The following is a 72,089-nucleotide window of genomic DNA, read 5'->3' on the forward strand; positions in this document are numbered from 1 at the left end:
AACAATTAAGCTTTGCAATCTAATTGTGTTTACTTTCTCTGCTACATTAAGGAGAACTGATTATTGACTGGTACAAACAATAACTAATTACTAATATAGTTATATATTGCCTCATTATTTTCCTTTAATAGATTGTCCAATGGGCAAGAAACTGAACACTTAGACTTGTGAACACCTTGCAATAGTCATGGAAGTTAAATAACATAAGTTGGTGGGGGCAGAGAATGAGGGAGAGAACTTTGTCTTGTAATTAATGTCTCGTCACCATATACTTCATGCAAAAGGTAAGAATATGCTTACAAGAAATTATATTTATCCAATTTCTTTCGCTTTTTTAAGATCATCCGTGATCACACAATCATGGGACCATTGTAGCAAATTCCGCAGAATTAACCCTTCTTTAGAACCTCAGGTTTCTCACTAAACTCACCAGTCACCACAAACAAACTCAAACAAAATTTACATTCTTATTGCTCACACAGTTATGAGTTACAGCCACTTACAAGTTACTATTAAAAAAAATACACAAACATCTCCCAAGTGAACTAATTAGATATACTTTCCATTTACTTTTTTTTTTAAAATGCCAATGTTAACCTAATAGGTGACCTTTGCTTTGGCATACTATACGTGCAATAAACGTAAACAAGCCAAGAGCATCACACCCTACTTCACATACAAGCTCTTATTTATATACCTTGCCTCAGAAGGAATCAAATTCCAAGTACCTACAACTCACACAATGGTGTCTACAACAAAGAGTTGGACTACACAAAAACTCACAATAGTGCTGCTTCTTTTCTGCATTACAATTTCATCACCGGTTGAGGCCAACACATTTTCTAGCAAATTAGACCAATCACTGGTTTCACAGCCAACACACACTGAAATCAAATGTGGATCATGTCCTTGTGGAAACCCCTGTGATGAGCAACTTCTATCGCCTCCTCCTCCGCCTCCAGCTTCCCCGCCACCACTATTCCTTCCAGAGATTTCCTCTCCAACCCCACCAGAGAGTTGTGATGATTCATCGCCACTACCGCCACCACCACCTCCATCACGGCCACCACCACCACCACCATCACGGCCACCTCCAACACCACCGCCACCAAGGTTCATATATGTAACCGGTGTGCCGGGGGATGGATATGCATACTATTACTCTGCTGCTCAAAACAGAGTTGTGGGGTTGCTGGTTTTTGCTGGTTTGGGAGCACTGTCAGTCACGATGTTATTTGGGTGATGACTTCATGAATTAAGTGTTTAGCCTGCCCTCCACCAAAAAGCAGTTTCATTGTTTGATTTCTCTTGTTCAAACTTTGTCTATTTATTCATCTTCAATTATTTTATTTTTAGGTACATCATCTTCATTTTATTTTAATTTCCATTGCTTTTTGTCTTTCCTGGTAAACTTGTTGGTGAACTGATTCCAATGTGCAATGCTGAACAATTCAATATTAACATTTGATGTAAAAAAATTTAGTTCTTATTATGTGATGCTCATTGCTTTTCAGTCTTATAATAGTTTAGTTCAGATAAGGCCATCACATGATGGTAAAGTAGTCGCTGTATAAGTTTAGTTTTTAATCACATTTTGAGAAGCATAAACCCTTTTTCACGAGGTTGATAAATTTGGCTATCATTATAATAAATTGAACCTTTGCATATGTAAGGATAAATTTGCGAACAATGACCTTCATTTATATCTTCATATAGCGAGGAGTTTTTTGGCACTGGGTACATTATTAGACAGCATGTGGTTTATTCACTGCTCTTCAAGAAAGCCAGCCATGTGGTTTATTCTGATGGTGGCTTGTATGGGGATCTAAGAAAATTATAGGCAAGTGCTCCAGCTATGGATCCAACAATTGGACCAACTACGTATATCCATAACCCTTGGTAAACATGTTTGATAAGTGCCGGACCAATACTTCTTGCAGGGTTCATGGAAGCCCCTGATACAGGCCTGCATGCAATTGCAAAACCAATTTCAATTTTAATAAGAATATCAGACTCTCCAACTATTCTTAGAAGGACAAACCTTATGTGCAGTTACTTAAACTTAAGTATTTTTAGCATTGTTGTTCCATCATAATTAAAGTTTCACCTCAATAATTTATAATGCAATATTGGCAAAGGCTACGGTGGACAAGCTTCGTAAGTGACTCATAGTGAACGAATTTTATTAACCGTAGGATTCATCTGACTTTTACAGTTGCACTCTACACCCTCCACACTGGATCTTTCTTCCCATTCCTTTCTCTCTCAATCCTCCACCGGCACCGTTTACTCTCTCCTTCTCCCACTCGCTATTCTCATTAGCACCACCTCAAACGGCCTTGTTTTCGCAACCACCATTTACGGCAAGGATGTCTCCACCATCAACTTCCTCGGCGAGATCGAAACCCTCTCCAGCGGCTATTGGATCTCGTCAGTGTATTTTGTGAAAGAGATGGCGATCAACAGCGAGGGATTGTTGGGGAAAGGAAGAAACAATGGTGGTAAGGAAAGAAAAAAAATGCCAGCCGTGAGAAATTGCCTCCGACGAGGGCAAACGGTGGCCGGAAGGTTGCTGGGAGGGAGGACAAGTACATCTAGGGTGAGTAGTGTAAATTGCAACCATATAAATCGGATGAATCTAACCGTTGATAAAATTGGTTCATCATGAACCACTTAAAAAGTTTGTCCACCACCATAGTCTTGACCTGCAATATTTTACTATGTTAATCCTTTGAATTTAATAGTTATGTAAAATTTTGTGAACTAATGAAAGAACATTATTGATATCACTCTTAGAATAATTATTGTAAAAGATAATAAAATTTTTATACACAATAATTTGTGATATTAGATGACACTAACAAATTATTTTAAATGTTGTATAGCTTTTTTTATAAAAAAATAATTATAAGCACCTTTATATTATGGAAATAAAACTCCAATTCTTATTAGAGACAACAAGAAGAACAAGACACTTAAAAACTAAGTTTTATCTTTATTAGTCATGCCTAAAATCAATATTAAAAACCTGTCAACCAATAACTAATTACCCGGCAATGAAGACATTCAACATTATAGTCATCCCAACTGCAACTCCTGCAAAGTCACCCACCTGTGAATTTATCAAGCCAAGCATAGAATGCTTAATATTAGAATCTTGGACTCACAAGAAATCATTACAGAAAGTGAAAACCATTTGTTAAAGACTTATATATATCATAGATACAAGTGCAAACCGCTTTGTCATCTGTAGAAACAGCAGATATAACAAACATCAAAAGAAAAGTGATGATGACTTCAGCAACTAAAGACTGGCCATTGGATCCAACTGGTACCGTTCCAAAATAAGCTTTAGGCGTTACATCCAACATTAGGGCTAATGTGCCACTAGCAAGGATCGACCCCAGCAACTGAGCAAAAATGTAGAGTGGCACCTACATGCACAAAACTCATCATAGCAACACACTAAGACCCAATCTCAAAGCCAAAGGACCATCAAATTTAATCATTATAACTTATTGCTTGCATATGATTCTAAAAATTAAAGCATATCAAGATTAATCCTTTTTTTTTCTTTGAAATTTACAGCTCCATCAGAAATTTAAACCGGCCGTGCAGACTCACATCTATAAACACCCCGGTTTAATTTCCTTTCCTGGTTTTCATCTATGACTCTTGGTTTTTTTATAAGCAGTTGAGTTTTTACTTGTTCTTTCTTAGTAATTTGTAACAAAATAGGTGAAGACTAATAGGAACAGGGAAGTAGTACAAGATGTTCGATGGAGTATTTAAGTGGTTTAATTCTTTGTTCCCCAAGTTTTTAAGCGTTTATCAATTGGTATTAGAGTTACTTGTCAATATCTCCGTAAGTGCTACATAAGGAGAGACTGACCAGAAAAGATGAGTGTAGTCTTAAATGTTGTAGAGTGTAGTCACCAGGACATGAGTAATATGAGATGCTCCTTAATAGTGCGCACTCAAGGGAGCATTCGTGGTTTATTTATTTGGTTTCCTACACGTATCTTTTTTTTTTTAGGCAATTCTATTTAAAACATACATGTTTATGTTATTGGCATCAAAAGAATTTATCGATTTTGTGGACAATTAATTTCTGCAGAAGAACCTACCTATATAATTGTGTATGTTATTTAATGAGATATCCTCTCCAGATATTTTTTATCTTATCCATAAAACTTATACTCTTAAAGAATTCAGATGCAGTTCTATTCGAACCAACATCTTGTTAATAATTTAGGTACAATTATTTAAGTAATTTTTATGTCCACTATTCAGGACAAGAAAAATGCTAGAGTTAACACACCCCATTAAACACTCTCTCAATGTTTGAAATTTGTTGGATACTGTTGGACACTATTCAGGATTACTCGATGTAGGGTTTAAATGTTGACCTTTACTATAAAGTATAAAGAGGGAGAACTCTTATTTTAGTTAAAAGAACATGACTAAAAAGCACACAAAGAATTGTGTCTAAGTATGGTCTTTCCCAAAATCCAAAACGATTAACAAAAGAAAGTTACCTGTTTATATGAGAAGCGGCGAAAGATGGCCAAAGTAATGGTGACTGCAGGATTGAAGTGAGCTCCAGAGATATGACGAAGAGAGTAAATCATGACCATTACAATCAGCCCCCATGTGACACAAACCCCTGGAAATGTGACTGAGCCATAGATCTTATTCACTGCCACAGAGCCACAACCGGCAAATACCACAAAATATGTACCAATAACTTCTGCGAAAACCTAGTCACAATCCAAAGAGAGAAAGAAAATATTGCACCCTCATTTTATTTCACTCCTATAAAAGTATTGTTTACTTGTGTATGTGCAATTGTTAATTAATTAGTGTATCCATCGAAGTTAGAAATATTGTGGATGTATTTTAACGTAAATATAATAATAAAAGTAAAATGAAGACACAAATAAAAAAAATTCTAATCCTTTGACAAAATTACCTCAAAAATATTTTTTTACCTGAAAACCAAACATGCAAGTGATCAAAACATGCAAGTGATCATGGTCACTGACCTTCTGTGCGAGGGCTACAACATGGTTTGAACAACAGTTATGTGATACGTTACAGGTTCTGGAAGGGCTAGGGGAAGAAACACCCTCTTCCATACTTGGCATTTCTTCTTGGATGCCTTCAGATTTGGCGGCCATTGCTGTTAATGTGTCAGACTGGCGTGCAGTTTATGAGATAAACACTATCTCACTTGGAGATTTTGAACTGCTGTTTGTTACCAAAAGAATGATTGAGCCAAGTTATATATACAAAGGTCATTCTGTGATTTTTGACAAATTATATATTATCAACTTTATTTTTTTTTATTGTTTTAAGTTTTAAATAACCAACAAAATTCTGGCAAATTCGTAATACTATAACTGAAAATAGATTTATAGATACATTCTACTTTAAAGATAATAACCACTAGGGAATTTGTTTCGGATACACAATGAAAACGATACATCTAAATTGATATAGCCAAAACTTTAGTTCTTGTTTGTTATAGGATTAGAAAACCATTTTTTCAGTTTTTAATGCAAGTAAATATTTCAATAAAAATTAATATTACAATTAAATTTATTTATGTTGAAAACAAACCTTCCTTGACATAAAAAAAAAAGTCCTACTTGAGATAAACTAGGATAAATATCAATTTTGGAATTTAAAACGCAGTGCTGCTAACACGAAATTTTACAATTAATAAATTTTCAAATTGAACTAAGTTGATCACTTTCCAAACCTTCGCTATCATATCACTCAGCTTATCAAGGCAAACTCGGTGTGAATTTTAAGTGGATCTTCTATATTTTTTTCCTTAGATGTCTAAGAGTATCCTCACGAAGATTATGTGATTTCTCCCAATTTTTTACGCAAATTTAAGAGCGAACGTAGATCAAAGACGTGTAAACAAACACGCACTAATGATCATGAACTAGTAAATGATTTTGCGTTGTCTTTGATGTAATTTTACACTAAATTTGGATCTCAATTGAAAAACCAAACATTCATGCACTAAATTGTCCCTAGCTATTGTTGGAGTGCACGAGTGTCAAATAATGGTTACGCTTATTATTCTTCGTTTCTCTTCAAAATGCCACCCCTCATTCATGATGAGAATTCAGTTATTGCCTTATTGGATAGTTCTAGATTGAACTAAATATTAAATATTTGTAAATTGTCCCACTATAGGCGGTGCAGAAACTCTATAAATATGTAAAGAGTACCACATTGTCTTATGCTAGTGAAAGCAATACAATTGTATTACTATTGTTCAAAAACTCCTCTGCTACTCCTCTGTATCTATATTCCACTAACAATTTGCTACACGGTCATTATACTGTTTCTCTTCATAAATCATTTACTACCTTTTCTAACTAAACCCACGTCTAACATCTTTCTATTCCCTTAAAATACTAACGGATTCTATGAAAGAAAAACTCAATTTCTATAGTAAGCACTATAACGAAATATGTAGCGTTCAGTCTACGTGGTTTCTCTTCGATAATTAGTGCATCACCAATGCTAAGGCTCTTGAATGGATTCTTCGCTTATTTTTGCGGATCCTATAATATCATATTAAATTAAAGAATTCTAACAAAATTTCACTTCAATAAAGTTTTTAATAGAATTCATAATTTACTTTTGTGTGAGGGAAAAACATTTTTCTATTATGATATTATAGGAATCCCTACCCTCACCTCCATCGGTTAGGAATCCCACCCTTGGCGAAGACATATTTGGTGCTCATCAACCTAAATATGTCTTTTTTTCTTAAAAAAAAAATTTATTTTTATTGGTTGTGTTCATTTCCTCCCCTCTTTCTTTTGATTTTTTTTTCTTTCATGATACAGTTAAAACTCTATAAATTAATAATGTCAGGATCGAAGAAATTTATTAATTTAGAGAGTTATTAATTTATTGATAAATTAATAATTATTAATTTAAATACATATTAAACAAAAAAGCAAATTAGTCTATACCTCTTAGAATTACGTTCCAGCGAACCTTGGGACTCAAGGTAAATTAGTAACTATTGTGTTCATATGCATTGAAAATCAATAATGACTTTTGAAGTACAGTAAATGTAAATAAGAGAAATGTATTCAATGTATTCTTAAGCAAGTTTGGCACATAAATGTGTTAGAGTATTCAAACCATATCTTACAAGACTTCAACTTTAAAGGAAAACAGACAACTAATCATATTTTAACAGAGTGTAATATATTTTTTTAGTTTCTATGAATTATTAATTTATGATTTTCTTGGGATCGAAAATTATAAAGGGATCACACGAAAAATTATTATCTTATTATTTTATCGAGTTTTTCAATTTTTTATATTGACCCAAGTCAGGACCAAACAAATTTATTATTTAAAAAATTTATTAATTTACTGAGTATTAATTTAAAGAGTTTCTATTGGAATTGCTATCCAGGTGTCTATGCAAGGTAGAGAGATATTTTTTTTTTTGAAAAACAATACAAAATACGGATCTTGATAATTTTTATGAAAGAATCATTTTTTTACGTGAAGATCTCACTATCAACTCTAATAATAAATCTTAAAGAAAATCTTGAAGTTAAAATCTCATTTCAAAAATTACTATTAAAAATTACCTAAGCAATCGCAATAATGTTATATCATTTGTATGTTGATATGTGTAATGATTGAATTGTTATCCATCGTCAAAAAATTTAAGCCTTTCCAAAAATTATTGTAAATGATTCGATTGAATAGTCAAACACCCAAACCTCACTCCATCAACATCAACATTAAATTTGTTTCAAAAAAGGTACCGCATTATTTGTCACGAAAATAGAAAATTCTTGCACAGATAATTAAAAAGTAGCATTGAAGAGTCCTCTGATGTCTACAATACCAAACTTAATAAAGAAAAGAGTCCTATCAGGATCTACCATGTAGAAGTTCTTTCTTACTACGCAATTGCACAGAGGAGGAAGAAGATTTGATAAGATGCTTAACTACTTCTGCAAATTATTTTATACAACAGTTCCTTTACAAATCAACTAGAAAAACCATGCTCTTATCATCACACAACATCATTTTTATTGACAATTACCAGTCACTCGATACCTTCACGATGGCCTGGACTGGCATTTTTTTACTGTTATTTTCTTTTTCAGTTTTCTTTTCTCTTTATATGTTACAGAAAATTTATGTTGCTAGTTCCAACTGGAAAGAAAAAGAGTAGAGAGAAAAAGGGTGAAAAGATACAAATTAAGAAGAGCCCCAACTAATATTTTGAAGAAACTTCAGAAGCACAACTTGCAATAGGCATTTCACTAGGGGTACATACAAGAGCCCTTTGCTGTAAATGTCTCAAACTCTGCTCCATGCTGACTTGGACCATCTCAGCTAGCATCTTCTTTGCTTTACCAGATTGATCATCCCCATCAATCTGTGATATGATGTCACACACTATGTTCTCAAGAGTGTCAGGTTCAGCTTCAGGTCTTGAATATGGAGACTCTCTTAGTAACTGCAAAAGGGTACGTGCCTTTGGCTGAGACTTGGGGGTTCCTTGAACTGTAAGCTCAAGAAGTCCCGGAATAACACCTTCTCTAAGAATTGGTTCCCTATATTTACATCTATCACTTTGGCACATTGTCAGCAGTGCTCCAACAGCATGTTCCCTACTTTGGGGAGTACCATTTTCAAGAACTTCCACAACTGCAAGAACTCCACCTTCTTCAGATGTTAAGGAAGTTCTCCCCTCCTCATAACCTACCAAGGATTCTATCAAAGCAGAACATTTTTCAGCTATTTTTGAGGATTTTCTACAGGTTTTGAGAAGGCTAACAATTAAAGGCATTGCATTTGTTTGGAGAATGATGCTGAGGTTTTCAGGTTGTGTTGTTGATAAATTGGACAGAGCCGTCACAGCATCAACTTTAGCTTGAGGGCTTCCATCTCTTAGAATATTCACAAGAAGAGGAATGGTGCCACAAGCACTAATGATTGGCTTGTTGGTTGGAGAGGCAGATAGAGTGAGCAAAGATGCAGTTGCATACTCCTGCATATTTGGATTTTGTGACTTGAGGAAACTAATTATTGGCTCTAATGCACCAGCTTCCACAATGCTAATTTTATTCCTGCTTGATAACAACAAGAATGAATTACGTTCAAGCCATAGAAATTACATAGCAGAAAGTTAAACATCATTGAATATGAACCATTTGATAAAGGAAGACTAAGTGACTGGTACTTGTTATAAAGAGAACAGGATACAAAATATATCAGGCAGGCCAATATTTAATGCATGCTTAACTGCCAGAAAGACCGAGAAAAACAATCATAATCCTGAATTGATTCTTTTTCATTAGATTACATTTTCTAATAAAAGACACTATCTGGTGATCTTCAATCCTAAGCTGACATACTCAAACAGGCCCCAGATGCAAGATTAATGCCAAGCTACAAAGGGGAAACAATTCCCAGACCAGATATTTAAACCAGATTAACATTAGATCCCCTGATTTACACACTAATGATGATGGCTAGAGTATGTTATAATTTGTGTGTGTGTACAATGAGGATAATGATGTTTAAAGCTAAGACTGAACCATTAGGCCGAATTAGTGGGTTTGTGATAAATTTATTTCTTCCTGAAGTCGAATATAGCAGAAATTTTCTATGATTATAGCTCATTTATGGACCCGACAATCTATCAGTTATTAGATAAAATATAACACTCAAAATATGCTACCCACCCCAGGGACCCAAAAAAGAGAGAGAAGGGAAATTTGAATGTAGAAGACATATTAAAGTGTGGTCTTCTCTTCTCAAAAGCATTTAATATAAAAGGTAATTAGGAATCAAAACACAACCAAAAACTAGAAATTTTTATGCTTTTTCACTACATGGAAAATCGAGAAGTGGAAATTTTAAATTGAAAATCACTTCAAAGTTAATGATAGAACAAAAATGGTAGGGAAGAAAAAAAATAAAGGTGGAGCTTAAATGATTTTTACACCCGCCATAAAATGTTGGCCACTCGTACATCTTGAAAGTGAGACATGAAAATGATTTCACTAGGCAATAATAAGTAAAATCAAAACATTTTATTTTATCTTTTTATATCCATTTTTTCATCTTTATTTTCCATTCCACCTACAACCACAAGCATAGCCTTAATGCGAAGAGTACGAAAGTTGAAAAAAAGCCATTCGGTGATTGAATACCGCATTGAATGAAGGGACATAAACCATCTCCAACAATAAATATTAAAACAAGATGACACAATTTACTTATATATAATCAAGCGTAAAAGGAAAGTTAAATAGGAAAACAATAGCCAGAATTCTTCCATTTATTGGTTTTAAGTGTTTAGGTTGATAGTTAGCTAGTTTTTCAATTTTTAGTTAATATGTTTCTTTCTATAATTATAAAAAATGTTTTTACTTTATCATTTAATAATTTTATAGAAAATTTGTTTTAAAACTAAGAAATAATAAACCACATCTAAATTATGGCTCATTTTTTTGAAGTCTGTTTACTATTTCCCGTTGACAAATTTATACTGATTTAAAACCAGGGCACTTCTTGCAGGCTCCACCTTTTATCTAGCTAATAGTATTTCGCCAACAAATGATATCAGGTTAACTTCATTTAAAGAAGACAAGCCTAAAACGTTAAAACGGTAAAGAGCCACCATATGTACCAAACAAAAACCACCCTCCAATTGGATAAGATTCTACTGTTAAAGCATCCAATTATTTCTTGTTAACCTGTTTATGCACGCATTGTATCTATAAGAAACCATGATATAAATCGATATCCAATCATTACATGTGGCACAGTATAAAAAAGTGAAAAACATTAAAATTGAAAAATATGACAAGCAAATAGTCAATCTTCGCCAGGAATTTTCTCTTTTCTTCTTCGGAATTTTTCATCAATTCAACCAACCAACTTTTGCATTCCACTTCTAAACCATGAAAAATTGTTTTTTTTATTCTTTCTTTCTGACCTACCTAAATGGGAATACCAATCGTGAAAAATTCATTCAACCCCATCTTTCTTCCCTAAATCCTAAAAAATATATGGTATATCTTACTATGACTAAAAAAATTCCGCCTAAATTTTTTTGTTTTCTTATAAATGGGATGTAAATAGAAAAATGAAAGACTAAAAATGTGTTTCAATAAACAACTTAATCAATCAATTATTTAATAACATTTTACTATCAAGGTTTATATCATAAATTTAATTTCAGAACTTATTGAATAATCTAAATCTAGTTTGTTTTAATAAGTTAAACCAAAAAAATTAAGAAAAACTTATGAAATGAACTATTTTTTCAAACTTTCATAATCTCTTCTAAATATCTAGGAATAAAATAGTCCTCATTGGTGTACCATGTATTTGTTTGTTCTCCAAATTGAAAATATTTATGGCATACCTCTTATTCTATTCCCAAGTTGACAATTCCGTGAATCCCATATGTTTCACACCATCCACACAGATTGAGTAATTGCAAGAAAAATAATATAATAAAGAAACCAAAATTATTCGCACAAACTCAGAGGAGGATTCCTCGGAGGAATATCTCAGGACTCTGATACCGTAAATAGTATTCACGGAGTCACAAATTATTATAACAAACACTCTTCACCAAATTAAATAAAATAGTACAGCAACAATTACTATTACGGTATAACCATTTAATATTTATATATTCTGAGACAAAATAAATATTTTTTTCTTTTTGGTTCCAAAATTACAATTTGAGAAAAAGGTGTTGATTCCAGTAATTAAGATTAAGATGGAAGAATAGAAGAGGTACGTACGTTTCGTCTTGTACGGCGAGGTTAAGCAGAGCGAGAAGCGCAGGTTCGTGGAACTCGGGCGAGTCGACTCGGAGCATGGACACGAGTGGCGCCACGGCTTGCCGGAGCTGGCGGCGGCACCGCTGCGAGGTCTTGGTGAGGCGCCGGATGTCCCTCGCCGCTTGGACCCTCAAAACGGGGTCGTTCAGCTGCAGAAGCTCCAACGCCCGCCGTACGGCCACCGCCGTTGCCTCCGCCTCCGGTGGAAAACCGTCCATAAGTTAATTAATCACACAAACAGAGAGAGAGAGAGAAATTGGTTTAAGCAAGCAACAGTAGTTATAACTCACAACACAGTGTTTATATATAGAGATATTTAGAGAGAGAAAGAGAAAGGGTAGTTGTTGGTTGAGACAGTTTCTTTCGTTCGTTTCAATTGCCGAACTTTAAACTAACATTTTCTGATTCAAAATTCCCTGCCAAACCAGTCAAACACTCTTAGTTAGCGTTCAAGTAAGATTTGACAATAAAAGCTTATAGACAGTTTAGTGCGATAATAAGTTACATGTGTTGATTTGGATTTACTTTTTGATTTTATGTACGTTAATATATTCTTTTATTGTTGGTTAGAAATAATAAAATTATGAATTAAAATTTATTGCATAAAAATTGAAACTCACTTATGATATGCAGGTTTCAATATGTTTTTTTAGTCTTTCAAAGTTTGTGCTTTTTAGTCTTTCAAATTAAAAGTTATATTTTTTAGTATCTTAAATTCACTAAATGTTTCCTTTAATCCCTCTTGTGGTAAAAGAAAAACTATTACAAATCATGCATTTAAATCGTAAAAAATCAAGAAAAACTAAAAATATATTTCACGAGTTTGATGGATTAACAAAATGTAAATTTTAAGTTAGAGAACTAGAAAAAAAAAAAAAACCCTCCAATTTTGAGAGATTAAAAACATAATTTAACTAGTGAATAACCAAAAGTAGGTATAATTGTCATTTTGGCCCTTATTGTTGAAATAACTTTCTCTTTTAACACGTCTAGATTAAAACATGTCATTTTAATCTGTGTTGCAATTTTTTAACCTTCTGGTTTTCGTTGTTGATTCTCATACAAAAGTGAAACATGAGGTGCAAAACTATCAAAAATGAAGTTTTTTGAATTTCCTTCTAGACCCTTCTCCTAATAAATGAGGTCGACGTCCACCACGGTTATTGTAGAGTCACGCTCAAGGACTTTCATCAACGAGTCGAGAGCCTTGTTGGCATTGCGACAGACCCTGCGGTGATCGTGCTTGAAACACTTCCCCCACCAAAATAACACCATCATCACCTTCTGTAACGATTGCAATACCTCCCACCATGAACAACACACTAGTTATACAATGAGGAGGTTTTGTTCGTCCAAGAAGGTCGCAATCTTAATTATTTGAAAAACATTATATCATGTATCACTTTAAGGGATATTGTTCTAAATGTTTAAAAGAAAAATAGGAGAGCTTTGTGCTATATCTCTAAAAATCTTATGATGTGGGTTGGTGTAATTTACTAAAAAAAAATGACTGAATAAAGAAAAATTAATTTTTTTCTCTACATAGCTTATACAATAAATTTAATATATAATTAATAAAAATACATAACTGTGTTGAATATAAAAATATTGATTAGATGGATAAAGTATTTTTATATATATTTTAAGGCGTACGAAATTGTTTGTATACAAATTCAAATAAATTTAACAAAAAAAAAAATTGAAAGTGATTATGATCCCATTAAGTCACGCTCTCCTTTTGCTTTATTAGCCGTTGTATTACACATGACAATTATATTCACTTTTCAAAATGATAGTATAAAATACTCTTGTATTTTGAATATATTCTAATTAAATTAAATTCATTCTTCAAATGGATGTATGTATAAAAAACGTTTAAGCAAAAATTGCTTTTGTTCAATAACGTGCAAAACACTTTAAGCTTTTACCAAAAATATATTCTTAAATTTCTGCTTTAACACCTGTCGTTCTTCTTTAGTTTAAAAAAAGGAAGCTTATCGTTTCAGATCGTCTGGTGTATTACCAGTAAGAATTAAATTTAATAGATTTTGTAAGTTATTTTATCTTATTAGTTAATACCATTAATAATTATTAGTCATTGAAATAAAGAACATTCTTTTCTCCTAAACTTGTATTTATTTGAGTCTTAAAAGAAAAGTTAGGCATGTTAGGTCAGGTATTGTATTTCACGTTGATGACTCAACACTAATAGCAACAAATAACGATGATTCGCATAATTAATCGTCGCACATGTTAATGAACGGTGCCACTGTTCAAAGCGAGTTATTACTGGTATATATAGTTATATATATGCATAAGAATGTATAGTCGTTTTCAACGTAATATTGGTGAAAGTAGAATTGAGCTCTAAAATAAAGTTTTTAGGCTTAAATTTTGTAAATAGAAAAAATCTAGTTAAAATGGAAGACTTTAATAAAAGTAACAAGTTAAGTTCGTTTAGTAATACGTTTGATTTGCCGTTAAAATTATTACAAGATTCAATACAGATTCATTGAATAAAAATAAAAGTCAAAATCTTGGTTTGACAAAAGTATTTTTACCTTAAAAGTAATTTTTCACTAGATTTTAAAAAATGCATAATATGAATACGTCCTAATAATAATGTGTTGAAGTCGTTAGTTTCGGTAGAAACTGTAGGAGTTGTTGTTTCTTTATTGTATTTTGTCGTTGCATGTTTGGCACCGTGATGGTAATGCATATAGTCTACATTAGCTAATTTGTTAGACCTTTTGAGTCCAACTTTCAGTTTTTGAAATTTTTTTAATGGCCAATATACCCCCCACATGTGTGAACTTGAATGTCGTATTTTTAGGCCGTTAAGGTCATAAAATGTGGGTGAAATTAAGAAATGTTTCTATTGATGTGAGTGTTGGATTAGAATTGCTAGGTAGACGATTTAATTGCCAGTTAGGTACAATTGACTATAGCTTCAGCTATAATTACATCTAAGTGTTAGTCATTGCAATAATTTTCTCTTTGATTCAGTTAGATGCTGTTAATTTTACTCCACAATTATGTACTATTTGGAATTTGTGGATGATTAGTTGTAGCTGTAAAAATAAATGGCAAAGATTAATTTTTATGGTTCGGTTAATGTAGTTTTCTTTTTACTCATTCCGTTGTTAATTATAAAATATTTTTAACTAATTCATATTTCTTAAAAAATAATTAATTTAGTTAATCATATTAAATATATTAATTATTATATTATCATTCTAAAATTATCTTTTTCTTATCTATTTATTTAATTATTTTTTATTAATATTTAAAGAAAATAATTAAATAAAAATATGTAGAAAAAAATAATTAATATATCTAAAAATTAAAAAATAATTTTATAAAAATGAACAAACAAAATTTTGAAAAAAGTCATATATCTAGAAACGAAAGAAGTATAAAGCTAATTGATATCTGCTAAATTTCAATTATCATGTGATCATTTATCGATAAGTTAATTAACACAAACTGAAATAGACTTGTTGAAATAAGTTACTGTAATTGGTATTCCACTGGGATAAATAAAAAATGCATATCCTTACTCATCACTTTGTTTTTATGGCTTTATTCTCATTAAAAGTGAACGGTAATTTTTAATATGAAAAAAAACTCTAATGAAATAGATAACATTTCCCCCTACCTACTACGTAATATTAGCGTATTACAACTTTATATTATTCCACTTCATGCCCGTGTAAGTGCATTATCTCAAAGTAACTTCCAATAAGCTATGCCAAAAAAAGCTCTTTTGCTTTGAACTTTATTTTTATATCTCCTTTATCTTTCTTTTTTCCTTTGTAAAAAAAGAGTTAAGGTTGCTTTTAGACTCATAGGTATCACAAAATTAATCAAAACATACAATGTTTTGTGACCATTTCTTTTTGCAAGAGCATGAGAAATGAAAATTGTAAGAAATGAGATCTCTGCAGAATCAATCAACAACTTTCGAATGGGGTTGTTGCCAAATCTGACACTGTCAAGACTCTTCCCCATAAGCCCCACTGTCATATATGCATCGTCTTAAATTATTTAACTAATAACTACCTTCTAATTAACTCAATTTTGAATTGAAGCATCTATGAATTAATTAATGGTGTGATGACTATAGCCTTTTGTTGCATAGTTCAATAGGGAAATCACCAATTATCATCTAAAAAAATGTGCTTAAAAGTTACGGATGAGCTACCTGGTTGGAGGAGAATATATAAAATTAAAACTGTTTGTTGGAATTTTGTTTTAGATGTGGAATCGTTTGTTGGCACATTACTGTGTACTTTTGCCACATGACATATATTTGTTCGTAAAGTACAAGTATTTTTTTTAAGCTTTCGTAGAGTACACGTTTTGTATGCATAATTTAAACAAGATAAATAGTTGCAGTATTAATGGTAGCTATTGTACGGGGAAGAAAAAGGCAAATTAAGGGGGTAGTTTATAAAATTAACTCATGTAATAATATATAAATAAATTCCTTCCTTGAGCTTTAAGTGATTTTTCTAAAGAGTCTTTCACTTTTTCTTTCGAGCATATTCTCTTTTTCTAATACGTGTCCTTAGCTCTTGGGTTATGTAAAAAATTATACTGATAATATACAAAAATGAAACTATTAATATTAGGTTTAATTTTTAATTTAAAAAATTCAAAAAATCTATTTTTATATATTAATTGAAATAAAATATTTAAAATTTACTTGAATAAACTTCTTTTATAAGTACTTAAAAAATAACAAAGAAGAAAATAAAAGAAATTATGTTTCTTCTATAAATTAAAATCAACTTATCACCTCTTTTTTTGAAAATGTTAGATGAGATAGTTTTTATAAAAATTAAAATACATAAGTTTGTTTTAACTTATAAAAAAAAGTTCTCTGTATTTTATCATCCTATTTTTTTCTATATTTTTTTGGTGTATCTATAAAAAGGTTTATCCAAACATATATTTCTATATAATTAAAAGAAAATGATCAGGCTAAAGACGAAGAAAATGATCAAGGTTTATCCTAACATATATTTCTGTATTATTATTTTTTTCATTTTTTTCTTTTTGTTGTATCAATACCAATTTTTCATTCCTATAAAAAATGTGAAATAGGCTGGGGGCCCAGTTTGGAGCCTCAAACTTCAAGCCCACATCGCCATTTATACCCGGAATTGACTGACACCTCCGTTCATACAAAGAAGCATTATTATTTTTGTAATGCCAAACGTTTTCCAAATCAAACAAATTTCAACACATAAATCCAAAATAAGAAAACCCAGGACGGACCCTTGCTTGGGATTGCAAGCTCCACGTAATTTGTGGTTTTTATATTTAAATTGAATTTGGTTTAGTTACTTTTCCCCCCTATAATTATAACATTTTCAACACATATCTACGGCTAAATGCAAGGAAAATATAGGTTATAGGACATTTCATAATAAAAATAAGTCCCAAGAAAAAAATTGACCCTTCCGAGTCCTAATTAATCTCCTACCTCCTCAAGTGAAGAACAGAAATTCCTAATCTTTATAATTATAAGCCTTTTAACCTGGTGCAGATTTAATTAAACAGGTTCATTGGAATTCCTTTCTTTTTTTTGGTAAAAAATATATTAAAAAAATTAAACAGGTTCATCATCAGCCTAAGGGGAAGTCACACAGTGTGGTAACATTTTATCTTATGTCTGTGTGTTTATTCTTTTTTTTTTTTTTGGTTACATGTGTGTGTTTATTCATTCTAATAAAATTTATTGAAAACTAGCAAGAATTTCGTATATTTTGCAAATATTATTTAAATAATGGTTTGAAAAATATATAACTGTGTTTATATTGATTAAAAAAGTAGTAATTAAAGTGAGTACACGAGGAAAAAGTGCAAACACAAAAGTTACCTATTTAAAAAAATTATAAAAGAGTAGATATGTGAAAAAATTAATATTTATTCACATAGTTGATAGTTGAGCTAATTTTGAAAAGTAGTCATGATCTACGACATATCCCGTTTGTATGTATGGTTCTAGGATTATTCAAGAGTACTATATTTTCTAAATAAAACGCCAAAAGATGTGGAATTTTTGTTCAAGCAACCTTACACAAGGCAATTAATTACTCTTTGCCAAGTGGCAGCGTTCTACTTTGCACGTTGATAAGTGCTCTACGTTACTCGTGAGGAATGATATCAACATCTATATATGTATATTGCAAACACTAATTTGATTGATTCTTTGTACTTTTCTTTATTTCTCTTGTATTTTTATTTTTATTTCTTTCTCTCTGGAGATATTAAATTACACGGAGGGTCCATATTCATAAGCCAAAAAATATCAGCCCCCATTGGCGATTGTGTGATTGCTTATATCGACAAATAAATATTGGATCAATACCCTTCCATTGTTTCACGTTCGTGTGACCACATTTTTTTTAAAGCGGTCCCCTTAATCATGCATAGAACAAAATAGGAATAGGGTCATTTTTCCTTAAGTTTGAAGTTTGAACCCATATCCTAGCCTAAGGAGTCAATTTTATAAGAGATGTAAACATATGCATCACTATATATAGCCATCAAAACCCAGCTAAATTGGCTTGTGCAATGATCATTTTAAGTATGAATTTATGGATTGACAAGTCATAGTTCATGTGGTTCTTTTCTTTTCTTTTTTGGCAACACATAATTCATGTGGTTCAGCTCATCCCGAAAGTTGCAGTGATACGTGAGACATATTTATTTTTACATGTAGACTTGTTTGGATACAAGTTCTTTTAATATTTTATCTTTTTCATTTCTGTATTATAAATTAGAGTCTTTATTTTTTAATAAAAATATTTTTAGGAATTATTTTTTTATTAATTATATTGTATGTCTTGCCTTATATTTTGTACATAGTTATATTTTATTTCTTTTAAATATTATTATTTAAATTTAATTTCAATTTAATTTAAGTTCCAAATGTGAATGCTTAAGGTTAAGTGTTTTTTTTAAGATCCTAAGGTTAAGTTGATTTAGATATTTCGTAACTTTTTTGGTGAATATTAACGGCAAGTTCTTTATTCCAGTAGTTTTTTTTTTTTATTATTCTAGAGAAAAATAGGTATTTCCTGCCTAATTATTCTTTCATGTTTTTTTTAAATATAAAATATAATAGAAGTTAATGAATAATTTGTGAAAATAATTATAGGAATAAAATAATAACTTATAAATATAATTATAAGGAAAAAATAAATATAAAAATGTGTAAACTAAAATATCCAATTTCCTTTACAATATAGTTATAGATTAGGATGGACCATACAACGAAATATAGAATTTGTAATCTTTTGTCATGCAACGAAAATCTCCACCTGGTGCAACTGCTACAGAACATGCAATTAAGATTAAAAAAAGAACAATCAGATTTTTTTTAAAATTTCTTGTTCAGGTGTTTTAAGTGTTAATTCCACGGATTTTTTATCAGTCTATTTCCATGGTGCAGAGTGCAGACCCAGGCTTTGGTACTTTGCTCGACTAGTTTATTGTTCAACTATGGGTATTGGTGTCCGGGTTAGGACACTTTTTTTAACCTAATTTGAAATTTTGATTGGACATTTAGTTAAATTTGAATCGATTAAATTAAAATTCAATAACGTGAGATAAGATTGAGTTAAGTTGGATAATTGAATTGTTTTATTCTGAGGATAATTAATTTGTTGATGTAATATATCAATCTAAACATCTGCCGAAGGAAATCAATCCGTTCTCGTGAGATTAATTATTAACTTTGGATCGAAAGATACCTGATTCACACAAAAAAATATCAATCTAAACATTATATATAAAATCATAAAGTTAAAGAAGTATAAACTATCATTGAAGTATATTTTATGATATTTATTTCAAGATAAATAATATCAATATTATCATGTTATATAAATATTATCCATTAAATATAAGAGCTTTATTAATAAATAATTATTTTAAAAATTATACTTTTAAAAGATATAATTAAGACAACAGACTTAATTGAGACAAACCGAAATATATATATATATATATATATAAGTATTAATTGGGTCATTCTAAAACTAAAAGTTATTATATATCAAGATTAACTCTGGGCAAAGTCAAGTTAATGGAATGCGACGAGTAATAAACACTCCTGGGGGCGGGGGAAATGAGGCAAATTGCACTATTCTTGATTTGTTTTGTAAAAAAAATAAAAAATATAAGGCTTGATTTGTTTTTAAACAAAGGGGTCTAGGCCCAACAGAAAGAAAGTAGTTTACTTAAGCTTTATTGGAATTGAAGGCTTAGTTTAATCTCTTCTAAAATCTTTTTATTTATATTATATTATACATTATAGATGTAAATTATTTACCGAGTTCGTAAATTATTTTTTACAAAAAAAAAAATTAATCATCCATCTTTAATGAAATTTCTTCTCTTTAAGTCTCAACTATTTTTTTTTTGTTCAATTCATCCAGAATATTTGAATCTAAAACCTTCCTTAAAATATATTTAAAGTCAATTTCATTTGAGCTAACACAACATTGGTTTTGAAATATATTTAATTTTTTAAAAATCATTTCATAATAAAGTCTATTAAATCAAATTATAAATATATCTAAATAGACTAATAGCGTGCATTTATAAGTCAATAAGTTTAAGTTTTTAAATAAATTAACAAGCAGTAAAAAAAATTAACAAGTTCTGTAAAAAAAATTAACAAGTAAATAATTTCAAAATATTATCATAAAAGTTCAACCCATTAATTACTATTATATTTGTATTTATTTAAACAAACTGACTTCTTAAACTTAAAATATTTTTTTTTCATTAAACAGTATGTATAACTCCTGTAACTAAATTAAACGGTTCAAACCCTAACTCTTTTAACTAAATATATAGATTATTTTTTTAAATTTCAAAAAGTCTTAACTCTTAACATGATTTATTTAACAAACAATTTGATCTAATTTAAACATGCAGATATACAGGTTTGGCCATAGACCGATCACCTGAAGTTATTTCCATATCTAATTTGCCGCTATGATAACACGTTGCCTACATGTCCTAATTCCTATAATATGGGTTTTGTTAATCTTTTTTTAACAAATTATTAAATCTCGACTGAAATATTATTTCCATTGAAGGAACGCAATTATATGCGGGTAGCATATTATGAATTCAAAGATCCAGAATTAGTAAAGAAAAGAGATAGCTACTGGTTGGACAATTAATGTCGCATATAACTTCGTTATTTCTGACTTTTTTTTTTTATGAATCTTCGTTATTTCTGACTAACTAAAAACAAAGCATCAATCTTCTCTTTTTTCCCTAACTTCTCTAATGAATACATAAAATTTTTAATTGTGACAAAATTAATATCATTGTATTGTACCCCAAAAATAATTTAAATGAAGCCAATCATTGAAAATGCAAATTGCTCTATATATAAGAATGTCCTAGTGGATATGGGAAATGATTATGTCCAAGTAAGGGAAGAAATTATATATGATGGTAGGAATAATAAATTAACCAATTAATTATTCGTTCATTCTAAATTTCACAACGACTTTTTTAACTCCTAGAGCATTATTCATTGGAATGTATAGTATAGTGGCACCGATTTTTGTGGGCTTGGGCATGTGATTACCCTTGCCCATGTGATCCTTATTAAAAGTTACACGTGCTTAATGCATGGTCCCCCACTTCATTCCAAACAAAATATATAACAGAAGCTATAGTAGGAAAAATAAAATTATTGAAATGCAACTTAGACTGAGTGAATCTCTACATGTACAAGATATATAATATTATTTGTTTTGACAAAGTAAAGCATAAAACAACTGTACGGATACTGATGTGCATGCATAGCTCATCAAGATAACACATTCGTTACCAATTAGGTTCTCAAAGGCACGAGAGGGGTTGAAGAAATCATGGAATCAAAAAGTATATCAAACGTGTTTAAGGCTACAACCAATGGAACTAGATGCATGTAATTAACTACATGCAACATCCAAATCTGGTGTGCATCTTATAAGTATGGATCTACTATACTGTCATATATCATATTTCATAATCAACTCAAATTTATGAAGATCCAAATTCATTCGCTTTGGACTAGATATGGAAGGATTTCAAATCTGAGTTTATTAGGATATTACGGTTATCTTCTCAAAAACAAAAAGATATTAGGGTTATACTATTACTAATTATGTGCTTTAATTATAGGGAATGTTAGCAAAAGGATTATTCACTGTACGCTGTTGATGCTAAACTAAAGTTCTTGACTTATACAGTTATTAGAAAACATTAATCAGGCTTTAAGAATTAAGATGAAACTTGCTAATAAGCAGTGTACGGTTCTATTTTGTAGTCAAAATTATGAAGATGCATCTCATGATCAACGTTAATTTTTTTTATTTTTATGCATGATTGAATATAATCATCTTATTTTCTTATGAATGTGATAGTCATAAGGAGAAAAACAAACTGCTATTCATTTTAATATTTGATCCTTTAAAAAAAAGAGATTAAAATTAAATAAAAAACTTAAAATTGAATTTATCTAAAAATATACTTTTATAAAAAAATGAAAAATATAAAATCCCACATGAGCATGTCCTTTTATATAAATTTACATCCATTAGTTGAATACCTAAGGTTCCATTTGGGTTGATTGTGAGTTTCTGATTTTTAATTTTTAAATGCAATTTTTAAAATAAAACATGTTCAATAAAAAAAATGGAGTTTAATTAGCTTTTAATTCAATTTCAAAATAATTTTACATTCATTATCAAAATCAAGAAAAAATATTTTATAAATTTGATTTTTAATTTAAAAAAATATATTCTAACCATCATCACTACTACCACCTCTGTCATATCACCTGGTTGTCATTACACTATAGTTGTCACCTTCACCACCATCATTTCACCATAACTATTACCTTATAATTATTACTATCATTTCATCACCCTCAATATCATTGTCACCACAATTACATATACAACAACTCATTCATATGCATTCTAATTGACATTGTCATCCTACAAGGAAGCAATTATATATGATGAGAGGAATAAAAAATTAACCAATTAATTACTCATTCATTTTAAATTTCACAAAGACTTATTTAACTCCTAGAGCATTATTCATTGGAAAATGTATTCATTGGAATAGATATACTCCCTCCGGTTTCAACTATAAGTAACAAAAGTCTCTTAATTTTTTTATCTCAAATATAAACAAATCTCAATTAGTTATGTTTTATTTAATGAGATTCTTTATAAAAAATACTCTTCATTAGGCAAAAAAAAATTATATCTGATATTAAATTCCAATAAAAAATAATATAAGAAAAACAAATATTAATTAGTGTCCTTGGAACATTGATTAAAAAATTAAAAAAAATATTTTTATAAATAAAATTACACTCTTCATGACGTTCTTACGTTATTCTATAATTTCCACGATAAATAATTTCTTTTTTTAATTTATTAATTAATATCCTAAATGTTTATTTTTTAATTAAAGATGACATAATTTAATAAAATTAGTTAATTCTTTTTATAAATGTGAAGTATGTTTGTTTTTATTAAATTAGCCAATTTAATAAAATTAGTTAACAATAAACTGAATATAAATCCATATACATGTAATTGTTGGCTGAGTAGTCAGATATTTATTAGAAACACTTCCATCGCCACTAGTAGTACAGAGAAAATTAAAGTACAACGTAGACACGTAGATATTTTGTGAATGAAATCCTGGGACACGGTTTAATTTCCAGCCCCAGCATATACACAAACAACTAACACAAGATGCTCAAATTTTCTGCTAGATCTTGATTTAGTATTAACAAATTAGAAAAGGTCAAGCATTCTGAAATACTAAAACGCCCTTCAGAACGACCAACTTCCAGAACAAAGTTTTTCTCGTTCAGCAAAGTTGTGTTTGAATTGTGAAGTATGATTTCTTGTATTCATGATCTTTTTGGGATTCATCTTTGAGATGAAAGAATGGCATCAATGGCTTGTCTCACTTGAGAAATGTCAGGAGCTTTTCCACCTTGGACTGGCCAAAATTCATCAGCTGCCAACACCTTCACAATGAACAAGTAGAGAACAAAGATGTCACATGTGAGATTCCAATTCAGATTAAGCCATGAGCTTAGTTTGAAGAAACTGAAGATTTGAACGTGCATAAAGAATTGTAAATAGGACCAAAAAATTGCTTATCAAAAGAAGAAGAAAAGTAGTGCACTCTGTGCAAGTTCCACCTTCACTTGCAACTGAAGAAACTTCACATAACTAATTGCTTTCTCCAACATTGTGACCAAATCAACCTGCAAAATTCACCAATCAAATAATAATTCTGGCAAGTAAAATTTCATAGAGTTTGGTTGAGTTGAAGCTTCAACTCTGCAACATATATGAAAGTGCAAAAGAAAGAAACTTCTCAGTACTCGTTTGAAAAATCTACCTTGGAACCGTTGGGGACCAGTTCTTGTAGTATCTTAAGCCGCTCACTTATTCTCTCTCTTCTATTCTGAGATACACTCATACAAACATTCTATCAGCATTGAATCTCATATTTTTAAGTTTTCTTAATTTTCAATCAAAACAAGGTACATATCAAACACAATTTAACTTAGGTTTAAAGCAAACCTTGGCAGCAACACTTTGAGGATCCTGGGATGGGTTTGACTTTGGTTTTGCTGCTTTACTTGCACTTGTGCATGGCTTCTTGGCATTGGTAACTTGCATGTTCTCTCCCTATAAACACAAATCTGGCCTCAATGTTCCATTCTAATTTCATAGAGTTCTCTATGGACTAGTTCCAAGCATTAAAAAACAAAAAGAAAAAGTTAAGGTATGATTGAGGAGACAATAAAATACCATAAAAGAGCGCTTTTTCAAGACCAATTCTTGTGCTGCTGACTCATGCAAGCTATCACTAGGGACATTTGGTTCAGAGTATAGCCACCCAGATGATGAACTTTCACCATGTTGCTTGTCTTTTGCACCATTGAATATGGAGCTATAGCCAGTGGCTGTTTCAAAGCAACTGAAATTTTGCACTAGGCGCATATCTGTGGGGCTTTTAGGACTAATAACATGGTTCCACTGGTTATAACCTTCATGCAAATTACTCTCTTTGGAGAACATCCAACTCTGCTGAAAGCTAAGAAAAGATTCACTACCTTGCATGAGGTTGTTGTATTGATCATTGGCTTTGAAATTAATCAGGGATTCTGCTTCTTCAAGTTGGTAATGTGTGCTCTTATGAACATACTCATTGCCACATAGAGGAGGAGAATTGGTTATGGCTGAAGCTGAATCATTGCTGAGCCCATTAGTACTTTGTGAGCCATCTTCCTCTTCAACCACACATTTTTGGTACTCATTGACCCCATTAGATGTCAAAGAGAGTGCCATTAAGGAGGTAAAGGAAACACAAAAGCAAAAGCAACTGTGGTTTTTTGTTAAGGTCAATGATGAGCATGAAAACTAGTGAATGGGGCCTCTTTATATATAGCCTTCAAAAACCAACTACCATTTTGTGTTGATTGAGATTGGAGTAATAGTAGTCAACTGAAATCTTAACTATTATGGGGGAACAAGAAATCAAAATATAATACTAAAATACTGATGTATCTGTCTTTACGAATTTAAAAAATGTTAGTTTATTAATTAATTCATCTTCATGTTGGGATTGTTAATTAGCTGGCAAAAAGAGAATGCAATTGAGAATATAAAAGAAGAGCAAATTAAGTATAGCACAAGGATCGCCGGATCCTTCGCCAAACCCACGTCTCTCTTTGATTCCCCATTTTTGGTTAGTCTCACTTTGATGAAGAAGCTGGAGCTACTCTTGGGGTTGCAGCTTCTCACATGCTTCCTTTTTATAACTTAAGCACGTGCATGGACTCATACTCTATTCAATTTATGTACCATATAATATATTATATAATGTATGTTAACATTCTGTGTAGCTGGCTGCACTAGCTATTGAACTGGCTAAGATATAGCACTGATTGGCATGGACTGTATATTATGAACATTAAGCATGGTGGGTTTTGTATATGCAAGATTCCATTTATTTTCTCTCCGAATTACTTTTTTTTCTTTTTAAGATTGAAAAATGTGCAGGGGAAAGTAACGTGGAACATTTTGAACCTTAACATGAAGGTTTCTTGTACACAAACTATAAATAAATAGACTTCATGGCTTACGACCTAAAAGTCTCGTATGAATTCATAATAGTTTACTTAAGGTCACGTTCAACTGGTTTGAGTGCATGCAACCGGAACATTTTAGATGAAAACATCATAAATATGAAGTTAAGTATTCACGTACAAACTAATCCAACATACTTTCTTAAAAACAAATTTAATATCATTTTTCATATCTTAAGCTCAAAGTCTACACTTTTTTATTCCTAAAAATTGAAAAAGAAAAAAAAGAGAGGAAAAGAATCAATGAAATACTACTTTGAAAATCCAAATTAATCTCAAGTCTTTCATAATGTATCATGCGTTATCCGGTACTTCTTAGTGGAAATGTATTATCTCTTTTTTGCACTTCTTTGTTAATCCCCTTTTGGCTGGGAAGAAAATAGGAAAGAATAGAAGGAAAGTTTTCAAAAAATATGAGTGGGTTCTACATCTTCATCACACCACTTTAATTTAAATATTTTTTTTCATCTCATTTCATTCTTTTTCACTCAACCAAAATGACCCTTTGGTTACATTATTAGCCTTTGCTAGCTTCAATTACTACCTACTAATTGAAATCTATTATTTCCTACTTGTTCAATCGTTTATAAGTTTATATAACTTACACAAACAAAGAAATTAACCACCATATTCAGCTAATAAAGGCCATTAAAGATTGATTTGTTTCGTTCTTTCCTTGCTTCCACACCATAGTAACTTCTAGCATGCACCATCGATCGTTCTATGGAACGTCAAAGCACCAAAAGATACGACCATGATCAAAGGAAAAGCCAACTTCGTAAGGAGTACAAAACATAAGTTGATAAAAAATTAACGATAAAAACTAATTATGCCGAAAAATTAAAAAGGGACAAAAACTATATAAAAAAGACAATAAAGACTAACTATATTATATGATTTTGACCTAATCACCAGAAAAATAAAGAGCTTTTTAATTTTACTTTTTTTAATTCAAAATTTTGGAAGAAATGAGGAAAATAAAGAGGTTAATATCGCCTCCCTTTAATGTTTGTCTCTCCCATAGGCTCTGCTCGGTTCTAACGACGGAATAAACATACCAAAGACGAAAAGGGAGTGAGTGAGTTTGGTAGAGATGATTTTGGAGTGAGTAAAGATACTAGTTGGGGGGGTTTGTAGCATAATTTTTTTCTCTTTCCAGTTGTAGTGAAATCGATTTTTTAGGGGGGAAATGATTTTCTTTAGTTATCAGGTTATATTTAGGACAAAAAATGATATTTTTAGGTAAAAAGATTGATTTTTTTGTCTCTATTTAATTCTATATCCTCCTTATCTCATTTATACTAAATAACTTTACAATATTATTTTTACTTTATTTTTCACATATTTCTCTTAAACCAAACAAATATTAAAACATATTACTTCATTTCTACTTTTTTTCCTTTTTTAAATTATCTCTTCTCTATTTTTATTTATTTTATTTCTTTCTTTTAAATCAAGTACAACCCTAGTGTTGAGATATTTTTAAAAAAAGGAAAAATAATTTTACAATATTTTTGAACTATAACTAGACATTAATTTGATTTGAAATTTTATTTTATCTATCCTCTATTATGATTTATAAGAATGTAATACATTTTCCATATTTTTCTTCTCTCCCCCTCTTATAAAAATCAAAACAAAGTATACTTTTCCTTGAAACTAAACAAATATGTTTGGGAGATTAGTTTTAAAGGAGGATAAAAGAGGATAATTTTTTTTATATCTAATAAATATTATCTAATGTATGTCAATTTTAAAATAAATGAAATAAAATGACAGGTTAACATATATTATTTATGTCGATCCTTATCTTTTACTTATTTCTATAAACATTAAAATAAAGGAAATAAAATTATATATTAATGTCCTAATCTTTTATTTATTTCTATAAACATTACTTAACTCTCTTAAACACCATTCACCACTGTCAGGGATCTCTGCCTTTAACACCTAAAAGCTGGCTTTTCTAAGTTTAAAGAATTCACTCACCATTAATTAGCTGTTGCCAAAGAAAAAAGAAAGTCAACATTCTCTCGAACAGATTCCATCATACTGAATTTTTTTATACTAAAAGGAATTCCTGTGGTCAACTCAGTTTAATCATGTACATTTTTTAAGGGTTATCTTTTTCATACAGTGCATGACTATTTCTGGCTGCTCATGAAATACAGTTAAGTATATCTTTTGTAGACACAAAGAAGATCATCCACATGTTTGGTTACTACACAAACAAATTTTGGGGCAAAGGGGGGAAAAACTAGAGCTGGAATTGAAAATATTAAGTTAGCAATTCTTTTTCCTTGTCTCATGGAGAGTGTCTAATTGTGTCCTTCTTGTAATGAACTTGGAAACTCTTAATCAGGGAGAAGATCAGAATTTTCCATATCTTCCAAATCCTCTTAAACATTATGTAAACATCTTTGAAACTAGCCAATTAGTGCTGTCATTAGCTCTTCCATTGTTTATTGAATACACTGGCATATTTAAATTTTAGATAATATACACTTAATTATAGGTTAACACTTAATAATGAAATGCTTCTAGTGCATATCATATCAATGTACATTCATATATATGCACATACTAATTGCTGTGACGACTAAGATGGAATGTGCTAGAATCTCTAGGTCTCAGACCACCTCTCAAATGAGTAGTATGGTGTTTAATTATATGCTTCATATATAGTAGTGAGGGTTTCTGAGCTGTAATCTACATTGGTATTTTGCAGATGGCAATGCCATTTGCTATATTTTTCCACGAAAAAAATGGCCTCCGTGGTATTAGAACTTTCATAGTGTGTCAAAATATTCTCATGTAAAAGTAATTCATTACTCCTGTAATTAAAGTGAACCCTCTTTTCTTTCAAAAAGAGGAGTCGAACTCGATCGGATACTTAAAGGTAATTACAACTCATTCCTTAGTCAATTAAAGTGAATTTGCATTGTAACCAAAGTGAGCAAGGATATAGCTATTATATTAATTTAGTTTGAAATGCATCATGATCTTCTGAAGTTCATAATCATCTAAAACATAATAATGATGCATGCACCATGACTTAATTAGTTTGGATGGGCTTTTTCCAATCCAATAATCTGCAAAAGGTGCATATTTTATGAGTGACCGTATTACCCACACCATTAACGTTACAATTTTATTATCTTGGGTTGATGTTATTTTTAGTCTTCAAAATTTTCTAAATTTCTGTTTTATTTCTCCTGACTTTTATTTATATTGTTTTAAATACTCTCGTTGGTCCCTATATAAGTAGAAAAATGTTAGTTTTTTTAGGGAAAAAATGTTAGTTTTAGAGACTAAAGCTTGGATATTTTTAAAAATATATATTAATTTTTACCCATAACATTATCGTTTGATTAATTAGTAACTTTCTTTCAAATTATTTATTTAGAGAATATTAATAATTAATAATATTTATAAGCTTAAAGTAAGGGATTAGATTCCTTGAGTTGGCCCCATGAGTTGGGCTAGTTAAAAATTCTTGATAAACTCAATTCAACCTTGGTGTGTCTTTATTGAACCTGAGTTTGATCAAATTCATTTAGGTCTAGTTAATTAAAAATTTTGGACAAACTCAATTTAACCCAACTTAATTAAACCTATCAACAAAGAAAATAATATAAACACTAATTAGGTTTAATTTATTTATATTTTTCAAACACAATCCAACTCAAACTATGATCATCCTATCAAAGAAGAAAATTTACAAATAATCATTTTAGCAGAAAATAGCCACCCTCACCACCACAACACTTCAACAATGATTAAAACAGAAGTAGAGCACATAGTAGAATACTACTTCTTGAGTAAATTTGTGCATTCTCAACAGAAACTTGAATAGAAAGCATAAGCTTAACAAGAAAAGGTTTTTTTTAAGGGAAACAAGAAAAGGTTAATAGCCACTGAAAATGGATTTTAATAACACTTCTTTAATTTAAAAAAGGAACTTAGACTTTTTATCCATGAACTAGGATTAGTCTCCAGACTTTACAACATATACAAGAATTTCATCACACTTCTACGTTGTTTTTACTGTGCCACTGAAAAAGGGACTTGGTTCACAGGAAACACAACAATTGATAAGCTGCAAATTCTCACAACAGAACATCCAATTAATCATAAGACACTTTCACAAATCACAATCACTCGTTAAAAAAGACACTAAGCTTTGCCTCCCAAACAAATAATACAAACATGGTGGCTTAAATCACATCCCATATAGCTCTATTAAAACAAGCACTACATTTCATCCCTCACAACATTTTATAAATACAAAATTCTTATACCAGAGACAAGCTTCAGCATGCCAATACTCCAATTACTCTAATGAAACAAGGATGATCCCAAACAGAAGATGGATGACTTCTCTTTAGGGTGAGAAGTATGTAGGAATAAATTAACCACGTATCTACTCATCTACTTAACACTATTGCATGTTGATCTCACAGTGGCAAGGAATCGGCTAAAGACAAAAAGCATTAGGAATAAATTAACTACATATCTATTCTCATGGACAATGTGAATCCAAAAGTTCTGGACAGACAAGGGAAGCATGTAGACTAAATGGTAAATAATTTCTTTTGTATTCAGGACAAAAGTTGAACATACGGGGTTACACCATAAAAAATATATGAAGAAAAATATAGTAAAGGAGGCAAAAGAACCACTGCATAACACATCATAAATGAGATATTCCAGAAACATAATGATTCTAGCTATGACTTCTTATTAGCCTTTTTTCTATTTCTTTCTCTGCCTTTTCAAACTTGAACCACCATCAAGAGGAGGAGGACCAGCAGAACAATATTGCAGACACGCATCCGAAAACTTGGTAGGCGAAAATTCTTGTTTTGAATCTTTTGATATCTGAAATTCTTTACACCTGGAAACCTTCCTAGAAGACTTAAGAAATTCAACTTCAGTTTCATCATTATTATCAGCCACGGAACCTGCAAATTCCTCCTTGTGACCCAATCCAACAGAGAGGTATGTCCTCTCTTTGCTGTCGGTGTCACAGCACTAGGAAGAATACCTTGCAAGCCCTTTCCTTTGATTTCATTTAAAAGTTTAGATTTTGAATTAATCATCTCAGAGAGAATTGATTCTGAGTCAGAATTACCTGCATTAAATACTTAATTAGTAAGCAAGCACATTGTCACCTAAAATCTATTGAAAAATATGTAATAAAGCATACACAGAAGAATAACCAAAATTGAAAGAATAGCAGCAGAGCAGCTAACTGCTGAGCATCCTTTCTGTTTCTAGCTGCATCACTGGTGTAACTTGTACCATTGAAAAACTACAGAAGATATAAAAACAGGAACCAACCCTTCTCGCTGAAGGTCCTTCTAAATTCAGTTTAGTAGCATATTCATTCAAGATAGACTTGTAAAATGTAGAAATCTGGAAGACAAAGACAACAAGTAGTTGATGTTTTAAACTAAGATATATGCAATGATAACACAAGATGAAGCCAAAATAAAACAATAACATCCGAATTAAAGCATCATTAAGCTTAATGCTATTTTACCAGCTTTTTATTTTTTCACAAGTCTGCAAATTATTTCACAAGCAGTTAGCACTTATATGAAAACAATTTTCCAGACCATAGATTTCCATGATTAGTTCAAGCTATACTAGATTAGTTTCAAACCTGTACAGAATATGAAAAGGAAGCGTCAAAACTCAGTTTCCATGGGCAACAAAATTTATTTGTAATAATAATGGTACTGCTTCTTTATCAAACTTGTATGAGTTGAATGCTTGTATTAAAAAGAATGTGTGAAATTTTCTGATACTAATATCTTCCTGGAAATTAAAAGCCTCTTTAATAGGTTGTACGATAATTTTCAAGTAAGACTCTTTAGCATTGCATCATAAGAGAGAGGTGTATGATATATCGAATAACAATATAACTTGCAAAAATGCATCGTAATTTCTTACAGAAAAAGGTTATCTAGGCAAATACATACACAAGCTAGGAGGAATAGGTTAAGAAAAACTTCTCAGATCATCAAACACTACTTTTTTTCCGATAGACAGAAATTTTATTAGGAAGAAACAAGAAAAACTAACATCTAATGCACTATGATTGCACCGGATGCAAAGTAAACATAAAACAAGCTTAATATATAGCAGTCTAGAATTTTGCAACATATTAACAAATATTGGCTCAAAATTACTAAACGGTCTATATTTTGAATCAACTGAAGCTATACACCTACTGAAATCAACACCAACTATTTTGCTACAACACACCTCATAAACAAGAGATGGTGCTTCATGTCTAGCAGCATCCTGTTCAGCAGTTTTTAGGTTGGAAAAATAGGATTGGGAAGTGCAACACACCCCATTAACTCACACTAGGTTTTTTTTATCAGAACAGTTGATGCACAACAATAGTTTACAAGAGTTTGCTCAAAAGTCAAACATCGCACTTCCCGTGTATGAAACTATCAACGAGGGACAACAACATGCTCCGAAATTTAGGTCAACGATGATGTTAGAGTCTTATAGATCACTTTATATGTTCCACATTGATGCATGCCGCCAAAAATCTCCTAATAAAAATTGTGTTGACGATAGTAAACATGAGCAAAGGCAAAGCATAAATATCAATTATCACTTAGAATCAAAACACAACAAGTGTAATGCAAATTGCCAAATATAATGCTACTAAGTAAAATGATAAGAGTATCTAAAAAAAAGTGAAATAATAAGAATAAGTTTAAAAGAATCATGTTTTGGAAACTAACCATTAACTTAAAAGCTCAACCAGCGGTTTCACTTAATGTGAGAAATATGATTTATTATTTGCAAATTCACTTACTCCAAAACAAATAACAAATATTTCAAAAATAAGCTACTCCAAACGCTCAAGATACAAGTTTTCAAGCATTAATCACTCCACTTTAAACTAAGGTTATGTTTTTCTCCGTAAACACTCTAGAAAAAACAGAATAAATAAAAGAAAAATAAAATAAACTTCCCTAAGTTAAAATTAGCTAATACATGAAATCAGCTTTTGAAGAAGCTTCTCTCATTTAGCTTGTCTACAAAAACTGATTTTAACTTATGAATAAGGTAATATTGATTTATGAAATAATTTTTTTTTGTACTTTTTTATAAGTATTTTTGGAAAAGCTTATCCAAACAAGGTTTTTAATCAAAATCAATTTTGTAAAAGTCAGCTCAATCATTCACACTCTTAGAACCCACATCCATGCATCAAATCTATGTTAACAACAACACTGATACACGTTGATCAAGAAAATTATGGTTGTTATGTTAGCAAAAGTTTCAACAAATACGTAGAAAAGGGAGAAAAAAGAGATGATGGAGGAGAAGATGAAGCCATGCATGGGTGAGTGGGTGAGAAGACAATGTAGAAGGAGAAGTTTCTCACAAGAGTTTTGTGGTACTGAGAAACAAGGACAAGAGGGATGGAAAGGAAAAAGATGTGAACATTGTTGTCTGATCACTGCCGTGTGAGTGTCTTCATGTTTTTCTTGCTTCTCTTTTTGGTGAGAATGGGAAGATTTAAAAATAAATAAAAATACTTTTTAAGAAAAATTGTTTTTTTTAAATATTGTTTATCTAGTTTTGTTATAAGAAAATGCTACTAATATACTTATTTTACTATCTAATAAGTGTTAATTTAAACCAAATACATAATATATTAAAATTAAGAGATAAGTCACACGGAACAAGATTACTAATTATCAAAAACTTATTTTAATTTCAAGAATGACACGATGATAACTTCCTTATATTGAATTTAATTTAATAATTTGTCTAATTTTTAGCACTATTATTTTGAATTTAACTATTATACTTTAATTTGTTATAAATCAACTTATAAACTAGCCTAAAAATGGTTCAACAATACAGAAAAACTAGTTTTGCTCTCAAAACAGGTTTAAATTCAGTTCTAAACTAAACTGATTTAGAATTGATTTAAAACCAGTTCATCAAAAACCAAACTCTTTTGTCAAATAAATCAAAAACCAAACCATAAAAATTGTTCAATGTTTAGGTTTACCAAACAATGCACAACTCTATTTGTTAGTATCATTAATTAGAACCAAAATAATAGGCTTAACACATAAAAATCTGATTTTAAAAAAAATGTTTTGAACTGGATAAAAGAAACCAGTTTTTTTTATATAAAAAAAATGAGTTTGAAGCCGGTGGAAAACTAATTTGGCTTTAAAACTTGATTTAAAACTAGTTCAATTTTAAAACCAACTTAGAATCCGTTCGGTTCAAGTATCAGACCACTTTGTCTAATTCAAAACAGTTTGCACTAAAAATTGATGACTAAATTCAATTTGATTTTAAAAACACAAATCATGCACACTCCTAATTGAGATAAATTTATCTTAACTTTTGCCCCATTCAAGATTTTAACAAGTACATTTATTTAAGTTCAAATCCAACCAATAATGTATGACACCATTAGGTAAACATACAATATCAATTGTAACATGATATAACATTTGAAGATCAATTTTAACATGATATAAAGTTTGAAGCCCAAAACATGAAAGACACGGGCTTAATAAACAAAAACGGCCACTAAAGAAGGATTTTAACAACAATTCCTAAATTTTAACAAGGATCTGCGGTTTTCTCTCCATGAACTCTAGTCTGAGAGTTTGCAACATACACAAGAATTTCATCACACTTTACATTTTTACTGTGCCACCTATAAAAGAGGGACTTTGTTCATGGAAGCTGCAGTGCAAGGGGGAACTTGGTTCATCGGAGCTGCAGGGGGAACTTGGTTCATCGGAGCTGCAGTAGCTGAAGTACAAGGAGCGACTTGAATCATGGGAAATGCACTACACGGTGGAACTTGGTTCATGGGAGCTGCAGTACGAGGAGGACCTTGGTCCATGGGAGCTGCAGTACACGGCATAACTTGGTTCATGGGAGCTGTACGAGGAGGGACTTGGTCCATGAGAGAAGTACGAGCATAAAGTTGGCTCATGGGAACTGCAGTACAAGGAGGAACTTGGTTCATGGGAACAGCAGTACAAGGAGGAACTTGGTTCATGAGAAATGTAGAACAAGGAGTAACTTGGTTCATGAGAACTCCAGTACGTGGAGGGACTTGGTTCAAGGGAACCCCAGTAATCGGTGACCTGCAAATTTTCACAACAGAACATTCAATTAATCACAAGACACATCCAAAACAGGAGCAAAAAAAACTAGCTTTGTCTCTAGACAAGCAAATACATGTACATATCTATCAAGCTTAAATCATGTCACATCATAAATCCCACCAAAACAAGTATTATAAATATTGTCCCTTGCTACATAATACAAACACACTTCTTTTAGTCAGGTACAAGCTTAGGCATTTCACCAATGAAACAAGGATGATCTCAACAGATTGTAAGATGAAACACTATTCTTTAATCGTCCTTTCCTTGATCTCCCATTCCCAAAAAATCCAAACGTCCAGTCCCAAAACCAGAGATAAACAAATCCTAGAAATAATTATCCTTGGGCTTTGTTTCTTAGCAATCGAGGATCGAAGCTTTTGGATTCAACTCTATTGCAAAATCAAACTTTCATTGCTGAACAGATAGCTGCGAGGTAGAGCACAATAGCATTGGAGGATTGGAGGGGTAGTGTGTGGGCAAGGGAGAGAGACTATCAAATGCCATTTTTTTTATATGAAATCCAATTTTGGTTCGTTTTATGTTTTATGATCTTCAAATTTTTGTTTGATTCTGGTGCAACAAAGAGTATTAGAATTGTAGAATTAATGAGAATTGCTACCAAGAAGATAGAAGTTCACAGTTTGAAATTTCTCAAAGCAAAGAGAAGCAAATTTTCTTCTTCTCTTTATGACTGGACGAATCATCTGAGGTTTACAAAAATAGAGTATATTTATGTCACTACGATCTATGTTGGAAGGTCTGCTAGGAAGAAAGATGTAAACCTGTGAAGCCACTCAAATATCAGAGGATAGAGTACTAAGTTGTGTAAGAATCTTGAGGAATTCAAAATGTGGGTCAACATCTTTTAACTGGTTCTGTTCTGTGTTAATTTGAAGTAATTATAACAGAATCTCAGAGTGGAGGACAAGTATCAAAATGCCAAAGGGATAAATTTATGTAGAGGAGTTTTGTGCAGTATTCAGAACTATCTTTGAGTCTATTGTGGCAGTTGCAGCTATGCTACTGGTTTTTGTATATGACCATGCGAGGAAAATGTTTGGGGGCCTATATATATTTTCTGTAGCTAGGGGAGTGGCATTGTGTGAGGAGCGAGGAATTGGATTTGTAAAGTGGTAGTTTACTATGTGCTAACTGACAGAAGAAGTTTTATTCCATTCTGTGAAGTAACTAGTTTGTACAACTTCGATTTTACTCTCATACATCTTGTGTGATGGAAACATAGTAATTAATGAAAAAGCTTGATTGCTTCCATTCTCTACTTCCACTCAAACATATTTCCAACATTTAATCATATTATAGAAATGCGTGGTAATTATAAACTTGGACTCTCAAATTGAGAATAGTTTACAATAAAATAAGAATTACTCTCGTGAACACTAACAAGCTTCACAAAAAGAATATCACATCTAAGTACTAACAAGCTTCATACTAACAAAATTCAGGGACACAATTTGGAAAGCTCAAAAAGCATAAAACACCAAATCTCTTCCTCACGTGCACTAATACCACTCAAAACCTGATATCACTTCTACAAAACTGCATATATCCACACATAAAAATACCCGACATACATCCAAACCCGAACCACAAAACTGCATAAAAATCCTCAACACGTAAGCACACCAGGTTCCTCTAATCCTCCTCTCACACCTTCCAAGATCACAATCTAAAACCAGCAACAACCTTACCGTATATATTATTAATCGTCATTGCAAGTTCACCTCACTGGAAATTGATTAAAACAAAGCAGAAATTATGGATAGACAAGGGAAACATGAGGGGAGAAAAGACTGCAGCTCCCATGTAGACTAAATGCTAAATAATTCTTTTGTTTGCATGGACAGTTACTCAGTGGCATACATGAGGGGAGAAAAGACTCAAGAAAATAAATAGCAAAGGAGGCAAAAGAAACACCAAATAAAATAACATATATGAGATTATAGAAACTTACAGCGGAGTCTGTGACCGTAACTTCTTATTAGACTTCTTCTTGTTCTTTTTCCGCTTTTTTGAAGTTGAATCATTATCAATGGAATGTTCTGAACCCGGCTGCAAAGAGACATTATTGGCTTCAAGGGAAGATTCTTGATGTATCATTTGGAGTTCTTGACATGTGGAAAGCATCTTAGGAAACTCAGGAAATTCAACTTTAGTCTCATTATTATTATTATCAGCCACACAAGCTGCAACTTCTGTATCTTTATGATCCAGTGTAATAGAGATCTGTCCTGCATTTGTTGTGGATAACACTGCACTAGGCTGTGACAGAGATCGTCCCTTTCCTTTGATTGCATCATAAAATATAGACTTTGACTTAATAATCTCAACAAGCACAGTTCCCGAGCTAGAATCACCTGCATTAAATGGTCATTTAGTAGGTATGCACATTGCTACCTAAAATCTAATGGAAATATGTAATAAAGCATACACAGAAGAATACCCATAATTGAAAGAATTGCAGCCTTTGCGGCTGACTGCTCAGCTTCCTTTTTTGTTCTAGCTGGATCACCAGTGTAACTTGTACCATTGAAAACTAAAGAAGTTATAAAGATAGGAAGCACCCCTCCTAGCTGTTGCTGATCAGTGTTGTATGTAGGTTGTTCTACATGCAGTTTGTCAGCGTACTCATTCATGATAGACTTGGAAAATGGAGAAATCTGGAAGACAATGACAACAAAGAATCAACATTTTATATAAAGATAATATTGAATGATAATACCAAACCAAACCAAAATGAAGCAATGACAAATCTTAATTAAAGCATAAATGCATAATTAAGTATTAAAGCTATTTCACCAGCTATTTATTTTTATCCAATAAAAATATAACATGCAGAAGCACACTTAATTTATTATAGAAAATCTATTCGAATAGACAAGATTATTCTAAGCATAAAATTATTATTAACGAAAAATTGTTCACACCTGATTGACAAGAGAGAGTCCTTCATCTCTGGTCCTCTTAAGGATACTTTCCAAAGCAAGTCTAGCTGCCTCCTGCTCAGCAGCTTTTTTATGGGAAAATGTGGATTGGGAAGTGTAACCCATATCAGCGACCCACACAGTCGACCTAAATTTTGGACTATGATCCTGTCCCTCATTAATGGTCTGATACACAGGAAAGTTAATGCCTGACTTTGAAGTAAACTCTTGTAAACGATTTTTGTACATCAAGTGTGCTGGAACCATGAGAGCAATTCAAGTTATTAGAGATCTCTTTATGCATTATACATAGACACAGGCTAAAAGACTCCGAATAAAAATAAAAATGTGTGATGATAGCAAACAAATGAACAAGTAAACATAAACACGTGTGTGCAAGATACAATTTTAAACCTTGTTTTAAAAAAAAAATTGAATGGCAAAAGAAATTTTATTAAGACCAACTAATACAAAAGCACAAGGAGAACCACTATATTAGAAAGATTACAAAAGGAAGCCTCCGTAAAAACTTGGCAGCCATATCCTCAACAAAGTCTCACCAAAACTCAAAAGCAAAGGCTATGAACTCAAACGTTCACCACTTCCTAATGAAGCACAAAGCCATGAGCAAAATTAAAACCCACGATAAACAACAGAACATATTCGAGTATCGAAAACCTATGGGACTCCACATACAAAATACCACTGCTGTTGCTGATTCTGATTCTGACAGAGTTTCAAATTAATGGAAGTCATGCCATAAACAATCATTTTCGCAAAATAAATCAATGTAACGTGTCAGATATATAAAACATCTAAAGAGTTTTAGGCCAAACTCATTTTGAGTCAAAACTATAAAAAAATTCAAAATCAATTTTAGGAAACCTCAATTCGCCCCAAAGACAGTAGAACTAAGAAGAATAACAATAATACGGTTGGTTTCGATATTATTACGTTGAAAAAATGAAGGACTTACGAGGAGGGTTAGATTGAACGGGAGCAGGAACTGAAGGTGGAGGAGGCTCAGAAGAAGACAAAGCCATGGGTAGCAGAAGAAGAAGGAGAATGAGGAGTTTCTCACTGGCTAGTGTTGGGAGAGGAAAATGAAAGGGTAAGAATTGTGCTGTTCCCCTTTTATAGATTCAGTGGTCAATGAAGAGGTTCCACTCACTGGTAATTTCATTTAAATGCTGGAAATTTATACTTAGAATATCATTAAAACATGGTTGAATTGTGTTTTTTATTGACTATTCAAAATATTATAAACTTTTTTTCTAATTTTATCCTATATAAATTATATGGATTTTGTGATTTTTTTTTTACTACTAAGTTTATTATTTTTTTAAAAGTAAACATATTTTTAGTAAAATTGTTTCAATAAATAATTTGTTTATTGTTACTCCTAATCTGTGTTAAATATTAGACATTTTGAAATAGAGGGAATAAATCCTTATTACATAACACTGATAAGAGCGTACGTCATTAGTTACTTGTAATAAGGAAAAATGATACTATTAGCCGTGTAAAATCTATGGCTGTTGCTACGCGCACCAACGCAGTTGTCGGTATATTGGGTGATTCTCTCTTTATCTTTTCGTAAATTGATGCTTAGATAATAAATTTTATAATAATTAATTTTGATATAATAATTAATATATTTATATATAGGAATTTTTATGAAATTTAAAATTTTTATTTAAAATTTATATACGTAAAATAATATATTATTATATTAAAATTAATTATAATAAAATTAAAAAATACATTAGTAGATTTATGTTAATAAATCTATAATTTTTATTTATAATTTATATATGTATATGTATATATATAAACAAATTAATTATTCTATAAAAATTAATTTTCACAAAATTTATTATATATTAGCTTTCTGAATTTATTGCTTTGGTTTTTGTTATGTATGTACTTAGATTCCGTCAACTTACAACAAGCCACTTTAAATAAGATATTGTTAGAAAACCACTTTAAAAAAAGAAGAAAAAAATATTCAAAAATGAATTTCTATCAAATATTGTGTTTAAAATGGGCGTCCCTTATTTAAAATGGGCCTAAAGGACATAAAGCCCAAAAGTAAACGCAAAAGAAAGAATTAGCACGGCACATTGAAAGGTCCACAAGGCAAACAAAGTGAGGAAGGACAACTTTTTTTTTTTGTATGGATTTTGCCAGTGATTATAGTGGGTGTTACTATTGGCCCGAAGAGAATTGTTCTGGGCCAATACTAGCCAAGAGCAATTACTAAATTACCTTTGCCAACCCCACTATTCCCCACCCTACCCTGCATGCTGCCATTTTTTTTTTCATTTTCGTGGTCAAACAGAAACATGATTCCATTATGAAATTTTACACAACAAAATCACAATTTTATTATTTTCAGTATTGTTGATGCACAATAGAATTACGATTTCGTTATGCAACAACCTGTCGTACAATAGAATAGTGATTTCATCGTACGAAATTTCACACTTTCATTGTATTTTTTTTCTAAAAAAATACTAAACAATAGTGTGATTCCATTGTACATTTCTTTTTTCCAAGAACAAAATCTAAACAGAATTGTGATTTCGTTGAACACATTATACAAAGGAATCACACTTTCGTAATTTTATCATGTTTTAACCCCTTTCACAACGAAATCATAATTTTGTTGTGTATTTTTTTCCTCTCAGAAAAAAGTAATGGAATCATTTTTCTATTGCATAAAAGGGGTGCAAATTTTTTGCATAACAGAATCACAATTCTATTGCGCAAATAACAAAAACTATTGGGACCAATAGCAACTTCCAGCTTTTTTTATAGATTAAGAGCCCATTTGGCATCCCACATCGACTCTTAAATCTCAATCCAATGTTCAGAAAAATAAAACAAAAATAATAAAGGTGATTTGGCATGAAACTTTGATCCTATTAATATGTTGTTGATCATGGTTCAGAGACATCAAAGGAAAATATCCTTTGCTTTTATTTATAAGCTTTAATTTTCTATTTATTCTTTTACTCTGAGTCTCTGGATCAATTCATAACGGTAATTATTTTCTTTTGTTTTGGATGACGTTTTTCTTCTTTTGTTTTGGATGACGTTGAAGTAAGAAATGCACCCTAGAGTATAATTGTTAAGTATAGGTTAGGATTATCCTGACTTGCATATGTTAGAATTGCAATTGTCTTTTTCTTTTAGTTAATTGACTTTGTTGTTTGTGATCTTGAGCTCCCCTTTGGATGATAAGATTAAAAGTGTAGGAAGAATCACAATTCTTAGATTTAGATCTTTCAATTTCTTGGAAGTAAGATGTTGAATTTAATTTCATTCATGTCTATATTGTCATGATTATATGATGAGAAACCTATTTTTTATCCCACTTGCAATGTATTCACTTTTGCTTCACATAAAATATATGGAAGCAAAAATTGTACTTGGGAGTAAAATTGTTAATTAAGATATGGATTTTCTTGGCTTAACCACAACATATGTTAGAAATACATTTGTGGGTCCTTCTCTTTTAGTAATTAAGTTGAATTTGTTGTTTGTAATCCTACAACCACATTTGGATGACAAGATTTGAAATGTTGGAAGAACCACGATTCTTGGATTGAGATTACAATTTCTTAGCATGCTTACAAACTTAATCCATATTCTGGATAATCAAAATACCATATATCATTCGTTATCATTGAGTGAGTGTAAAATTAGTAATGTTTTTCTATTATTGCTCGGTTAGTTCCACACATTCTTTTTCTATATTTCAATCAATATTTTCCTATTTAATCTTTTCATTTGAATATCATTAGTTATTTTTGTTTTAGGTTAAAGTTGCATTTACATGTGATTAATGATATCTCAAATGTTTTGTTTTATCTTATTTGAACATAATGCAGTCATATATATAAATAAATGAAAAATGTATTTTTCACCGTGTATCAATTTAGCGGACGTACTTCTTATATCATATATAAAGTAATATTTTTATATAACCAATTGAAATTGTATTGGCTTGGTTATATTTTTAAAATAAAATAAAAGTTGTATTATATATATATATATATATATACCATAAAAAATCAATTAAGGAATAATATTTTTCTAACTAAACAAGAAAATAAAACATGTTTTACTTTATTAAAGATAATCAATTTAAATTAAATATTCACATAAATATAAAATTTAGAAAATCATTTTCAAAATAATTATAAGTAATTGGAAATTTATAGAACTTCATGTGCTAGCCACTTAATAAATTTTTTTAGTTCTATCTATGTATTTCAAAGATAATTCTCCTCATTTTTGTTAAACATAAGCTATGTGGTGACAATTTTACACATTTATATAGTTTTGTTTTTTTATCAAGCTGGAAATGATCGTTGAAACACTTTAAAATACTAAAAGACAAAAAAGAATGTAAAAATTTAAATTTTGTAGGCACTTGCATCTATAACTTGATAGAAAAATATCCCATAAGTTATAAAGATATTCCACTAATTGAGATCAAATTTCTAACGAATCTTTTTATGTCCTTGTTAAACATGTTTTATACATCTTATAAATATCCTGATATTTTAAAATCAAAGAAGCAAACGAGTCTTTAAGAAATAACTTTAAAATATCTTTAAATATCATTTTTAACATCATGTAAATATCATTTTTAACATCATACAAATATCATTTTAAAGTTATATAAATAATGTAATTGAGAAAGTTTGCCAAACCTAAACTTTACTGTGTATTTTTTTATTCATACCATGTATTTACTACTACCTTCATACTTGAAAAATGAGATCATTATTTTATTGAAGAAAAAAATAAGAATTTAAAAATTTTCTCATGCTCTTTAGAGCATTTAGAGCAATAGTCATATGCACATCTAAAAAAAAGTTAGTATATAGTTAAAAAGTGAAAATCAAGTTATCTATGGAGATCCAATAAAGTTCAAGAAAAGCACACAGTTTAATCATTCTAATAACTCTTTATTTATATATATATATATATATGGGAAATTAATTATTTAGAGAGTAACTTTTCATTCTAATTATTTATTCTCTTGAAATCTAATTATTAAGATTAATTATTCACTACCATCATTATATTTAATGAACAGTGGGAATAAAGAATTACTCTTCATCCTAAAGTTAATTAAAACATATCTTAACAACATAAGTCTTAGTGTTTAATTAAAACATTGACAGTAAAAAAAAATATTGTTAGAGAGTTACAGTGTTTGAGATAAAATCTCTTGTTGTAACAACAAAAATGATAAAAAAAAATTAGTTATAAACCAAAAGGGATTAGATCTCGGAAATTGTTCACAGTAAATATTCTTATTTTTCTTATACATATAAGAGTATCTAAAATTATTTAAATCATCCTCTAAAAAATCATTATAAGAATCAAATCACAAGCCTTATTACTCCTTCACGTTTCCCTAAATCACACTTCCTTGACACTTAAATAATATTTAAGTGCTAGGGTAATATTATATTTACATATAATACAAATAATGATCTAAATGCATGGTGCACGCTCTCTAAAGGGAGTAATATTATACACCAGTTTGCAGAAAAGATGTCCAAGCACTCATCTCATGGAGCTTTTAGCTCTGTTAATAGAAAAATCAAGGGAAGTAAGATTGTCAATACAAATGAATAGAGGGATAGTTTCGTTCATTGTATCTAAAAAAACAAAACTTAATCCTGTCTTGTTGTTTTCTCTATGTGTTTGGTGAAGGAATTTTGTATTGATTGAAGGTTGATTTTATATAGTTGATAAGGAATGAAATTTTAACTGTGCCAAGTACTTGTTAAAATTTTTGTAACAACAACTAATGACAAATCTATATAATTTGATATGTGAGTCATTCATTGGTTAAAGTTTAATAGTTTTAATATAATGGTTTGTTGAGAGGATCTTCTTGTGGTGGGGATCCTATGGGAGCTCCTCGTACTCTCAAGTTAGAAAACACACAAAGGTAAACCAGATAGATAAGTATGGGTTAGGGTGAGGATTATTTCCTAGCTTTGATCTCTTCCTTCTATACAGGAAGAATCAGATATACAGATCTTGATGATAAAGATAAAGATATTATATTTATCTTATCTTTTCATGGATGATAATGATAACATACATCTCCTAAATTTAGAGATGATATGTTATCTTTTAACTAATAGATATGATTTTTCTCTTTACTTATGTATAACCTTGTTAGACTCGGAGGGACTCAACTGAAATGTCGGATATAATACACATTCAAGTCCGAGTTAGAACTCAACAACGAGTCTAAGCATGACATAAGCTCCCCAAACTTTGAAGCATGTTGTAAGAGCTTTAAATCTTTTGTTGTGGATATACATGGTGTCGAGTTCGAGTACCAAAGTACTCGAAATGTCATTTTGTCAAGTATTACAGTCGTTTCAGACACATTTAATATTTTTGTGCATTTTCAGAAAATACTTTTGAATTTAGAAACATTGGATGGGACAGCCAAGGGTTGCATCTCCTCCCAACCATTGATTTGGGATTTTGGGAAGAGATCTATCGTCCAGATGGGTGCGTCTCTTTGTTTACTAGAAGCTTCTAGAAAACTATAAAAGGATGAAAAATTTCTCCACATTTTCATTGTTCTCTTTCTGGCCATCTTCCCTTCCTCTGATCGCTTTGTTTCGATCAACTTTCTTTTCTCTGACGTCCCTTTCATCTATTTCTTCTCCCAGGTATGTTGTCGTTAAACCTCTTTGGGGAGGGTTCTGTTGGCTCTAGTGACGGTAGAATGTTGTTGCCAAAGGTTTGTCCTATAGGGGAGAGTTTCAACAACAATCCCACCCACCTTCATGGTGGTTCTGACGCTGCTAACGACCATGTTTCTGACGTTCACATCGGTGATGTCATCGTTGAGGGTGTCACGATCCCTTCTGATGTTGATGTCGTCGTCTCTTTGAGTGGCACAGTCGCTGGAATAAGGCCCTACCCCTATTTCTATCTTATAAGTCTGTTGTCGAGTTCCTTGAGTTGGTTGAATTTAGTCATGTTGATCGCTCATATGTCATGTTTGTTGAGTCTTGCTATGAAAGTGAGTGTGTATTTATGCATTTTTTTTTTGTGTGAGACCCATTTTATGTATATGTATTCGTCTTTTTTCTCCATACTTCATCTCATTGTCCCTTTTGACAAGTTTAAGGTCAATGTGTTAAGAGAATTAAACATCTCTCTTACCCAATTGCATCTGAATGCCTGGGCGGCCATGTGTGCCTTTAGGGTGTTGTGCAATGTGTTTTCTATTATCCTGCCTGCTCCTAATTTCCTTCATCATTATACTGTGAAGGAAAATAAGAAGGGTGGTTGGATCTCCTCACTAGTATTCATAGTAAGGCGGTCATTGGACATAATACCACCTCTTATAAACACTTTAAGGGTTTTTTTTTTTTTGGAGTACGTCCTGGTCCCGAATCCTTGCCCATTTACTTTACTCGGCAGGTGGTTCCTAGGTTTCCTTTTTATCGGACTTCGTCCCTTACAAAACCTTGGACTATGAGTTCCTGAGTCATTTGACACCCAAGTTTGATGCACTGGGGGGTTTCTCTTCCGAGTTGAAAAGACTTGACCTCTTTTGTTGGCTCTACTCTTCCTTCTTCTTCTCTTGGGTCCAGTTCGATATCCCTCAGATTGTTGAGGGAAGTCCATGCCACCATTCATGGAAAGATAAGTTGATATTCAAATTAAGGTATCTCCATGTATTATAAATATAATTTCCCTCCTTTTGTTCACAAACATATCTTATTTGGTGATTTGTTTTTGGTCAAGGTAGAATTTGTCCTTTTGGAAAATTTTAAACAAAAGAATGAAAAAAGAAAGTGTTTCGACCTCAAATCCACATACATCATTGAGGTTGCCCATATTCGAGATATTGTCCACTTAGGTGTTCGACGACCATCATGGTTTTGTCCTTGTAAAAGGGAAAGAAGACAGTGTTTATAAACGACCTCTAAGCAATGTAGGACTTTGTGGCTATTGAAATAAGCATAGTTAAGGTCCCTATATCTGAGGTATTGTCCGCTTAGGTACTTGATGACCGTCATGGTTTTGTCCTTGTAAAAGGTGCATCGATGGGTTGAGAGGAAAAAGTGTTTACAAACGACCTGTGACCTTGACTCCTACACGATATGAGACTTTGTAGCTACCAGAATATAAAGAATAAAAAATTTATTTTCTTTAGACACTTGGATGTATAACTTGTTAGAAGATTCCATAACTCAAGTTAATAAGACATTAGAATAATTAACATTAGCCAACAAAAGTTGATTCAATTGGTAAGGAACAAACTCATATTTGAGAAGAACATGGGTTTGATTAACATTGCCAATGTGAGGATCTTGTTGGTGGGTAATATGTAAGTATTTCTGTAAGCGTTCAGTGAGTTTTAAGGTTTGTCTTACCCTAGTAAGCACTTAAAACCCAACTTAACTAAACTTTTAATCATAAAAAAAATAACATCAAATTTCTAGAATTTTTTTTTCCATATATATGTTATAACTACTTCTTTTATATGCATCGTATAAATATCCATATATTTTAAAAGTAAAAAGTAAACAAGTTTTTTCTTATAAAAAAAATCTTGTGTCCCAAATTGTCATTGATTTAAGTGGAATCGAGTTTGGACTCAGTTTCTTTAAATAAGATTTTGGATTTAAGTATTGTGGATGAAAAAATAAACATAATTGTAAGAAGAAATCTTACTAAAAATAATTGGTAAATACTCTACGTCAATATTACAGTGAAAAAAAACATAAAAATATATTTAAACAAATATAACATAAATAACATTTTTAAAATCATGTAAATATCTAGATAATTAGCAATTGAAAAAGTTTCTCAAACCTAAATCTTATTATATATTTACTACTATCTTTACACTTGAGAAGTGAAATAATTATTTAATTGAAAGGGAAAAAGTGAGGGTTTGACCATTTGCTTATGCTCTCGTAAGCACTAATAGTCATATATTCATTTTGAAACCATTTAACCAAAATAAGAAGTTAAAAAAATAGAATTTTTATTCCTTTGGTTTATCTATCCATATGGAATTAGCATTTTAGCATATACATTACATATGATAAGTATTTATTTCATATAACTAAAATTTATAATTGATAAATACTTTTAAATTGATCAATTATATTATAATTAGAAATTGTAATAAATACATATTTTTAACGATGTAAAATAAGTTTTAGATGATGTTAAACAATTTATAGTGATATAAAATAATTTTTAATTATTCATAATTATTTTTAAAATATTGAAATTTAATTTAAAAACAAATATAAAAGACTAGATTAAAAGAAATATATAAAAGTTTAAAAAACTCTTGAAACATTTATGTTAGAAAAACACTATTATTAAAAATACTCTAAATTAAGCAGTCTAATAACTTAAATATGATGAAAGGTATTATATGATTTTTACTCTTAGCTTAGGTTTGACTGATCAAATATATAAGAAGAGAGAGGAGAGATGCAAAAGAGCGAAGAAGTGTGCGGTATGCTGGTGTGGTTGCGAAGAGGTGAGGAGAAATTCTTTTAAAAATCTGTGGAGCCCACACATTTTTATTCCCTCTCTCAGTTGAGCAGATTTGAGAAGAACTTTTCACTGTATAAATGTTTCTTCTATCATACCCTCTACTCGCACGGAGGAACTTGTGGCCTGAGGGACTAGGCCCACACAAAAGCAATTGGTGCAGGAGGAGAGAGAAGAATTCATTCATCCCATGTCTATCTTTCCTAAAAAAGTTATATTATAAATAAACCTTTAAAAAATGATGACTTATTCAATGAATCAATTTCTTTTATTTTTTTATTAATTAAAATAAATTTAATTTAAATATTTTTATTCTATTCATCCTTATTTCTCACCTATTTTCTTTCATTTTCTCTTTTTTTTTCTCCCCAAAATCAAACAAATCCCTTAAGAAGACAAAGTTTTATGAAGAGCCAAATTGATTACCTTATACAAATCCAATTTTAAAAGCTGAGGTGTCCTGTTATGCACAACAGCACAAATCCTTCTATTTTATTTTGGAGTTGCATATAGGGCCTAGCCTAGTTGAAAATCAAAATCAATGATGTATGATCCCGCGCACATAGTTTTTTTCTTTTCTGAACTGAAAATGATTCTTGCACTGTTGCACACCCTTTGTGTGCCTATATCGAGACTTAAAAACAAGAGAAAAATAAATAATTAATATAATCAGTAACATCATAAAAAAGAAAGAGAAATAAAAAATGAAAAATATTATTAAGATATTTATATCTAATAGAAATGCAAAAACCATCGCCTTTATTTGACTTGTTTTTTGTACACACCCTTACTAAGTTATTATCCATCATTTTCATTTTAAAATTGAAATCTTATTACATTTAAAATATATATATATATATATATATTCTTATAAATATGAAAATATTTCAAATTCATATATAAAAAAATTTCAATATATTTTTTGTTCTCATGAAACATGTCATTTTTTTTTCTAACAATAAGACTCAAACATTTAGATCTACGTGTATAATTTTTTTTTTTTTACATCAATTATATATACAACTAATATAATAATATCACATTCCAATCTTATCTATATAATTAATATAAAAATTCATCATCTTACATTTACTCAAACTAATATCATAAAAAAATAACACATTTTAATTTGATGAGAATTAAAAATATATTAAAAAATTTACAAAAATAAATTTCATATTTATAGAGAGGATAAACATATTATAGTAAAAAAAACACACACAAAATATTAGAACAAAATTACATCCTTAAACTTTTATCGCATTATACATAACTTCGACCTTTTTTATTTTCTTATACTAATTCAACATTTAAGTTTAAAAATATTAAACTAACACTCGTTTATATTTTGAAAACATCGCACTAATAATATTTCACAAATCTTACACTAATATCCGAAACTTTACTCAAAACTTGGGGCGATATTGTTATAATTTGCTCAAAACTTTACTGAATATATTTCAGCTAAATCCGAAAAAAGAAAACAGATAAAAAAAAAAGGTTACAGTTGGGACGAATCAACAACAACAGAGTCTTCAATTTCATGATCGTCTTGAGGTTGGGGTTCCTTGATCCCGCCTCCATTGTCGTGGTGTCGTCTTCGGCTATCACAATAAAACACAGTGGTAACCACGTAACTAACCAGCACCACCAACGCATACGAACACACCAAAACGCTTTTATCGAAAACGCCAATCTCCGAATTCTCATTCTCCAACAACAACACTTCCACCTTCCTATTCATCAAACCCGAAACCAAAACGAACGAACCCGAAAGAATCCACCCGCATGCCCTTCTTCCTCGGATCAATCCCGACCCGACCCTAATAGCTTCCCACCCGACCCGATCTTCGATTACGGAAACGACGAGGGAAAGACTCAGCACCGTCATGAGATACACCTCTAGGCCCGATCCGATTGCCCGAACGAGGATCCGAATCCACGGCGGCGAGGTGAAAGCTGCGGCGGCGAGGGCACGTGGCACCGGGGCGAAGGCCATGAGGACGACGTAGACGAAGACGACAGTGACCGCGGGGCGCTTCCAGTTGCTGCCACGGAGGGCGGCGGGCTTGCCCTGGGCGGCGGAGGCGGTGGCGTGGACGGCGGAGACGGCGGCGGCGAGGGAGAGGGGGAAGCAGAGGAGGGCGAAGAGGGCGCGCGTGCGCAGGAGCGAGACGGCGTCGTCGCGGGACTCGTGCCAGACGTGGCGCGCCTCGACGCGCGTGCCGGCGACGCGCGCGACGGACTCGAGGTGGAGGACGCGGGATTGGAGGGGGAAGGTGGAGATTGCGAGGGTGAAGGTTAGGAAGGAGAGAGGGAGCGTTGTGAAACAGAGGATGGAAGTAAATACTAGCTTGTTGCTCTCTAGAATTCTCAGAGATTCCCACACAATCTTCAGTGGGGAAATGAAAAAACTCCATAATAACGCTTCCAACATCTTATGTTTTGGGTTTCTTCACTTTTCAGATTTGTCCCTCTAGTTCTGTTCCTACCTCCACATGTGACTGCTAATGCTCACGAACGACTGAGCCAAAAAATATACTCAACTTGGTCCATTAAAGTCTTCAATTGGGTTTATCATATTTTTTAAACCATCGCTTACATCATTAAATTTTAGTTTAAATATATTTTTGCCTCGCTAAGTTAACTTTGGTTTAAGTTGTTCTAATCCTAATTTGCATAAGATTTTGTTTTTTTCATTTATAATCCCTAAAAATTCCTACTTACATAAATTAAAATTAAAAAATATAAATTTATGGAACTAAACAAATGAATACAAAATTTAGGAAATTAAAAAATGAATAAAATATTTTATAGGATCCAAAATTTTAAAAAAATACAAAAATCCATAAGAATTAAAATTAGAAAAAATAAGCTTCCAATAAAAAAATATATTTAAGCTTTAAATTTCTTAAAATGAATTTCTTGTTGTCAATTTAAAAGAGAAAAGACAGAAATCAAAAACCTTTTTTTGAAGGTGTTTGTTTAAATCGAAAGAAAAAGTAGCATTTGAAGCATTCTTTAAGATTTGAAATTTTTTTAAAAATAAGAAGACTCAATTAAATATTTTAATAAAACTTGAAGAGCCAGTATTAAGCCTTAATTAATATACTAAAAGAAGTGGTATGGATTAAAATCCACAAATTTGATCAACTTGCTAATAAACAGTGAGAAATATCACCTCACATACACACGCTTTCGTCACGAGAGCTAGAAGCCTAGAATTGATACCGCCAGCACAAATTCATTGGAATGACCAATTTGGTCTATAAAAAACACCTTAATTTAAGGATTACAACTTACTAGGAGTCTAGGAATGTACGTCGGATTCGGTTATGATTGGTCTATGTTTTTTAATTAAAAATCTACTTTAAAGTTAAAGATAAAAAAATATGAGTTTTAAAACTAAAATGGAAGTTGTTTGGTAATATTAATTAAATAAATGTAAGTATTAATTAAAACAGTTAAAGTATTTAAAAATTTATATATCAGTAGTCAATTATTTTTATTTGTACAAAATTCAATAATCCCAATAAGTTTTGAAAATAATTCAATAATTCTTTAATAAATATATTTTTGTAATTAAGAATTATAACTACACATTATTTTAAAAAAATGTTAATAAAATCTAAAGAATTAAAATTATAAATATTTTAAAATATAAAATATCAATTTTTTATTTAACTATATTATTTAATCATTTTAGTAGTGTTATTTTATTTTATGTAGTGAAAATTTAAAATTTTTAAAACCAATTAATATTTTTTAATTTTAGAAAATACGTAATTTAAAATAAATTAAGACTTCACAATGGATAAACATAATATACGATAACCTAAAATGTGTGAGACATATTTAATGGAAAAGTCGGTGAGTGCTCAAATTGAGAAATTAATGCTTATAAAAAAAAGAAAAATCAATGGAAAATTAAAGAAGATAATATTTTAAGTCAAGTTGAAATTGGAAGAGGAGGCGTTTTTCTTTTTGCTCTGACTTTTTATAAAGGTAAAATTAATGTGTATTAATTTTATTTTATTTTTATGAAAATTGACCAAGGATATAGAGCACAAGAAGTGCTCCTCCCACAGCTACCCAATACAAATCATAAATTGAGATCTTCCCAGGTAAATGTGCAATAGCATGCATAGTTCATGCGACCCCCCAAACAAACCAACAAGAAAATCCGATTGTTTTCACTCCTTATTTATATGATCCTTTGGTGTTAATTAGAATTTTTAACTCATTTTCTTTTTTATGCGATCCTATTTGACTAGTCATGAGAATAGGCACATGATTGATTGGATAAGACCATGAGCAAAACACCAACGAGTAAAATACTGATGCAGGCTCATAACACTTTCTCCAAAGTGAAATTAATTTTTTGACATTTTTGGGGCGCATTAACAATGTTTCCATTATATATAAGAGAAATTGCCAACATTGCGTGGAGAATCACGACTTCTCTGTCCTGTCTAATGTCTATGAATGACAAGGCAAGTGGAAACTGGAAAGTGTTCATTTTATTTTTATTCATGATCCGATTTTCAAACTTCAAATACTGGTTAACATCTTCTGAAAATATATAAACCACCTACCACACAAAAATTTCCGAATATATAAACTAAAATGCCTATTTTAATTAGAGTAATTCAAGAGTTATTTTGATGAAACTATTTTTATTTAAAAAAATCAATGAAGATACTTTTTAAGATTTTTCTTAATCTCTTATTTCTTTCAATTTATATTTTTTTATCAATAGTTAAAAATAATGTGATATCGCAATATATATTGTTTTCATAATCTAAAGTATAATTGATATGTTTAAAACTATTTATTTGTTATGAATTTTAATTATAATATACTTTATATATTCAAAAGTATTTATTTATTATTAATTTAATTATGTAAAATAAATATATATTGTGTACATTGTAAGGCTAAAATAATAAAAATTGGTGATTTTTAAATTATTTAAATTGAGAAAATTATTAAAAAAATTATTTTTTGTTCCTTATTATGTCGGATAAAAAAAGAAATAAGTAATATAATATGTTTTATTTTAAATAAAACCAACATAGTTAATTAGAGTTTGCAGTGAACGTAAGGGATAAATAAATAAATAAATATATTTGATTTTATTAAATTTATTTTTTCTTCATTTAAGAAGAAAAAAATTATGTAAACTTTATATTATTTTTTTCCTTTACTTAACTTTTCTTTCTCCCATTTTGCTTAAACAAAGTAATTACATCAATTCAAATTTTCCTTTTATAGTAATATTTGAATACATGGTTAGTGCAAAAAAAATTATATTGGCAAGTAATTAAAAATAATTATATAATTTTTAAGTTAATATAAAACAGTAAAAAAAGTTAAATAATATTTTTTGTGGTCTTAACCCTCTAAAAATTAATTTTGGCAAAGATCAAATTCTAATATTACCCAAATAATTCAACTTTAACTTCAAAATGTGGAATTTCCCAACACCTCTTCCATAAATGCCTGCTAGAACAAAAGAACGTTTTAGAATAAACGAGATTTATCAAAATGTGTTATAGGCTTTGATATCACATTAAAATTTATCTTAAAATCAATTGAAATTAAATAAAAATATTCAACATATAGATAAGTTGCATCCCATAAGTTGAGGATGTGAAACCTCTTTAGCATAAGTTTAAATGTTTGTTTTTCTCCAATTATTACAATTATGTGACTATGATTTTCTGAGTTTTAATTTTGTGAATTGAATCTTTCAAGTGTTATAATTGTGTGATTTTGATTCCTCTATTAACATTTTGTAGAGTTTTATGTGTTAATGATGTGGTGTGATGATGTAGCATGTGAAAATAAGATAATAAATTATCAAAATATTAAGACTAAAATATATTTTTAATTCTTTAAAGTAATTTTATTTTTATTCACTCAAATTAAAATTAATTTTTTTTAGTCCCACAATTTTGAAGAATATTCTTTTTATATAGGCTTCAATTAGAAAATAGTAAATTTTTTTCGTGAATGATGAGAGTTGTAATTTATATACCTTAAATTACAACAAAAACTGCGCATATATTTTTCATTTATTTTACAAATGAGCAAATTTATATATAAATTATGATTATTATTAATAGTATTGATGATTAATTAATTCTAGTAATATTATTAATATTAATATTGTTAGAAATATACACACATGTACAAATATATATATATATATATATATATATATATATATATATATATATATATATATATATAAAAGTTAGTTAATTAAAATCAATTAGTTATGTTATTTTAATAATTATAATAATGATATGATTAAGGTTAGTTAGTTTAAAATTTTGTAAAATTATTTTTTTTGTTATTATTATTATAATGGTTAAGGAGATAACTAGAATAAATTTGTATAAAATTAATTGTGTGTTTGTTATTTTTATGACAACACTTAATGTTATTATCATTTAAAATAAAAAATAGTTTCAATTTTATGTGTAAAATTAGTAAATATTTTTTTCAAAAATTATTATTTATTAAAAGTTAGACATTAAATAATTACAAAGGAAGAAATTTTTTTTACCCCCCTCCTTTTAATAGGTTTCCGGACCCCTCAATGCACATTGGTTAAAATTTGTTAGAAAACGTCTCTTGTCTCATGCTTATCTTCTTCACACATATCTACAAGTGTCTTTATCTCTTAAGTTTTCTCTCAGTTCTACAATGTTGCGGATGGAAAAACATTTTCCCTTCATACATGAGTTTGTTTCTCTTGTATGCGCCTCATTCGAATCTATGCCCCTTTTTCTTTTTTGGATTATGCAATCTCATTATTTTTTCTTTCATTTTTTCGGGTTACTAGCACAAAAGGATCATCTAATTGGATTAATTTGCCGCCTTTCATTCTTCAACTCTATAGTGAGTTTACAATTTGAGGATATCAATATTTTCCCATTTATTGTATTTGATTTATTTCCTCTCATGGATTCGATTTTGTGTTCAATCTCTTCTTTGATTTCTATAATCTCGATATATTTTTTTTGGGGAAAGGGGGTTTCATGACCTAAAAATCACCTATATTTCATTGATTCCTTTAGTTATGTTTGTCTATATGTCGAATCTCTCTTTTATGTAAGAAACCATAGGAATCCTTTACCAGAGATAATTCTACTTAAGTTAAGACTAGTATCTAAGTATCAAAGTTATCCTTCAAGTATTTAACTCAAATGCATACATAAGGGTGAAACAGAGACCAATGGTTAAATTGGAACAATCATATGCCAATTTATCCATGCATTCAATTATATCTCCAAGTATTTGTTAAGGTGAGAAAATATACAAATTATTTGTTATTAGTTGATTTATCTTTTGACTTAAATGCATACACAGGGGTTGAACTACCAATGTCAAGTTGAATGCACTCAATGATTTCTCCAGGTCTTTGTTAAGGTGAGAAAATATACAAATTATTTGTTATTTGTTGATTTATCTTTTGATGCTATTTGTTTATCTCTTACTAAGTTGTTTCTTCATTATTGAAAATAGAAAATATACATATTATTTCAATTTTTCAATAACTAATTGTCATTTCATCATGGTCCAATCTCCTTTTGTTTCATTGAAGATTCAAATTGAGATGCATTTATAAGGTAATTTCTCATCTTTTTCTTCTTTTCCTTCACATTTTATTCATTTGGGAGGCTTCTATTTTTTTCACTTTTTTGTTTTTTCTTGTTTCATTTGTTTTATTTGTTTTTAAAATGCAAACAAATTAAGCAAAGTACAAAGGTACTCTAACCCATACACAACATAGTTGTAGTCACATGTAAGCATAAATTTTTGCCTTAATTAGCAATACAACCTCTTTGATTAATACACCAATTAGAAAACAAACAAAACTTATAATTAGATCTCACTAGAAATCACTTCCAAGATGAAAATTCAATCCTATCTAACACCAAGAGAGGATCAACAACCACACTAGAAAAAATGATACCACTTTTATGCTCCCAAATAGCCCAAATCACAACATTCAAAATCATCCCCTAAATTGTGTATATTATTTCCAAACCTACCAAAATCCAACACAAAATGAGAAAACAATTCAAATAAACTAGCTATATGGAATAGCAAAATCCTCCTCCAATCATTTGGATATTGCCTTCCATGTCCTATTAGAAAACAAACACTAACAAAAAAGATGAATAGCCTTCTCATCAAATTGGTCACATAGTACTTATTTAAATCCATCATTTCTAATTGTTTTTTAAGTCAAAAGTATTAATATGCTAAATAGTAAGAAGAAATCTATACAAGATGTACAATGTCATATACATCCTAGAAAAAACCCAACCACCTAGTCATATATCCCAAAAATCAATCCACCCCTGCTAAAAAATCACATTAGTTACATGAATGTTGTAACCCAAAAAACCTGCATAGGGTCCAAACACCATAAAGAGTAAAAAAAATCCTCAGTTTGACTACACCATTATATAATAGCCATTGCCATGAGATAGACTTAATGCCAGCTAAAATCTCAATAGGATCCAAAACAACATCCTTAAAGACCACTTTGTTTCTCATATTCTATATACATCAGCTTGTTATATGCCAAAAGATGTGATGTCACCTGCACATCTTATATCCCCTCATCTTTAGAATAGGTTAATTCTTGTGGGAATTTTGTTAGGTAGTAATTGGCATGAAAATGCGATAACTTTTAGAGGTGCAAAACATGTATCTTCTATGGGAGGTAATCTTGTTGCTCTAGCCGAGTAGGACTATCATGGGAGACAAAACTCTCATTTTTAAGTATTAAACATAATTATATACCACAATAAAACTTGAGACTATCGGTTAGTTCAAACAACTTTGTATCAATTTATTCAAATGCATGCATCATTTGTTTTTGCTTCAATTATTTTGTTTCTAGATTGCTTTAAATTTGATTGTACTAACTTTTTTGTCTTCTAAACTTGAAGAAGGTTACTTGCCAACTATGTGTCAACCATACATCTTTCTGAATATCGTAAGAAGGATAAGAGGTATACTTCTCTTGTGATAATCAACGTGACACTAAATCAAACACAAGAATACATTGCCATTTTTTTGCTGGTAAGGTCACCTTATCGTTTTGTTTACTCAAATTTTCCTCCCTAAACCAAAGTAAATATATATTTACATCTATCTGGAATACTATTGTATAATAATTCTTTGATTCTTCAATCCAATTAGTTGCTAATGATTGTTACACTAATTGGGAGGCTTCTTCTTCATTTTAAATATTTGAAGTAAAGATAATTAGATCCCCTCCTGACAACCCATCTGCATAATATAAAACCATTTAGAATATGAAATCATAAAGTAGTTTCTATATTTTCTATACATGTAATTAGTTACTAGTTAACTGTTGTAACAAGATGGAAGAAAAATAGAAAGGTCTAGTCTTAATAGTTTTTATGCTAGGGTATAGTCTCTACCCACCAATGAATAGTGTAAAACAATTGTCATTAGCCCTAAATTTGATTTTATACATTCATAAATAACCTGGTGAATATGATTCCCTTATATAGCTATTATATCAGACAAGTTTTGATGCTCAATTTTTGCTTATCTTCCATCTTCATGGATCGAACTCCAAGGGGTTTTCACAATTCATGTCATCCAAATGAATAGAGGTAGGGGTATTTATGGGTACAGGTCACCCGTGAACGTGAATTGACCCAAATAGTTTGGGTTGAATATTTTTTGGTATTTGGGTCAAACTCGATCCAACCCATTCAAACTTATTAAGTTTTAGTTCGGGTCACAGGTTTTAATATTTTGGATTTATTGACCTATTAATTTTTATTAACTTTTATTAATATTATTTTATTTATTTTTTATATATAATATATATTTTTTAATTTGAAAAATCAACTACAATTATTACCAGACTTAGTAGTTAAGAGTGAAATTGTCTTTTCTTTTCTTTGTTCTCACAATTTCACTCGGGCACTTACAAAATTAGGATTTGAACTCCTAACTAGTTGTAGATAATCTATTTTACCTTTTAATTTGTATTAAACTATTCTTGATTTAGTTAAAGTTTCAGCACTACTCATTTGACTATTTGAGAACATTGAAATTTTCAAACTATGTTGTAATAGTTTTAGTTTTTGGGTTTTTAGGCTTTGTGGGTGTGGTGCTTGAACTTGTTTATTATATTTCAATTTTTAAACCATGTTTAAGATAGTATGCTAGCCTATGTGATGATGATGATGACAACAATGTGATTCCTCCATTGAAATTTTTCTTCTGTTATTTGACTACATGTAGCAATTATAAGTAATGTATTTAGTATTTCATTTAATAAAAAAATTAACTTATAAAAAATATTAATTTTTAAAAAATAAGAAATAAATTTAAATGCTTTGACTCGTTGATCGAACCCAACCCAAATAGTTTACAAATGGGTTATTTGGGTTAGGTTTTAATGTTTTTTTCCTGGAAAATGGACTCAAATCAATATGTTCAAATTTGAAGAGATACCACATCATTCTAGTCCTTAGGAATTAGGTACCCTACATAATTAGAATAGTTAAAATGAATCAAATTTATACATATTTTTTGTATGAATGTTTTGGGGCCAGTAGTATCACTTCCTCTTTTTTCAAAAACATACCTTTAATATCTACTTTGACTATTTTTCTCCAAATAACATCGACAATGTTTACCATCCATAGGGTTTAGTTGATAACCTTGAGGGTAATAAGTGAAAGACATAATAGGGAAGAGCATTGTCATATGTTTTTTTTATAGAAAATAAAGCTAAAATAATCAGGTAGTATTAGTACTAGTAGTAGTCTCTTCATCGAATTGATCACACAGTACATATTTTAACTCCATCATTTCTAGTTATTACCTTTCTTTGGAATAGGTTCACTCTTGTGAGAATTTTGTTAAGTAGTAATTGCCATCAAAAAGCAATTAATAACTTTTAGAGGTGCAAAACATGTATCCTCCATGGAGGTAATGCTTGCTGGGTTGTGACATGAATTGTCCCGTGGTGGAGGCCCAATTGGGTCAAGTCACAGTCAACTTGTGATGCTTTGGCTGTTAAAGTCTCAAGTAAAAAGAGTTATGCCCTGACTGTCAGCTATAATTTTTGGCCTAGTGGTAAGCGTTTGATCCAAAAATTGGTATCAGAGTCAAGGTCCTGAATTTGATTCCCCTTATGCTCTTAAGTATAAATAGTGTGTCTTGACTATCAGTTATAACTTTTGGTCTAGTGGTGCAAAACATGTATCCTCCATGGAGGTAATGTTTGTTGGGTTGTGACATCAATTGTCCCGTGGTGGAGGCCCAATTGGATCAAGTCACAGTCAATTCGTGATGCTTTGACTGTTACAGTCTCAAGTAAAGAGTTATGCCCGGACTCTCAGCTATAATTTTTGGCCTAGTAGTAAGTGTTTGATCCAACAATTAGTATCAGAGTTAAGGTCCCGAGTTTGATTCCCCTTATGCTCTTAAGTATAAATAGTGTGTCTTGACTATCAGTTATAACTTTTGGCCTAGTGGTAACTCGATCCAATAGGTAATCCTGTTGCTCCAACTGATTTAAGACTACTTGAGGGTAATAAATGAAAGACAAAACAGGAAAGAAAATTGTCATATATGTTTTTTAGAAAATAAAATTAGAATAATCAGGTAGTAGTAGTAGCAGCCTCCTCATCAAATTGATCACATAGTACATATTTAACACTATCATTTCTAGTTATTACCTTTCTTTTGAATAGCTTCACTCTTGTAGGAATTTTGTAAAGTAGTAATTGCCATGAAAATACAATAAATTTTAGAGGTGCAAAACATGTATCCTCCATGAATTATAATCTTGTTGCTCCAGTTGATTAGGACTATTATGGGAGACAAAAATCTCAGTATTAAACATAATTACATACCCACAATCAAATTTGAGACTATTAGTTAAATTAGAACAACTTTGTGTCAATTTATTCACATGCATGTTTCGTTTGTTTTTGTTTCAATTATTTTTTTTTGCTACTTTAAATTTGATTATACTAACTTTTGTTTTGCTTCTACACTTACAAAAGGTACGAAATGATGTTTTAGCAAGCAAATCATAACCAAATTGAGTAAAGTTCAATCGCATTACAATTCCATAATCGTACCCACTACACCTTGATTCAGAGGTAGTATGTGATCTGTTATAATAGATTATTATGATCAAGCTCCATTAAATAAATGTGGTAAGTGTACATATTGTTTTCCTGCCTCACCTTATTTGAAGTTTAAATTATGCAAATTTAATATTAGGTTTGGTTTAGTTAGATAACTCAAGTGAGAACATCTCAAGTAGTTACAAGTTATCAAGTTTTACTCTACCACTTTATTACAAGGAGTTGATCATATGGACATTTGGAGTTATCTCTTAGTTTGAATTTATCTTTTAATTGTTACTTGATGTTATCTTTAATTTGCATTTTAAATAATTGATATCTACTAGATGCTATTTTTAATTTATATTTCAAATAATTGTTACTTAGAGTAGGTTGTTATCTAATTTACTTCTCACACACTATATATCTTCATAAATCATCATATGCAGAAGAAAGGCAACAATGATGTGAACTTTTTCATAGCCAATTATTCTAGCAAGGTTACACACTTGGACATCAAGACATGTATGCACTTGGAGTTCTTAATAAGGAAAGTCAGACCTTAAAGATTGTGCTCAGTGCTATGATTAAGGTAATTAATTTTGACGACAAAGAAAGTTTTACCTTGCTATTAAACAATACATAATATTGTGCTTTCAATGGGTGGTGCTATTCATATATTTTCATTAGAACCAAAATATTCCCATTATTTTTTGTTTATGGTTAAGTACTAGCAAGTGGTTTATAAAGATATTGCACATATGTTGCTTGATGTTGATCATGTTTCTAAGATATCATAAATCAATTTTTGAGAAAATAGAATATGCACTGTCATTCTTATATTTGCACAAGATGAAAACTTCAGTGAAAATCTCTAAAAGTTTGATAATTTACTTGGTAGGAAAATGTTGTTTAATGTTAATATAAGTTGACAGAGCTAATTAACATGAAACAAAGTTTGTGTATATTTTAAAGAAATTTAATTGTGATGAAATTGAGAAGATAATTTTGACAGGTCTTATAATTGTCCAAATGAAATGAATTTGATGAAAATCGATAGTCATTAATGTATATAAGTAATTGATAAATGTACTTTTCACTGTAAATTTAATTAAAGAGGATCAAATGTAATTTTTTTTGTAATTTCTAATGATATAAAATAATAAATTTTTATAATCAGTTGAAATTGTATTGGTTTAATATTTTTAAAAGTAATAAGAGTGATTATATATATATATATATATATATATATATATATAACTTTCATAAATATCTTATAAATCTAGGTCCAATTGTTATGCCCAATTGTAATTTTTATGAACTAAATTGTTTTTGGTTAAATTTATATAATAAATACTATAAATGAATAAAAAAATATAATATTATAAGTAAAAAATTACATACACGATAAACATGAGACATAATTTTATCATTCTTATATTTTTTTCTGCAAAAAAATGTTAAATGAAACATATAATAGAATAAAATTGAAAAATTTAATATATTATATTACTTTAATTCCGTATACATTGTAAACAAGCAATGAAAGCTCATAATTTCAAGCACTTGTTCAACGTTTGTAATTGAAGCAATGACATGCATATTTTAAATATAATTCCCCTCATTTTTTTATAAACATGTTATATGGTGATATTTTTACACATTTATATATAGTCAAGAGCCATATAACTGGTACGTCAGCAACAAAGTGAAATGGTTGGTCTTGATTCTTGTAGGAGTGTGTGCTTATTGTGAAGTCAGTGCATGTGACGAAGGTTGGTAGAGAGTATATTTCTTGAAGGTTTTGCACTGGGTGGTTCTTTTAGTGATTATATGGGGATGGTGCAGTAACTATACACACATCATTATGTTTTGTAACATTTTTGCTCAAATTTGGCACACATCTTGTGCTCAGCTTGGTTTTAACTTAATAATATATCAATTGGCTTATAAAAAAAGATGCTAGAGTTTTTGGCTGAAACACTGAAATAGAATGTAAACCTAATTGTATTTCTAGACTGTTTTGGATCTAACTTGTTAGAAGATTCCAGAACTCAAGTTATACAAATATAACAATCATCAAATTTCTAAAGAACTTTTTTCGTATGTCCTGGATAAACATGTTTTATACATCATATAGATACGTGGATATTTTAAAAGAAAAGAAAACAAGTCTGGAAAAAAAACTTGTAAATATACATTTAAACAAATTTAACATCACAATATCATTTTTAAGATCATGTAAATATCTGGATATTTATTTAATTGAAGAAGCTTCTCAAATCTAAACTTTATGAAGTATTTACTTCGTACTACCTTTATACTTGAAAAGTAAAATCTTAAATTTATTGAAGTTAAAACAATTTAAAAATTTGCTTCTGCTCTAGGGCACTAATATTCATATACATATACTCAATAATCAATACTATATAGAAGTTAATATAGAGAAAGAACGTAAAACTCAATCCTTTGTGTAACAAAAAAATACATGATAAGAAGAAAAAAATATTAAAAACTAAAATCTATTATTATTTCAAATGAAGCATCGTTTACGTACGAAAGTCTTCTTTTACTTGTATGATAATTTAAGACTAGACTATTCATATACATTTTTGGATGTTCTGCAGGTGGAGGGGATTTTTGGAAGGTGGTACATATACATTTTCGGATGTTCTGCAGGTGGAGGGGATTTTTGGAAGGTGGTGCAGCAGAGTGTTGGTTTCAGGTACGAAGTCTTCTTTTACTTGCACGATAATTTAAGATTCGGATGTTCTGCAGGTGGAGGGGATTTTTGAAAGGTGGTGCAGGAGACTTCTTTTACTTGCACGATAATTTAAGATTATTCATATACATTTTCGGATGTTCTGCAGGTGGAGGGGATTTTTGAAAGGTGGTGCAGGAGACTTCTTTTACTTGCACGATAATTTAAGATTATTCATATACATTTTCGGATGTTCTGCAGGTGGAGGGGATTTTTGAAAGGTGGTGCAGGAGAGGGTTGGTTTCGGATTCGGATGGTTACTTATGAAACTGAATTCAGTCGAACTCACTGTTACTTCTTGACTGAGGGGACTCACTGTTACTTCTTGTCTCTCAGTCTGGTGCTCTCTCACTCGGTCTTGGTTTTGTTTTCTTGGTTTTGTCTTTTTGGTTGGGCATTGACAAATGTTCATGGCTCTTCATGTACATGTATATACATGAGACATGCAAGTGCAAACTTGTAACTGATCAAAGCCAAATCCCTATTATATATCACATTACATTTCAAACCCTATTATATATCACGTTACATTTCCTATACCATATTAGGTTAATTTTTTTGCGTATAATAACATTATAATCATTCAAGCCATAGTTACTAACTCTTACATTTTTTTAATCATCCAAACCATGGTTATAATTACTATTATTCCACCCATTTCTTTAACACTATTACTCTTCATCACCATTCTTTATTCATAAGAATATAATATTTAGTTATAATATTATATTTTTTGCATTGATACAAGAGTTTTATAATATGACTCCTTATTTAGGAATTGTTTAACTTAAGGAATTATTTATCTTTCATACTGATATAAGAGATAGATAATATAAACTGTGTCACTTACACAGTGATATATAAGAGTTATATTATATGAACTGATCGATGATTCATATTGCTCTTTATTCCTATCATACTGATATAAGAGCCGGAAAATATGAACTGTGTCACTTACACAGTGATATATAAGAGTTATATTATATGAACTGTGGTACACTTTTTAGGCAACTTTTAAGGCAAAGTTTAAGATAAAGATATAACATCAAGAAATTAATATATACTACTAATAATATATTTTTATAATAATATTTTGACAATACATCAGATGATCCGCGCCATGCGCTAATTCACATCCACGACTAACCCCGACAAAGTTTTTAACTATAATAGATAGATATATATTATCATCCAGGTAATATATACCTGTGATCATAAATCTATATACTTAACACCCCCAATCCCCATGGTTTGTACATACTTATACACATACAATTTTTATGTATATATTCAAAGACTGTCCAGGATATGATGGAAGGAGATAATCAGATGATGTAAGGTATTCATTATTACGGAGACATAAGACTTTATTGCTATACTGTCTGTCTCCATAGTTTCATCTGATGGAGATTTACATGCAGCAAGAAGGAGTATGGAGGGAGTCCCAAGCAGCAACTTCGTCAAGGAAGAAGTTTCCGCCTCCTTTGTTTCCGCCGACTCCTCTTCCATAAAATCCATTATCTGCAATAATAGGAAGATCAAGAGACATAGCAGCTTCGGTCCAAATCGATTGATCAAACACAGGCATGGTGTCGTCCATTGTTGGCCCCCAGAAGGAACGAAACATGTTGTCCCCGTTGCTCTCCACAGTAGGGATGGAGGAGGAGTAATTTTCCATTTCCATTGGAACTGTGTTGGTGTTGGTGTAGTTGGTTGTTGCAGACGGAAGAGAGAGAATAGAGTCGCAGCTGGTGTACACTGGCACTGCTGCATCTGCAAGAAAAGAAGAAGCCATGGAAGAGACCACCACAGGGTTGTTGTTGAGGATGTTGTTGAAACCGGAAGGATGAGAAGTGACATTGACAAGGTCAAAGGTAGGGTGAACAAGAGGCTGCTGCTGTTGTATCAGCATTTCGGGAACAACCTGAGGTTGTTGTTGCATGTGAGAAGGATTCACTGCAGCAAGAGCAGGAGCAGGCACAGAGAGTTCTGCGAGGTTGAGTTTTGCATCAGGTCCATAAAGCTTTCTGGCTGCAGCATCATAGGCCAAAGCAGCCTCACGAGCGGTGTCAAAGGTTCCAAGCCAGAGCCTTGCACCACGATTTGGTTCACGGATTTCAGCAACCCATTTTCCCCAGGTTCTTTGCCTCACACCTTTGTAGGTGCATTTAGCATTCTCAGGGCCACCTTTGCCTCTCATACACCCCTTTCTGGAACTGGCTTGTGCAGGTTTCTTCACCTTCTTTCTCTCCTGAATTCCCATGCCTTGTTTCAGCACACACTATGGACAAATATTTGTAACAAACTAGGGGAGTTACAAAATGAGAGAGAGAGAGAGAAGGGTTTTGTTTTTGTTGTGAGAGATAGATGGGAATGAGGGTGATGGGAGCTATTTATATTATTTTGAGATGAGAAATGTGGGAAGAGTAAAATAGTAAACCCCAAGTGTTTGAAACGTGGCCCTTAGTGGAGTTAAGTAGCTACTTGGCATGATGAACCAGGCTAATCGTGTCAACTATGAGCCTCACTGTTGGTTTCTCTTCTACACACTTGGCTCGTGCCTTTGTTTTGCATACAAACTCAGGTGGCGAACAACCGAGAGAAAAAAAATCTTACTTGATTTCCTTTATTTCTTTTCTTTTTCTTTATAATATTTATTATGTGAAATAAATGAGGCCTTGAATGCAGAATAAAAATAATGAAAGATAAGGGATGGAAATTAAAAGCTAGGGGAGAGAGAAAGCGGTTTCTTTTGAATAATGGGTGTTTATCTGTTAAATGCTTTTTGTTTTTTCTTTGGAATTAATTTGGATGGATATTTAGCAATTTACTACAGGATGGGTGCGGTGACTTTTGGAAGAAACGGTTCAAGATAACTATGACCGGGAAATAAAAATTAATGACATGAAATGACTGACAATAACAAAAAAAGAGAGACTGATAATATATCCTAGTTGTTGTTTCAGAGCGTGGAATTGGAAACAGTCACCAGTACTAGTATACCTTAAAAGAAACAAAACCAGATCTAATGGACTGAGACACCACAAGTGCCACTTGCACCACGTGTCAGTTTACCAAAGTTGATATGCATTTTATGTTGTGTTACTATTTTATTGATGTGCATTTTGCATCCACAATAGTTAGTATCTTTTAATTTCTTTTGTTTGCAAAATAAAAAAGAAGTGGTTCCTCTAAGCACCGCTAAGGAATATCCTTGGGAAGCCTAAATATAAAAGAACTGTGCATAACATCCTTCAAATTCACATAAAAACGAAAATACAAAAAAAGAAAAAAAAAACCTCAACTGGCTTGTTATCATGACAGTAGGGACCTCTTTCACAAAACTTTAACCATAGAGGTAACATTGGTGGATGGAGAAATTGGATTTTTTTTTTAATGGTGAAAATCAAAGATACTATCAGAGTTTACAATAATTGGCATGTCTTATTCAACCAATTAAATTAGATTCTTTGACATAAAAAAAATTGGCTATTAATTAGTGTATATATATATATATATATTAATTTGTACTTATTTAATACTTGTATACACGCAGGCCATTCTGATTTATATGGGAAGAGTGCACTACACGCTTTGGGTATCACTCTGTGTAGTGTACGGTAGAGGGTATCAGCAAGGAGCAGTTACAAGTACAACACATTCCTCTTTTGTCCAATTTTGAGGTTTCCAAAACCATGACTCTCAGGGTATTAAGTTTATCGCCTAACTTTACATTTGTTTGTTTTTCATGTCTGTCCAAATGTGCAGTTACACTATATTCCAAGCTTTCTACTCAAAAGTAAGGCTGATAAGCACTATTTTTGCTTCTAGCTGGCAAAACTACCATTTGCCAGTTATATGAAAACAATTAACACGTTGCATAGGCGCAGGGAAATACCGTGCATGTTCACATTATCAATTCACATGAATAAACACCTCGTAGAGATCCATGAATTGGCGTTGCTACCGTGTCATGGAAGTCCCAATAATGAAGACAAGTAAAAAACGGCTTTAACTTGTACACAGTTCAATACCACAGCGTAGCTTGTACTAACAATTTATCTAGAAGATATGCACGACATCGTCTCTTGTAATATTTACCATGCCACCATAGGACTAGTAGATTCTTGCAGTGATATATGGCATAAATATTGCATAAATCTTTTACATTTTTACTACAAATGATGTAACTTGTCATGTCAAATTGCCAAATTGATGCTTAGAAGTTACAATAAGTTTGAGGAACTTGGACTATCAGACTCACACGAGTATTTCTCTAAAACGACCCGGTAATAATTCTCTTAATCTCTGTTCTCTGGTAGAGCCAAATTAATACCAGAACCAATTTACGTGTAGTCGTTGCCAAAAAAAAGCCTCGTTGAACTGTAACATTTCCCCCCCCCCTAAGAAAGCATATAGCACGCGATTCTCAAGGTGGCACACCGAAAGCCAATGCTTCTTTGGAATCTGAGCACTTCCTTAAAGCCGACCTTATCTCCTTTAACATCTCATTAATTCTGATACCCTTTCTGCAAGCAACAAGAATTTTTTACCAAAGCCAATGAGGGTACTATTAAAAGTATAATGTAATATAATAAATAAAGTATAATATAATATGAGAAAAAGGATTATATATTGTAAAAAGTTTTACAAAATCATCCAATTACAACTCACAATAAATTTATTGACTTTTAAAATAATTATCTTAAAATAAAATTATTTTATACCATATGTGATATTAAACTCATAAAAAATTGTCTACACAATTAATACACATGTCTGAAGAAGAAAAACACTTAAAAAAATAAAATATAAAACAAACTGGCAAGCACTTACAGAACACTAACTCCAACAACAGAGAGAGGTCGTGGATAGTCCTCAAGTCTTTTTTCCTTCCTGTCAGTTTCATCAGACAATGGATCTAGAACTTCAGAGCATGGTTTTGGTTCGGAAGCAGCACCATTGTTGCCAATTCTCATAATTTCTTGAGTCAATGATTGAAGTTTGTCCTTTGCCTAAAATTAAAATTAGGTGAAAATGTTTGTTACGTGCATAATTTTGCCTTTTTCTTGAACATACATGACCCTAGCAAATCACGCAATGACCGACCAGAGGATGCACTGGCCTTCCCTTTTTAAATTAAAAGGAAATTAAAAGATAACATGTAACCCACATAGAGGTTCCACCACCACATACCTCTGGTAGGTCAATCTTATTCAAAATTATAACGTATGGTCGTTCAAGGTACTCAGGATTATACATGCGTAACTCCTGCAAAACAGAAGAATTGCCATGGTGAGAGCATGAGCAGGATTAGACAGATAAGAAAGGGAAACTCATTGCAACAAGAAAAGCAAGTCTGACCACATTATTTTCTGCACGTTAAATCAGATAGATTTATTTGCATACTTTGCCTAGCTAACTCAAAATACCAAAAGACAAACAACAGAGTTGTGATCATCAACAACAAAACATCTTACTTACAAATAGATTGTTTTTAAGACGAAATTAATCAGAGATAATAAGATCAATTTTCTAAGTAAACTCCCTTCTAATTGGTTATAAAATGAATAACCCACAACTTCAAATAAAGCTGTTGAACCAATAAAAAACCTGAGTCTGAATGGATAAAAAAATATATTCAATCATAAAGCATAAAATACATACTTCTCTGACAGTTCTGTAGTCATTTATAGGATTCTCAGTGGCAGCATCCACAACATGGACCAATAGCCGGGTCCTCCTGAGGTGCCTCAAAAAATTGCGACCAAGACCCTGAACGCGAAAGACAAAATCCTTCATATTTAGCTTCTCAATGGTTTAAAATGGGGACATTTGACAAGAACAAAAATATTTGATACCTTTCCTAAGTGAGCACCTTCTATAAGACCAGGCAAATCTGCCAATGTAGCTTCAGATGAATACATTCCTGCCCCCAAGCTGGGATCACCACCAAGCCGTCCAAGATTTGGCATTAATGTTGTAAAAGGATAATCAGCAATGTCGGGTTTTGCAAGTGTAATGGCTGCCAGAAGTGTTGATTTCCCAGCATTTGGAAGTCCCTACAATAAGATTAACTTGGTGTTTGAGCAAATGAATGAACAAAAAACATCTAGAGGGCAAAAAGTAAGAAAAAACCAATATAAAGGTGGCCTTTGTTCACCAAACAAACAAATGATTTCATACAACAAAGGGGAAAAAAAACCCACTGAAGCTTTACTACACATCTCCATGTCATCTTTCACAAACTTCAGACCATGGTAAAACCAATATTTTAGTTTCCCAGCAATGACAAAATTATCTTCCTCGATATAGAGATTAGACACTGAAATCATTCATCAACATCAAGATTCAATATATAGTTCTTATGAAGATAAAAGTGAGACAGCCTATTAATAAATAAATAGGGCATTATGTATAGATGCAAAACTTACAATCAGACCAATGTCAGCAACAACTCGTAGGATCAACTCCAACTTAACTTCCTCCCCAGGTTGACCGTGAATTAAAACCTGTAAAAGTTTTAAAATGATAATGTTATATCTTACTGTGAGATAGGAACACAACTTGCTAATGAGGAAATTCCAAATCCTACTGGTCTACTGTTTCCAGATTCAAGACAATTTTTCATTTCCTGACAATGCCCAATATTAGAATTGATAGTTTAAATCACATACCTAGACCCACAGCAAAAATAGTGACAAATAAGCATGCATCTTGGACAAAACAATTGGTCACTCATGTATTGCAAAATTCAGATAAACTTTGATTAAACAGAGATAGCAAGGGAAGAACCCTGTTGATTATATCCTTGTATAAGGTATCCAATTTGCACAGAGATTTGTAACTACAAAAGGTTACTAAAGATATCTATCCAAGGATGACACTACGAGAAAAATTCTATTGCACACAAATTCTCAATAAGCTTTACCTTGTCTGATTCATCTCTCATCACATTAGTTGTAAGAGCCATCATCTTTTTCCTTTTATGCTGTGGAATTTCTAACAAGCTAATCTGGGCAGGCAACAAAGAAAATTCAGATTCAGCCATTCAGGCGTAAAGTACAACAACAACAAACTGGAGATAGGTACATGCCATGCATAAATGAATAAAAAGGGCAGCCCAGTGCACAATTTTCCAACCTAACGGGATTTATGGAGGGTAGATGTATGATCCTTACCCCCACAACCAAAGAGGCCATTTCCAGGATTTAAACCCATGACTTACTTTCAGGTCATAAGGCAGCAACTTTACTGTTGTGTCAAAATTGATTATATGTATATGTGAACTCCAAGGTTCTAATTATTTCATTTTATCACCAATCCGAGCCAGTACAACTTATCTCTCACCAGTAAACAATCCAGCAATGTCTTTAATGGATTAAATGAGCCTGATTCATAACTCAATTACAAAAAACAACAGATTTTAAAAGAATTTTTTTAAAATATGTATACTACCCCTCCTTGTCCTCCCCTCGCAACAAGAACTTCATCCCAAGGTTGTGCTAGATCAGCCAACATCTTCCCTCGTTTGCTTTTCACAACTGTACCTGTCACATTTATAAACACAATCAGATTTTTAATTCTTCAGAGGCTTAATTTCACCATCCTCCTTTGCAATAAAAACAAGAACCAAAATGTGAAACATTTCCATTTTTTCTAATGTGACAAAGCTAATCATAGAGGTTCCCAGAAAAAAAAAAATCTATCTAACAAGTTTGTTTATACTTTGTAGGGCAAGAAAGGAGTGGAGCTGAACTATAAACAGCAGCTCGAGTTCAGGCTCATTTATTTAACGAGATCAATTTTTCAATTTTTAGTTCAAGTTCAGCTCATTTGGTTTATGAACCAAATTGAACAAGCTGATTATAGAACTATTTTCTAGTTAGTTCAGTTCATTGTCACCCCTTTCGTATCGACGAAATAGATTAAAACACAAAACCTGAACATACAAACCTACAGGAACAGGAATGCGCAGAGTCGGTGCAGCAAGTCCATCGCGAAGCATCGAAGTCAAAACGCCCATGGCGTCAACGTTGCCACCGCGCTTAGCGTGGTAGCGGCTTTTGTTGTGAAACTCGAGCAACGTGTCTTTGGACTCGTCAGCGTAGAGCAACACGTCACCACCGTGGCCACCCATGGGGAGAATGAGGGACCCGTCGAAATCCCTCTTCAAGGAGCCTTTCCCTTTCTTCAACTTCGTTTTTCCTTGCTGCTCCTGCTCCTGCTGCTGCTGATTCAGCACCGCGCCGTGGCCTCCGTCGCCGGAACGAACGGTGATGATGACGTGGTCGAAGTATTTGTGAGGTTCCTTCGCCAACGACGTTGACAGCGGAGTAGACGCGTCGGCGCTGGTGACGCCGCACCGTGCCGTTTTCCGTTTGTAGTTAACGAAGTTGCGTCGTGTGTGGTGGAATTGGACGCTCCTATGCCTTGGTGGGAGGAAGAAAGGGGAGAAGAAGCGAGTCTCGTGCAGCAATTGAATGTTGAAAGATGAAGTTAGAGACACCATTATCCCAATTTCAGTAGAAAGGATCAAGACAAGCCAAACGGAGTGTAACCAAACTAATTGTACAAGTTAAAATACAATTTTTAATAATCATTTTTGTCCTAAAAATAAAATACATTTTAGTATTTCTTTAAATAAATAAAAAATACAAAAAATACTTCTGAAATGATCTCATCCTTTAAAAAATTTAAATGTGTGACAAATTTGTCTCATGTCTGTTGTAAACTCTTTCATTTTATCAATGGAAATTAACATATCAATAAATTTGTCATATTTTTTTTTTATTTTTCAGAATAAACATTTAAATTTTTATCATTTCAAAATAAATTTGGAATATTTTACACATTTTACTCAACCCATAATATATCTATAAAATTAGATACTTTTTATTTTTTATAAAATTTATCTATTTAAAATATAAAAATAAGATTTTGCATATGAAAAAAAATCATGCTGAGGTTCGGCAGGCTGATCTTCACTCTATCCTTAATTTCCATTAGTTAGCGAATCCATTAACATTGTAACTCCACTGTCTTGTTTATCTTTTAATTGCTTATAACACACTATTGTTCTCTTTCTTCATCATACTTTTATTGTTGATAATGGATTTTATCCAAAAAATTTAAAAAAGAATATTGAAGCGTGTATTAAGGAGTCTATCCGTAAGTTTTTTCTTTAAATGACATTTTTAAAATTTATAAAAATTAAGTAATAGTTAAATATAAATACATATGAAGAGCTCAAGAGCTTACAATATATAAAAAAATGGAAGGTTTTATCTATCTTAAACTCAATATTAGAGTAGAAAAAATAGTAATTTTTTTATTTTGGAGGATGAAAATTAAAGAAAAATATTTTACAATGACTTAA

At 31.1% G+C, this 72,089-nt stretch overlaps 6 protein-coding genes and 1 pseudogene across 6 annotated transcripts; all 7 read right to left on the minus strand.

Annotated features, from left to right (window-relative positions):
* Positions 1 to 1,699: 1,699 nt before the first annotated feature.
* LOC114385269 lies at positions 1,700 to 5,180 on the minus strand (annotated as a pseudogene).
* A 2,816-nt stretch (positions 5,181 to 7,996) lies between these two features.
* LOC114383288 (U-box domain-containing protein 4-like) lies at positions 7,997 to 12,289 on the minus strand. The gene is made up of 2 exons (XM_028342929.1): positions 11,835 to 12,289; positions 7,997 to 9,137 (listed from the first exon to the last, which is right to left on the minus strand). Exons 1-2 carry the CDS (start codon positions 12,089 to 12,091, stop codon positions 8,279 to 8,281), a joined length of 1,116 nt encoding a protein of 371 aa, XP_028198730.1. The 5' UTR covers positions 12,092 to 12,289; the 3' UTR covers positions 7,997 to 8,278.
* Positions 12,290 to 23,500: 11,211 nt separating this feature from the next.
* Positions 23,501 to 25,342, minus strand: LOC114384580 (putative transcription factor bHLH086). Its single transcript, XM_028344279.1, has 5 exons — positions 24,749 to 25,342; positions 24,518 to 24,625; positions 24,333 to 24,398; positions 24,130 to 24,195; positions 23,501 to 23,952 (listed from the first exon to the last, which is right to left on the minus strand). Exons 1-5 carry the CDS (start codon positions 25,286 to 25,288, stop codon positions 23,851 to 23,853), a joined length of 882 nt encoding a protein of 293 aa, XP_028200080.1. The 5' UTR covers positions 25,289 to 25,342; the 3' UTR covers positions 23,501 to 23,850.
* Positions 25,343 to 34,506: 9,164 nt separating this feature from the next.
* Positions 34,507 to 39,356, minus strand: LOC114385096 (double-stranded RNA-binding protein 6-like). The gene is made up of 5 exons (XM_028345071.1): positions 39,192 to 39,356; positions 38,219 to 38,472; positions 37,735 to 37,951; positions 37,246 to 37,648; positions 34,507 to 35,249 (listed from the first exon to the last, which is right to left on the minus strand). Exons 1-5 carry the CDS (start codon positions 39,256 to 39,258, stop codon positions 34,811 to 34,813), a joined length of 1,380 nt encoding a protein of 459 aa, XP_028200872.1. The 5' UTR covers positions 39,259 to 39,356; the 3' UTR covers positions 34,507 to 34,810.
* Positions 39,357 to 49,298: 9,942 nt separating this feature from the next.
* Positions 49,299 to 50,234, minus strand: LOC114385270. Its single transcript, XM_028345287.1, has one exon. The coding sequence runs from the start codon at positions 50,232 to 50,234 to the stop codon at positions 49,299 to 49,301; it is 936 nt and encodes a 311-aa protein (XP_028201088.1).
* A 13,538-nt stretch (positions 50,235 to 63,772) lies between these two features.
* Positions 63,773 to 65,089, minus strand: LOC114384561 (ethylene-responsive transcription factor ERF043-like). Its single transcript, XM_028344262.1, has one exon. It carries the CDS (start codon positions 64,971 to 64,973, stop codon positions 64,122 to 64,124), a length of 852 nt encoding a protein of 283 aa, XP_028200063.1. The 5' UTR covers positions 64,974 to 65,089; the 3' UTR covers positions 63,773 to 64,121.
* Positions 65,090 to 66,796: 1,707 nt separating this feature from the next.
* Positions 66,797 to 71,268, minus strand: LOC114385162 (probable GTP-binding protein OBGC2). The gene is made up of 9 exons (XM_028345163.1): positions 70,667 to 71,268; positions 70,169 to 70,260; positions 69,642 to 69,725; positions 69,145 to 69,222; positions 68,572 to 68,772; positions 68,378 to 68,485; positions 67,907 to 67,981; positions 67,547 to 67,725; positions 66,797 to 67,239 (listed from the first exon to the last, which is right to left on the minus strand). The coding sequence occupies exons 1-9, from the start codon at positions 71,220 to 71,222 to the stop codon at positions 67,140 to 67,142; spliced, it is 1,473 nt and encodes a 490-aa protein (XP_028200964.1). The 5' UTR covers positions 71,223 to 71,268; the 3' UTR covers positions 66,797 to 67,139.
* Positions 71,269 to 72,089: the final 821 nt, after the last annotated feature.

This window comes from Glycine soja, chromosome 14 (genome assembly GCF_004193775.1).
Source record: "Glycine soja cultivar W05 chromosome 14, ASM419377v2, whole genome shotgun sequence".
Taxonomy (NCBI): Eukaryota; Viridiplantae; Streptophyta; class Magnoliopsida; order Fabales; family Fabaceae; genus Glycine; species Glycine soja.

What these genes read in the sequence shown, in the direction of transcription:
- LOC114383288 (XM_028342929.1), bottom strand. Translation starts at nt 12,091, where the DNA reads ATGGACGGTTTTCCACCGGAGGCGGAGGCAACGGCGGTGGCCGTACGG. An exon ending in CTCGCCGTACAAGACGAAAC is followed by an intron (nt 9,138 to 11,834) that starts GTACGTACCTCT and finishes GTTATCAAGCAG; the next exon opens with GAATAAAATTAGCATTGTGG.
- LOC114384580 (XM_028344279.1), bottom strand. Translation starts at nt 25,288, where the DNA reads ATGGCACTCTCTTTGACATCTAATGGGGTCAATGAGTACCAAAAATGT. An exon ending in CTCAAAGTGTTGCTGCCAAG is followed by an intron (nt 24,399 to 24,517) that starts GTTTGCTTTAAA and finishes AGTGTATCTCAG; the next exon opens with AATAGAAGAGAGAGAATAAG. An exon ending in TGGTCCCCAACGGTTCCAAG is followed by an intron (nt 24,196 to 24,332) that starts GTAGATTTTTCA and finishes TGAATTTTGCAG; the next exon opens with GTTGATTTGGTCACAATGTT.
- LOC114385096 (XM_028345071.1), bottom strand. Translation starts at nt 39,258, where the DNA reads ATGGCTTTGTCTTCTTCTGAGCCTCCTCCACCTTCAGTTCCTGCTCCC. An exon ending in GACTCTCTCTTGTCAATCAG is followed by an intron (nt 37,952 to 38,218) that starts GTGTGAACAATT and finishes ATTGTCTTCCAG; the next exon opens with ATTTCTCCATTTTCCAAGTC. An exon ending in TGCAATTCTTTCAATTATGG is followed by an intron (nt 37,649 to 37,734) that starts GTATTCTTCTGT and finishes CATTTAATGCAG; the next exon opens with GTGATTCTAGCTCGGGAACT.
- LOC114385270 (XM_028345287.1), bottom strand. Translation starts at nt 50,234, where the DNA reads ATGTTGGAAGCGTTATTATGGAGTTTTTTCATTTCCCCACTGAAGATT.
- LOC114384561 (XM_028344262.1), bottom strand. Translation starts at nt 64,973, where the DNA reads ATGGGAATTCAGGAGAGAAAGAAGGTGAAGAAACCTGCACAAGCCAGT.
- LOC114385162 (XM_028345163.1), bottom strand. Translation starts at nt 71,222, where the DNA reads ATGGTGTCTCTAACTTCATCTTTCAACATTCAATTGCTGCACGAGACT. An exon ending in GCGCATTCCTGTTCCTGTAG is followed by an intron (nt 70,261 to 70,666) that starts GTTTGTATGTTC and finishes TAAATGTGACAG; the next exon opens with GTACAGTTGTGAAAAGCAAA. An exon ending in TTGCTGACATTGGTCTGATT is followed by an intron (nt 68,773 to 69,144) that starts GTAAGTTTTGCA and finishes ATCTTATTGTAG; the next exon opens with GGACTTCCAAATGCTGGGAA.